Source organism: Amblyraja radiata, chromosome 36 (genome assembly GCF_010909765.2).
Source record: "Amblyraja radiata isolate CabotCenter1 chromosome 36, sAmbRad1.1.pri, whole genome shotgun sequence".
In the NCBI taxonomy this organism is placed as follows: domain Eukaryota; kingdom Metazoa; phylum Chordata; class Chondrichthyes; order Rajiformes; family Rajidae; genus Amblyraja; species Amblyraja radiata.
In genome coordinates, this window is record NC_045991.1 from 8,397,128 (window position 1) to 8,469,216 (window position 72,089).

At 47.3% G+C, this 72,089-nt stretch overlaps 1 protein-coding gene and 2 long non-coding RNA genes across 3 annotated transcripts; 2 read left to right on the top strand and 1 right to left on the bottom strand.

Moving 5' to 3' along the window:
* Nucleotides 1-14,989: 14,989 nt before the first annotated feature.
* LOC116966197 lies at nucleotides 14,990-20,675 on the top strand. The gene is made up of 3 exons (XR_004409926.1): nucleotides 14,990-15,023; nucleotides 20,035-20,057; nucleotides 20,158-20,675. It is a non-coding gene; the product is annotated as an uncharacterized LOC116966197 (long non-coding RNA).
* Nucleotides 20,676-36,639: 15,964 nt separating this feature from the next.
* Nucleotides 36,640-41,281, top strand: LOC116966249. Its single transcript, XR_004409940.1, has 3 exons — nucleotides 36,640-36,663; nucleotides 38,354-38,355; nucleotides 41,224-41,281. It is a non-coding gene; the product is annotated as an uncharacterized LOC116966249 (long non-coding RNA).
* Nucleotides 41,282-58,710: 17,429 nt separating this feature from the next.
* Nucleotides 58,711-63,318, bottom strand: LOC116966215 (ras GTPase-activating-like protein IQGAP3). Its single transcript, XM_033012363.1, has 3 exons — nucleotides 63,291-63,318; nucleotides 59,526-59,674; nucleotides 58,711-58,875 (listed from the first exon to the last, which is right to left on the bottom strand). Exons 1-3 carry the CDS (start codon nucleotides 63,316-63,318, stop codon nucleotides 58,711-58,713), a joined length of 342 nt encoding a protein of 113 aa, XP_032868254.1.
* Nucleotides 63,319-72,089: the final 8,771 nt, after the last annotated feature.

Consider the following 72,089-nt stretch of genomic DNA (forward strand, 5'->3'; position numbering starts at 1 on the left):
CTTATTTTACTTTGAAACTCATAGTATCCATAGCCACTCTACTCGTTTCCCTTACCTCACATAATTCAATATCCTTCTCCTTGGTGAATACCGAGGAAAAGAAATTGTTCAATATCTCCCCCATCTCTTTTGGCTCTGCAGATAGCTGCCCACTCTGTCTCTCCAATGGACCAATTTTATCCCTCGTTATCCTTTTGCTATTAATATAGCTGTAGAAACCCTTTGGATTTGCTTTCACCTGACTTGCCAGAGCAACCTCATATCTTCATTTAGCTTTTCTAATTTCTTTCTTAAGATTCTTTTTACATTCCTTATACTCCACAAGCACCTCATTTACTTCATGCTGCCTATAATTATTGTAGATCTCCCTCTTTTTCCGAACAAGATGTCCAATTTCCCTTGAAAACCAGGGCTCTTTCCAATTTTTACTGTTTCCTTTCAACCGAACAGGAACATAAAGATTCTGTACTCTTAAAATTTCCCCTTTAAATGTCCTCCATTTCTCTTCTACATCTTTCCCATAAAACAAAATGTCCCAGTTCACTCCTTTTAAATCATCTCGCATCTCATCAAAGTTAGCCTTTCTCCAATCAAAAATCTCAACCCTAGGTCCAGTTCTGACCTTCTCCATAATTATATTGAAACTAACGGTATTGTGATCACTGGACCCGAAGTGCTCCCCAACGCATACCTCCGCCACCTGTCCTGTCTCATTTCCTAACAGGAGGTCCAGCACTGCCCTTCCTCAAGTAGGTACCTCTATGTATTGCTGCAAAAAACTATCCTGCACACATTTTACAAACTCCAAACCATCCAGCCCATTTACAGAATGTGTTTCCCAGTCTATGTGTGGAAAGTTGAAATCTCCCACAATCACTACCTTGTGCTTACTACTAATATCTGCTATCTCCTTACATATTTGCTCTTCCAATTCTCGTTCCCCATTTGGCGGTCTATAATACACCCCTATAAGTGTTGCTACACCTTTCCCACTTCTCAGTTCCACCCAAATAGCCTATCTAGATGAGCCCTCCAATCTATCCTGCCAAAGCACTGCTGTAATATCTTCCCTGACTAGCAATGCAACACCTCCACCTCTTGCCCCTCCAATTCTATCACACCTGAAGCAATGAAATCCTGGAATATTTAGTTTCCAATCACAGCCCTCCTGCAACCATGTTTCACTGATCGCCACAACATCATACTTCCAGGTGTCTATCCAGACTCTAAGCTCATCCACCTTTCGTACAATGCTCCTAGCATTAAAATATGCACATTTAAGAAACCCCCGTCTCCTCATCTCTGTTTATTTCCTTTTTTTTCTTTCTCCTCTTGTGTCCGAGTGCTTCCCTTTTCTGCTTCCTGCCTCCCATCCTGTCTACTAGCTTTCTCTATTTGAGTCCTTCGCCCCAACCATTCTAGTTTAAAGTCTCCCCAGTGACCTTTGCAAATTTCCCCGCCAGGATATTGGTCCCCCTCGGGTTCAAGTGCAACCCATCCTTTCTGTACAGGTCCCACCTTCCCCAAAAGAAGTCCCAATGATCCAGAAACTTGAATCCCTGCCCTCTGCACCAGTCTTTCAGCCACGCGTTTATCCTCCACCTCGCTCCATTCCTACTCTCACTGTCGCATGGTACAGGCAGTAATCCTGAGATTGTTACCTTTTTGGTCCTTTTCCTTAACTCTCCTCCCAACTCCCTAAATCCTCCCTTCAGGACCTCTTCACTTTTTTACCTATGTCATTTGTACCAATATGTACCACGACCTCAGGCTCCTCTCCCTCTGATTTCAGGATATCTTGGATGCGTTGAGACACGTCCGAGACCTTGGCACCAGGGAGGCAGACCACCATCCTGGTCTCCCGACTGCGTCCACAGAAACGCCTATCCGACCCCCTAACAATAGAGTCCCCAATTACAATTGCCCTCTTATTTTTTTCCCTACCTTTCGGAGCAACAGGGCTGGAGGTCTATGTGCTGGAGGCCCGTCCGCTGTCGCTACCCCCGCTACCCCCGTCCGCTGTCGCTACCCCCGCTACTTATTTGCAAGGTGTACCGACATTGGAGTACTCCCTCGTTCCTGCCTCTGCCCCTTGCCCTTCCTTAGCGTGACCCACATGTCTCTCTCCCGTGGTTAGGGAAATGCCTGTTATGTATGGGGTTAATCGATATTTGTAATTGGGTGATTAAGAGACAACCCCCATGTGGTTCGGCCCCTCGAGTTTGTGGGACAGATAAAAGTCCCTGGTCACGAGGCTCAGGGCCGATCATCTGGAAGAGCGCTCAGGACCAGGTACCCTTCTGGAGTGCCTCTGTCTGTGCGAGGCCTAGAGGGCTTGAACAGATAGACGCAGGGATCGAACCCACGGTGGGATAGGTACAGTGTGTGATCTGTGACGTGCTTTTGGTAGAATACAATTAATTGATTCAGTGCTTTTACTGAAACTAGACTGGGGGGGAAGCTCAGAACCGAGCAATTATCACCGCTTGCATTTAAATTTATCTCTGCTGTTGGCTTCAGTCCCTCCAATGCAAGTGAGGTCCATGTTCTCATGACTGCATTCCTTTGGGTATTTATTGAAGACCGCGTTACATTTCAACTTTGATTATTAGTCTCCACTTCAATTTGAGATATTATTTCATCCCCACACATTTAAATCCAGCGATAATATTAAATTCCCTCTCATCATTCCTGAAAACTTCTACAGATGAAATCCCATGACCAGCCCAGTCTTTTCATTAAGTTCCATCCTCTCAGTTATGGCGTCATTCTCATGAACATTCCTTGTGCTTTCCCCCATCGTTCTACATCTCTGCGACAATATCCGCTTTCTCTCTGCATGTCAGTGGTGATAAGAGTTGGGAAATGGGAATTATCAGAGGGTTGTAGAAATTTGGTGAAATTCCCGCTGTCGGGATGAGGACGGTCCATCTCAGTCAATTGAGATTTGTGTTTTATTTCTTTCAGGAGGAAGCTGGTCGCAAGCGAAGGTAGGACATTGTCTTGACGGAAACATTGTAAGTGTTTTGTGGAACACCTTAAAACATTTCTAATGCTTAGTTTATAAACAGCTGTTTAATATTTGCAGGGTTCGTGATGAAGCCAAACCACTGTCGGTGGTAGATGAAGCCTTGCCGATTGAAAAGTTTCATTGCCCTGTTCCGTTCAACACGGTATTCAAAGAAACATCTGATGACTTCAAACGAGGTAAAGCTTGTACCTTCACCATTATTCTTGTTTCTGATATCTTTAAGCAATACCTAGATGCAAACATTAATGGTCTTTTGGACTGAAGGGAAATTGGATCTACCACTAAACCCATCAGCTGGGAAGCATCACAGAGTTAGAGGTTCATACTCTCCTGCTTTGGGTGAAATACTGTGGCTATTCACCCTATCTGTGTACCTTATATAGATCTTATACACAGCTATAAAAACACCCGGACGGGCTCCAAAAACAAATGTTCCTGCCTGGACAACGTCTCCTTATAACCCAGCCCTTCAGACCTGATGAAATTATCGTAAATACTTTTGCACCGTCTCTAATTTACTAACAACCATATTGTGTCAAATTTAATATCCTGACCTATGAAAGCATGAGTGACAAACACAATCTTCACCACACTGCCTGTCACTGTTTCATCTTCCATGGTACTGTGTACCTGCAGCCCGAGATCTCTCAGTTCTATAAAGTTCCCCGTTTACTGTGTATGTCCTGCCCTGGTTTGTCTCAGCAAAGTGCATCACCTCACCTTCACATGAATAAATACCACCTGCCGTTCCTGACCCCATTGGCCCAGTTCACCGGGATCACATTTACTCTCAGATCACCTTCTTCACTCTCCACAATGTTACCAATTTTAGTTCCATCTGCAAACTGACTAACTGTGCAACCTACATACACACCCAATCGTGTATATAAATAAGGAACAACAGTGGACTCTGTCTCCAGTCTGAAACACGACCCTCTACCAACATCCTCTGTCTGCGACCTTCAGGTAAATGTTGTATTCCATCGGCTAGTTCACCCCGGATTCCATGAGATCCAACCTTCCAGAGCGGCCTCTCATGCGGTGTGCAGAAGTTGTATCTCTCAGAGGGCAGTGAATATCTGGCATGTTGTGCCCAAGGTGGTGGTGAAAAGCTGAGTAATTGGATATGTGCAACTTGGCTACAAATAAATATTTGATAGATCCAATATTTAAGATTATGGGGAACTCGCACAGAAGAGGAATTGGTGCCAGCTTAGATCAGCCATGATCACATTGAATGGAGGGGCAAGCCTGAGGAGCGGATTCTAATCCTGCTCCTGTTTTCTTGTGTTCCTATGCTCCTGTGTACCGATAAATTGACAGACTTGACACAGAGGAATTGAAGCAAAGATTAACAATACTTGTTCCTGGGACAATGAGTTTGCTGTGCGGGGTGAGATTGAGTAGACTAGGCCTGTGTACCCTGGAATTTGGGTGTATAGGAGGAGATCTCAGTGAAACACAAAGTTCTTACAGGACTCAGTGGGTTGGATGCAGGGAGGATGTTTCCCCTGTCTGTGGGGTCTGGAGAACGGGCACCCTCTCAGAATGTGGGCTGCAACATGTAGGACAGAGATAAGGAGACATTACTGCACGCAGAGACTGGGGAACCTATGGAGTTCCCTGCACAGGTGGCTGTGGATACTCAGTCATTCAGTGCTCTTGGAGCTGAGAGCCATGGTTGTACATTACAGCGTCGGGCCGTTTGGCCCATCATGTCCATGTCCACCTATTTCCCATCTTTACTAATCGATTTGCCCAGATTACATTGGTATTCTTCTGCACCTCACCTAGATAAGTGCCTCAAATATAATGATTAGATCTCACCACCGCCTCCTCTGTAGCATGTTGCAGATATCACCCACTCTCAGTGTAAAGAAACTTCCTACTCAGATCCACTTTAAAATTCCTTGCTCTCAAGATAAACCTGTACTCTCTTGATCTGATATCCCTGCTGCAGCACCGATCTCTGCTGCACTCCACCAGTCACAGACCTCCAAGCAGAAAAATCATCCTTCTACCGTTACCTTCTACCTCCAACCACCAAGCCAATTGTGGATCCATTTCACCAGCTCGCCTTGGATCCCATCTGCCTACACTTTCTGGACCAGCCTTACATGCGCAACATTGTCAAGTCCCTCAGTGAAGTTCATATATTGGTTCACAATGAGATCAGTGTGTTCTTAGTTGTACACACCCATCAAATCCACCCGTGAATCCCCTCTCTTTCAGCGACCCTACAACCACAAGTCCCCACATATTCTGTCCAACACCCGATCATTCAACCTCTGCTTCCTCCCATGGTCCAAGCCACCCCTCCCTCTCTCTCATCCTCCACTCAAAGAAACAGGGGCAGGTCCTCTGGCCCCTCATGTCTCCCCCTCCCATTCACTATGATCATGGCGACTCCACCCCACACCTCTACCTCCTCTTTAACAACCTCAAACTACCACTCACCTCAATATCCTCTTGCTCCGATCTGCCACCATTTCTGAATAGCCCGCTTCGTTCCTCCATCCCCACCGCAATCTCGCATTCCTCCTCACTCTCCGCACTCGTCCTCCCCGTCCACCCTCCCCCACCTCACGAAATTCCCCTCTCCTTCCCTGGATAAAAACTCTGGGAAAGATGTCTGTTGTCCACCGGATGTGGTTGTGGGTGAAACCCCGGGCAAGGTTCCAGTTGTCCGCCCACCTGTGCCTGAGGCCGAGCGGCTTCTCCCCCGGTCCCGGGGCCGCGCTGCCCGAGTCTCCCCCCGACCCCCGGGGACGCTCTGATTCTCTGCTTCTCCCCCCAGTCTCCGTCACCCTGGATGTGGAAACAGCGCATCCGCTGCTCGAGGTGTCTGAGGATCGGAAGAGGGTGAGACGGACCCTGACCGTGAGGAGTCTCCCTGACACCGGGAAGAGGTTTACAGGCTGGCTGTGTGTGCTGGGATCGGAGGGATTCACATCGGGGAGACATTACTGGGAGGTGGAGGTGGCGGGGAGTCAGTGGTGGAGGCTGGGAGTCGCCGCAGAGTCTGTGGAGAGGAAGACAGGGGTCGACCTGACCACGGAGACTGGAGTCTGGAGCATCGGGCGGGGGTTGTTTGGCGAGTTTAATGCATCCACATCCCCTCCATCCCCTCTCCCCGCCCGTCACGTCCCCGGGAGGGTGGGAGTTTATCTCAGTTACGAGTCCGGGACAGTTTCATTTTACGACGCGGACACCAAGTCCCATCTCCACACCTTCACTGGGAATAAATTCACGGAGAAACTTTATCCTCTCTTCAGGACTTGGGATGTAAACAACTGGCTGAGAATCTGCTCCGGTTCCGCTCCGGGTGTGTAAAAAAAATGTAAATGTGGGAAGAGTGAAATAAACCGCAACTGAAATCAGAGCTGTCTGTCTGTCGATCCGTTCATTTTAACGCGTTAACCGCGTCCGGCAACGGAACAGAAATTACTTTTCTTGATTCCGTTGGCATCTAACAAGTTTCAGAAGTGATAAATCTGGCTGTAAATTTTTTAGATCGTCCATGGTTCTCAGGTGGGTTTTTACATAGAAAATGAAAACGCATCTGAAGAAAAATTTACAGCCAGAATTATCACTTCTGAGAATTTTTAGATACCAAAGGAATCAAGAAAAAACACAAATAATGCCTTACTGTTGATGAAATGCAGTGAGCAAACGCGATAATTCACAATATTTTCAATGTTTACCAAGCACTTTAGCTGCTGTAGTCCCTTCAGTTCTCGCTTCTCTATACCTTCATTTCGCTTCACATTTGGAATTCTAAAGTTGGGTACATGTCTCTCACACTTACCCCGACCCACAATTTTTTTCAGCGCAAAAATTCAACATTTTGGCGGTTTTTAACAGGTAGTAAAGTACGCGTTTCTAGCATTAATAACATGTACGGGAAGTGCCGGATGTCTTCCAGTTGGATTTAGCGGCTCCGTGCGTCGAGCCCTATGACCCAGTGACCTTTCGTGCAACCCCCTATCGGTTAATTGGCTTGGCGTATGTTTAAAATTGTCGCTATTGTGTGCAGGGTAGTGTTCATATGGGGGTCGCTTGTCCGTGCGGACTCGGTGAGCCGAAGGTCATGTTTTCGCAAATGTAGCTAGAAATCAAACCAAACCCAAAGGTCAGAGCATTGGTACTTGCATAGATGGGGCAGCCAATTGCCTCTTAAACGCCACTATCGCATCTGCCTCCACCACCACCACCCCTGGCAGCGCGTTCCAGGCACCCACACCCCCTGTGCCCCGCACATCTCCTTTTAACTTCCCCCAGCCGGCGCATGCAGGAAAGTGTTAATGTGCGGGGATGGTTGGTCGGTGCGGACTCGGTGGGCCGAATGGCCTGTTTCCCAAAACTAAACATAACGAAGTAGAACTGATCATCAGACAAAGTCAACCTTTGCAAACTGCAATAAATGTTAAAGGGTCATATAATATCCTTTAAAGTAACCATACACGCAAACATAGATTGCCCCGAAGGCTGCTGCATGAGAGACAGGTGCACTGTTGTGGATTAAAATGAGGGCGGAGGGAGGTCTCCAGGGGGGGGGGGGGGGTTGCTGTGAACGGAGATGCGGGTGGCGGGTCCCACTGCCCCACCGGTGTAACATCTCATCAGGTTACACCCGAGGCTCCGTTCCTTTCTGTCCTGCCTTAGTCTTTCACAAGCCCCTTGCTCAGCTTTGTCTTTTTTCAGGCCAGTTTAATGTCTAACTATCCCCTCCCTCGTGTGAGATTAGTTGGAAGCAAATATCCTAGAGCAGTGGTTCCCAACCTTTTTTTAGCTCATGGTCCCCTTGGGATCTTTTAATTTTTCTGTGCCCCCCCCCCCCCCCCCGCCCTGACATTATTAGCGGAAAAAGGTATTTCAATATTATAATACCTTCCATAAGTGTCTATTAATTGCACATATATTCTCTTTTATTCTATTCCACAAACATCAAAAATATTTCAACTACATTTTGAATTTATTAGAACTGAAATTTAGGAGGCAACAGGGTGGTAGCTCTGTGGCCCCCTTCACTGGCATCAGCCAATCTTCCCTGTCCCGCCTGCAACTGGTCCAAAACGCCGCAGCGAGACTCCTGACGGGCACCCGAAAAAGGGACCACATCACCCCGATCCTGGCCTGTCTCCACTGGCTCCCTGTGCGGTTCCGTATAAACTTAAATAATAATAATACATTTTATTTATGGGCGCCTTTCAAGAGTCTCAAGGACACCTTACAAAAATTTAGCAGGTAGAGGAAAAACATGTAAGGGGAATTAAATAAATAGTAGAGACATGACTAGTACAGACAGAATTCAATTCAAAACACAATATGAGGCAATTAATGCACAGATGAAAAGGGAGGGGGACGTGGGGCTAAGGATAGGCAGAGGTGAAGAGATGGGTCTTGAGGCGGGACTGGAAGATGGTGAGGGACACGGAATTGCGGATCAGTTGGGGGAGGGAGTTCCAGAGCCTGGGAACTGCCCTGGAGAAGGCTCTGTCCCCAAAATTGCGGATGTTGGACTTGTGGATGGAGAGGAAACCGGCTGATGTGGATCTGAGGGACCGTGAGGGTTGGTAGGGGGAGAGGAGGTCAGTGAGATATGGGGGGGGGGCAGATGGTGGAGGGCTTTGTAGGTGATGATCAGGATGTTGTAGGTGATCCGGTGGGAGATGGGAAGCCAGTGAAGTTGTTTGAGGACTGGAGTGATGTGATGCCAGGATTTGGTGTGGGTGATGAGTCGGGCGGCTGCGTTCTTGTTCAAGATACTCCTCCATGTCTACAAAGCCCTCAATGGGCTTGCCCCCACCTACATTAAAACTCTTCTCACCCACCACTCCACCTCCAGGCCCCTCAGATCGGCCGACATGGGGCTGCTGAATATCCCGCAGTCTAGGCATAAGCTCAGGGGCGACCGCGCCTTTGCGGTTGCAGCACCTAGACTGTGGAACAGCATCCTCTTTCCCATCAGAACTGCCCCCTCCATCGACTCTTTTAAGTCAAGACTAAAGACTTATCTATACTCCCAAGCCTTTCCTGACGTCCTCTGAGTGAGGGCTACATGTATATATGTATGTAGTCTGTTTTGTTGTGCTATTCTTATAACAAATGTAAAGCACTTTGGCCAACGGGAGTTTTTTAAATGTGCTATATGGAGCTTGCACGATAGGTCACTGGGTCAGAGGGCTCGACGCACGGAGCCGCTAAATCCATCTGGAGGACATTCGTCACTTCAGGTATATGTTGTTAATGCTAAAAACCCGTACGTTCCTACCTGTTAAAAACCTCCAAAATGTTGAATTGTTGCGCTAAAAAAAATTGTGGGAGTCGGGGTAAGTGTGAGAGACATGTACCCAACTTTAGAATTCCAAATGTGAGGCGAAATGAAGGTAAAGAGAAGCGAGAACTGAAGGGACTACAGCAGCTAAAGTGCCTGGTATACATTGGCCGTGCAGATATCGGAATTGAAAATATTGTGAATTATCGCGTTTGCTCACTGCATTTCATCAACAGTAAGGCATTATTTGTGTTTTTTCTTGATTCCTTTGGTATCTAAAAAATCTCAGAAGTGATCAATCTGGCTGTAAATTTTTCTTCCGATGCGTTTTCATTTTGTATGTAAAAACCCACTTGAGAACCATGGACGATTAAAAAAAATTACAGCCAGATTTATCACTTCTGAAACTTTTTAGATGCCAAAGGAATCAAGAAAAAACACCTTAGTTGGTGAAATGCAGTGAGCAAACGGCCAATGTTCGCCAAGCACTCTGGCTGTTGTTGTCCCTTCAGCTCTCGCTTCTATCTGCCGTCATTTCTCCTCACTTTTGGAATTGTGAAGTTGGCTAAATGTCTCTCACGCTTATCCCGATTTCCATAATTATTTACAGGCAAAAATTGACAATTTCAGCGGTGGGGTTTTAACGGGCCCGCTACGCTGGAAACAATGGTAAGTGCCTACCTGCAGTTCATCGCGTGTAATCCAATTGGAGTAGCGTAGCAACAGTACGGGTCATGGGTCGTGACCCGACTGCCGTGAAACCTCCCTATATAAATAAATGTGACTTGACTTGACTTGATTGAACCTGTGGCCCCCTAAATCCCAATTTTTTTCTGTGCCCCCCTGAAATTTGCCATGGTATGGCCCCAGGTTGGGAATCACTGTCCTAGAGAATCTTTGGTTGGAAGTGGCCAGGACACCTTCACACTGAACACTTGCAGCCGAATAACATGCATTGCCCGGGACGGCAGCGAGCGCAGTGGACACACGCGGTAATGCGGTGGCAACTCGCTGTAATGCAGGGATTCAGCAACTACACGTCAGTGAAAACATATTGAACCAGGGAGATAATAAAATGGCTGCGAAACGCCCGGCCGGGAGTTGGACCGAGGAGGTAGTTTGTCCCATCTGCCTGGATTTCTTCACCGATCCGGTGGCGCTGGACTGCGGGCACAACTTCTGCCGCTCCTGTATCACACAGTTGGGACAGGGAGGGGAGAAACTCCTGCCCGGAATGCAGAGAGGATTCTGCAAACCGCACCCTCAGGGTGAATCGGGCCTTGGTTAGACTGTCTGAGAAAGCTCGAACACTGAGCCTGAATCTCAAAGCGAAGAAAAGCAAACTTCAGTGCGAGAAACATCAGGAAGAACTGAAGCTGTTTTGTAAAACTGACAAGAAACTGATCTGTTTGATTTGTGCAACTGCGCGGGAACACAAGTCTCACAGCTTAACGCTGATAGAAGAAGCAATTGAATTCTACAAGTAAAACCAAATCACTTTTGATCACATCATTGTCTAATCTTTTCTTCCTTGTCTGACATTTTTATTCTCTGATCTGAAACCCAACCCCAGGAACAGGTGAAATCTTCTTTCGAATCTCTCACAGAAATGGAATCAGAGATCCAGAAAATGGAGCAGGAACAGAAAAAGAGCATTTCTGGAGTTCAGGTGAGGCTTTGTGCTATCGATTTAATGTTCTTGTGTGGATTTGATGCAGTGATGTGTGCAATAATTTGGGAGAGAGGGATGGGAGGAGTGGGAGAGGGGTGAGGAGAGGGAGATGGAGAGGGGGAGGAGAGAGTGGTGGGGGAGGGGAGGAGAGAGGGGAGAGGGAGAGAGGTGTGGGGAAGGGGGGAGATGGGGTACCACCATGAGGTACCATCTCCAGTTTAAATTCCATTTGGAATATTTTGGAGGACCAAGAAACCAAGAATCAAGAACCTTTATAGAACTCAGTAGTTGAGAGCCAGAACTCTTGGTAGAGGTTGAGCAGCCAAGGACTTTACTCCCTGGACCACAGCAGTCTGTGGCAGGTGTATAATATCATGAAATGAAATGATATGTTGGATGGTCAATCTCGTACCCTTAGTATGGGGATCGAGAATGTGGAGCATTTTGGTTTTAGCTGAGAGGGAAAAGATTTAAAATGAATGTGAATGACAACTGTGGAAGTACTAGGGTACATGGAACGAGCTGCCAGATGAGGTAGCATACTCGGGTACCGTAACAACATTTAAAAGATATTCAAACAAATTTGTGGAGAGCACCGTTTTAGAACTGTCTTGGCCAAATGCGGACAAGTGGAACTAGTGCAGATGGGGCGTGTTGGTCGGTATCTAACACTTTTTCATCATTGAGCTGACGGTCCCATGGGAGGAGGCTGTGGATGAGGCTTATGAAAGGAAAAAGCTTTGATATTCAAACCTTGCAGCAGAGGAGAGAGGTTGGAGTGTAAGGGTGTGTCCAGTGGCGGTGGGGTGCAGGGGCTTTGTAGCCAGTTCCACCGCAAGGCTCCTGAGGGAAGTAGGAGTCAGAGGGCAGGCACAAAGGAGGGCAAGAAAATAACTTGCCAATGCTGCTGAACGGAGCAGTCACTGGCTGTGGCTGAAGAGGATAGATGCTGTCTGAGCTGCCACGTGACCATCTAGAGACCAGCAATAAGACACACACCCAGGTCTGATCACCCTGCGGTGGGCCTGCCTCGACTGAGGATGTCTTGTGATAAAAGGCCGAAACACCCAGTGACGTTGAGGTACACAACTGAAGATGTGTCTGATTGTTACCTAATTCACTTGGTGGTCATACCCATGAATGTCAATTATAGTGAAAATCTTAGGGATTGTAACACCCAGTCCTACTAATCAATCTTGCTGTGTGACTCTATGAAGTCTGTCATTCTAAGTGGTGCTGGTGTCTGCTACTTCTGATGACCTGGTTCTGTCCACTGAGGGTTAATGGACACATGAAATGGAATAGGCTGCAGGGAATTATACTGGGGAAATGGGAATTATTTGATTGTGCGTTACTTTCACATAAGATTTCATAATTATCAAGACGAGTACTTAAATTGCCAAGGTAATGAAAGCTATGGATTAAATACATGTAAATGGGATTAGTGTAGATACGTACAGAGCCCAGCATGGACATGTTGGGCCGAATGGCATATTTCTGCACTCCAGAACTCGACATTGATTAGCTGATTGTCACATTCCATGTCATGAGGAAACACGGCAGAGTGACACATTATATATATTTTTTAAATTTAATTTTATTATTTATTTCGAACAGAATAAAAGAATAAAAAGCAAATGTGAAACAGCATACAAAAAACAAAACAAGAATATTTATAAAGTGTCATAAACAATATCTATAAATAAATGAAATCATATGTGTCCGAAAAGCAGCAGGAAGAAGCCAAAGCTTATTAATTCCCACCCCTTATTCAACTGCTTGTAATTATCTTATACAAATTTAGCTGCTATATGTACACCATATGTACACCATCCACTATATGTACACCAAATTAGTTACATTTGAACACTAATCAAATATTTACAAAGCCATACAAAAAAGAGAAATAAAATAAAAAACCCGCATATACTATACAGTATCTTAGTCATATATACAACGGGGAATTACAGACCAGTTAGTCTAACATCGGTAGTGGGGAAACTGCTAGAGTCAGTTATTAAAGATGGGATAGCAGCACATTTGGAAAGTGGTGAAATCATTGGACAAAGTCAGCATGGATTTACAAAAGGTAAAACATGTCTGACGAATCTTATAGAATTTTTCGAGGATGTAACTAGTAGCGTGGATAGGGGAGAACCAGTGGATGTGGTGTATCTGGACTTCCAGAAGGCTTTCGACAAGGTCCCACACAAGAGATTAGTATACAAACTTAAAGCACACGGCATTGGGAGTTCAGTATTGATGTAGATAGAGAACTGGCTGGCAAACAGGAAGCAAAGAGTAGGAGTAAACGGGTCCTTTTCATAATGGCAGGCAGTGACTAGTGGGGTACCGCAAGGCTCAGTGCTGGGACCCCAGCTATTTACAATATATATTAATGATCTGGATGAGGGAATTGAAGGCAATATCTCCAAGTTTGCGGATGACACTAAGCTGGGGGGCAGTGTTAGCTGTGAGGAGGATGCTAGGAGACTGCAAGGTGACTTGGATAGGCTGGGTGAGTGGGCAAATGTTTGGCAGATGCAGTATAATGTGGATAAATGTGAGGTTATCCATTTTGGTGGCAAAAACAGGAAAGCAGACTATTATCTAAATGGTGGCTGACTAGGAAAAGGGGAGATGCAGCGAGACCTGGGTGTCATGGTACACCAGTCATTGAAAGTGGGCATGCAGGTGCAGCAGGCAGTGAAGAAAGCGAATGGTATGTTAGCTTTCATAGCAAAAAGATTTGAGTATAGGAGCAGGGAGGTTCTACTGCAGTTGTACAGGGTCTTGGTGAGACCACACCTGGAGTATTGCGTACAGTTTTGGTCTCCAAATCTGAGGAAGGACATTATTGCCATAGAGGGAGTGCAGAGAAGGTTCACCAGACTGATTCCTGGGATGTCAGGACTGTCTTATGAAGAAAGACTGGATAGACTTGGTTTATACTCTCTAGAATTTAGGAGATTGAGAGGGGATCTTATAGAAACTTACAAAATTCTTAAGGGGTTGGACAGGCTAGATGCAGGAAGATTGCTCCCGATGTTGGGGAAGTCCAGGACAAGGGGTCACAGCTTAAGGATAAGGGGGAAATCCTTTAAAACCGAGATGAGAAGAACGTTTTTCACACAGAGTGTGGTGAATCTCTGGAACTCTCTGCCACAGAGGGTAGTCGAGGCCAGTTCATTGGCTATATTTAAGAGGGAGTTAGATGTGGCCCTTGTGGCTAAGGGGATCAGAGGGTATGGAGAGAAGGCAGGTACGGGATACTGAGTTGGATGATCAGCCATGATCATATTGAATGGCGGTGCAGGCTCGAAGGGCCGAATGGCCTACTCCTGCACCTAATTTCTATGTTTCTATGTTTTGTTTAAGAGTTTTTTTTAAATTATGTTCCCCTCTCAAATTATACCCACCCTGTCTTTCCATAAACAGTTTTTGTATATTTCTTGGAAGTAAATTATTTCTTGCTTTGTACATGATTTGCGCAGTCTTAAATTTAACCAGATCAGTGAACTTCAGTGTATGTGACTTTAAGAATAATAAATTGGTATGTTCAAGATATCCAACGTTATTGATAATTCTTATTGCTGTTTTTTGTAATGTGCATAACGGCTGTAGGTTGGTTTTGTAGGTGTTAACCCATATCTCCACACAGTAACTCAGATATGGCAATATGAGTGTATTATACAGAGTATGTAATAATTTGTGGTCCAGAATGTGTCTTGATTTTCCCAATTTTGCTATAGACTTTGCCAGTTTTGCTTTGACGTGGTTTATATTGATTTGCATCTTTCATCTGACAGGAAGAGTCACATAACCTTCAGTCACTGATCACATCCCAGTTTGCTGAACTGCACCAGATTCTCACTGAGAAAGAGCAGCGCTTACTCGGAGATGTCCGGGAAGAAGAGGAGAAGATTGTAAAAACAATGGAGAAAAATCTTCAAGAGATTCAAGAGAATTTAAATTCCATTCAGGAGGAACTCTCAAAATTACAGGGACAGATAGACCACAAGGACGGTGTGATATTTCTGAAGGTGAGGGGTTACACTACAGTTGGCAAAGTGAAAGTGCACAGTAACAAAATGGTGGGTTAAATTTCTGAAATAAATGCTGCATTTACCAGTATTTCAGTACTAGGTCAATGTTCCATCTGTCGAACTACTCACCACATCCGACAATAATGCCCCAAATTCCAGGAAACTTCATGTATTTATCCTACTTCAACTTAAATTTATCTGCAATATTGTCTTCAGGCCACCCTGTGAGTTCCACATTCTTTTTACTGTTATTCTTGTAGAATTTATTAAAGGCCATCATACATTTCAGGTTTTATTTTTCTTCTCCCCATAAGTGGTGACAATATTTCCAACCCCCACACATTTAAATCTGCCGCTGATCTTAAAATGTTCCATCACATTATCTCTGACATGTTACAATAAAAGACAAATGGTGCAGGAGTAGGCCCTTCGAGCCATTCAATATGATCATGTCTGATCATCCACAATCAGTGCCCCATTCCTGCCTTCTCCACATATCCCCTGACTCCGCTATCATTAAGAGCTCTATCAAACTCTCTTGAAAGCATCCAGAGAATTGGCCTCCACTGCCTTCTGAGGTAGATCATTCCACAGATTCGCAACTCGGGGTGAAATGTTTTTCCTCATCTCTAAATGGCCTATGCCTTATTCTTGAACTGTGGCCCCTGGTTCTGGATTCCCTGAACATCAGGAACATGTTTCCTGCCTCTAGCGTGTCAAATTCCTTAATAATCCTATATGTTTCAATAAGATCCCCTTCCATCCTAAATTCCAGACTATAAAGTTGTTCGGCACGGACTTGTAGGGCCGAGATGGCCTGTTTCCGTGCTGTAATTGTTATATGTTATTATACAAGCCCAGCTGCTCCATTCTATCAATATATGACAGTCCCGCCATCCCGGGAATTAACCTTGTGAACCTAAGCTGCACTCCCTCAATAGCAAGAATGCCCTTCCTCAAATTTGGAGACCAAAACTGCACACAATACTCCAGGTTTGGTCTCACTTCAGTCTAGTACAACTGCAGAAGGACCTCTTTGCTCCTGTACTCAATTCCTCTAGTTTTGAAGCCCAACATGCCATTAGCTTACTTCACTGCCTGCTGGACCTGTGTGCTTACTTTCAGTGACTGATGAGCCGGGAAGTGGTGTTAGGTAAATTGAATGGATTAAAGGCCGATAAATCCCCAGGGCCGGATAAGTTGCATCCCAGAGTACTTAAGGAAGTAGCCGCAGAAATAGTGGATGCATTAGTGATAATTTTTCAAAACTCTTTAGATTCTGGAGTAGTTCCTGAGGATTGGAGGGTAGCTAATGTAACCCCACTTTTTAAAAAGGGAGGGAGAGAGAAAACGTGGAATTTACAGACCAGTTAGTCTAACGTCGGTGGTGGGGAAAATTCTGGAGTCAGTTATTAAAGATGGGATAGCAGCACATTTGGAAAGTGGTGAGTTCATTGGACAAAGTCAGCATGGATTTATGAAAGGTAAATCATGTCTGACGAATCTTATAGAATTTTTCGAGGATAAGGGAGAACCAGTGGATGTGTTATATCTGGACTTTCAGAAGGCTTTCGACAAGGTCCCACATAAGAGATTAGTATACAAACTTAAAGCACATGGTATTGGGGGTTCAGTATTGATGTGGATAGAGAACTGGCTGGCAGACAGGAAGCAAAGAGTAGGAGTAAACGGGTCCTTTTCAGAATGGCTGGCAGTGACTAGTGGTGTACCGCAAGGCTCAGTGCTGGGACCCCAGCTATTTACAATATATATTAATGATCCGGATGAGGGAATTGAATGCAACATCTCCAAGTTTGCGGATGACACGAAGCTGGGGGGCAGCGTTAGCTGTGAGGAGGATGCTAGGAGGCTGCAAGCTGACTTGGATAGGTTGGGTGAGTGGGCAAAGGCATGGCAGATGCAGTATAATGTGGATAAATGTGAGGTTATCCACTTTGGTGGCAAAAACAGGAAAGTAGACTGAATGGTGGCCGATTAGGAAAAGGGGAGATGCAACGAGACCTGGGTGTCATGGTACACCAGTCATTGAAAGTAGGAATGCAGGTGCAGCATGCAGTGAAGAAAGCAAATGGTATGTTAGCATTCATAGCAAAAGGATTTGAGTATCAGAGCAGGGAGGTTCTACTGCAGTTGTACAGGGTCTTGGTGAGACCACACCTGGAGTATTGCGTACAGTTTTGGTCTCCTAATCTGAGGAAAGACATTCCTTAAATTAAACAGTAACAAAACAGAATTTCTCCCCATTGGCTCCAAATCAACACTTACCAAAATTAACAACAACCCCATTCTCACTATTGACGGCACCACTGTCTCCCCATCTCCTCAGGCCCGCAACCTTGGTGTGATCTTTGACTCAACCCTCTCCCTTGAGCCTCACATCCGCCATGTTGTCAAAACCTCCTTCTTTCACCTCCTCAACATCGCCAAAATCAGACCCTCTCTCACACCCCCCGCTGCTGAAAGACTCATCCATGCCTTCATCTCCTCCCGACTGGACTACTGTAACTCTCTTCTCTTTGGCATTAATTCCAGCAACATCAACCGACTCCAACTGGTCCAGAATGCAGCCGCCCGACTCATTACCCACACCAAATCCTGGCACCACATCACCCCAGTCCTCAAAGAACTTCACTGGCTTCCCATTTCCCACCAGATCATCTACAAAATCCTGGTCCTCACCTACAAAGCCCTCAACCACTTGCCCCCCCCCCCCCCTTATCTCACTGACCTCCTCTCCCCCTACCAACCCTCACGGTCCCTCAGATCCATTTCAGCCGGTCTCCTCTCCATTCTGAAATCTAACCTCTGCACTTTTGGAGACAGAGCCTTCTCCAGAGCAGCTCCCAGGCTCTGGAACTCCCTCCCACAATTGATCCGAACTTCTGAGTCCCTCACCCTCTTCCAGTCCCGCCTCAAGACCCATCTCTTCACCTCTGCATACCCTTAGTCCCATGTCCTCCTCCCCTTTGCATCTCTGTCTTACTGCTCTATTTTGTTTTGTTCTTGACTCACCATGTAAAGTGACTTTGAGTCCTTGAAAAGCGCTATACAAATAAAATGTATTATTATTATTATTATTATTCTTGCCATAGAGGGAGTACAGAGAAGGTTCACCAGACTGATTCCTGGGATGGCAGGACTTTCATATGAGGAAAGACTGGATAGACTCGGCTTGTACACGTTGGAATTCAGAAGACTGAGGGGGGATCTTATAGAAACGTACAAAATTCTTAAGGGGTTGGACAGGCTAGATGCAGGAAGATTATTCCCGATGTTGGTGAAGTCCAGAACTAGGGGTCACAGATTAAGGATAAGAGGGAAGACTTTTAGGACCGAGATGAGGAAATCATTTTTTACACAGAGAGTGGTGAATATGTGGAATTCTCTGCCACAGAAGGGAGTTGAGGCCAGTTCATTGGCTATATTTAAGAGGGAGTTAGATGTGGCCCTTGTGGCTAAAGGGATCAGGGGGTATGGAGAGAAGGCAGGGATAGGATACTGAGTTGGATGATCAGCCATGATCATATCAAATGGCGGTGGTAGCTCGAAAGGCCGAATGGCCTACTCCTGCACCTATTTTCTATGTTTCTATGTTGAAATCTCCCATAACAACCGTAGCATTAGCTTTGGGACATTTTGCGACCAATTTTAACTCTTGATTCATCTTGCACCCTATATCCAGGCTACTATTTGGGTGACTGTAGATAAGTCCCATTAGGGTCTTTTTACCTTTACAATTCTTCAGTTCTATCCATACTGACTATACATCTCCTGATTCTATATCACTCCGTGCTGGGGACTGAATTTCATTCCTCGCCAACAGAGCTACCCCACCCCCTCTGCCCTCCTGTCTGTCTTTTCGAAAGGACGTATACCCTAGAATATTCAATTCCCAGCCCTGGTCCTCTTGCAGCCATGTCTCTGTAATTCCCACAACAAATTTCTAACTGAGCCTCAAGCTCATCCACTTTATTTCTTATACTTCGTGCATTCATAATAATAATAATAATAATAATATATTTTATTGTCATTGCACATAAGCACAACTAGATTTGGTATGCAGCTTCCATCCGATGTCATAACTTGAATAACTAATTCAATTTAGATATCCCGAGAACATGGTTTGTAAAAGAATAGAAAATAGTCAAAACAGTTCAAACAGACTAAAGTGCAGATGTGTCTGTGCGACGTGACCATCCGAGGGAGACAGTCCAGGGGGGATGGGGGGCACTCAGCAGGGCCGGTTCAGAGTCGCTATAGCTCTGGGAATGAAGCTGTTCCTGAGTCTGGAGGTTCGGGCGTAGAAGGCCTTGTAACGTTTGCCGGAGAGAAGTAGTTCGAACAGTCCGTTACAGCGGTGTGAGGAGTCTTTATGGATGCTGACGGCCTTCCTGAGGCACCGTGTGTGGTAGATGCCCTCCAAAGCTGGTAGCAGTGTCCCAATAATCTTCTGCACTCTGTGGAAGACGCTCCTCTCCGCCTCCGTGCAGCTGAGATACCACACAGAGATGCCATACGTTAATATGCTCTGTGGTGCAGCGGTAGAAGGTTGTCAGCAGCGTCCTTGTCATAGATAAAACTTTTAATCCATTACTCCCCGCACCATTCACATTGATGCCCATTTCACTTGGCTTTACTCCCCTATCCCTTCCTGGGCGTTCTGCCCCGTTAATTCTGGTGTCTTCTCTTTTCTTTTACTCTCTTTCCCTTGTATCTCCATTTTGTCCTCCCTTCTCCAGATAAAATCCCACGACCTGCCCGGTCTTACTCGTAAGTTGCATACTCGCAGTTATTTCATCGACATTCCTAATACTCTCTCCCCCGTGTTCGATGTCTCTACGACAATATCCACTTACTGTCTGTGTGACAGCGACAAAGCGTTGGGAATTCTCAGAGGGTATTTTGTAGCAATCTAGTGAAATACCCGCCGTCGGGATCATGACGATCCATCTCAGTCTATTGAGATTTGTGTTTTTATTTATTTCAGGAGGAAGCTGGTCGCAAGAGCAGGTAGGACATGCGTTTGACTGAAACAATGTACGTTTTTACAGTACCGCTCAAAAAAAACCAGCTAATGCTCAGTTTCTAATCAGCTGTTAAATATTTGCAGGGATATTGATGAAACCAAACCAATGTTGGTGGTAGATAGCGCGTTGCCCATTGAAAAGTATGATCGCACCCTTTTCTACAACATAGCATTGAGCGAAACATCTGATATCATCAAACGAGGTAAAACTGATACCTTTTCCATTGATCTTTTTTAAGACATCTTTATGCAATACTTATATGTGAAGATTAATGGTATTAATGGACTCTGGGGGGAAGTATCACAAAGACAAAGCAAAGATTGTTTGCATTTGAACAGATCCTTGTTCCTGGGAGAATGGGTTTGCTGTGCTGGGTGAAATTGCGTAGACTAGGCCTGTGTACTCGAGGGTTCAGGTGTATTAGAGGAGAATTCAGTGAAACACAAAGTCCTTACACGGCTCAGTGGGCTGGATGCAGGGAGGATGTTTCCCCTCTCTGAGGGGGTCTGGAGCCAGCGGAAACCCTCTGAATGTGAGCTGCACCATTTAGGACAGAGACAAAAAGACATTACTGCATGCTGAGACTAGGCAACCTTTAGAATTCACTGCACATCCGGTGGCTGTGCATAATCAGTCATTCAGTGCTCTTGGAGCCAGAGAGCCATGGTTGTACATTACAGAATCAGGCCATTGGGCCCATCACCTCCATGTCCACCCTTTTCCCCAGCCACACAAATCCCATTTGCCCACATTAGAACCATATTAGTCTGAATAAGGGTTTTCGGCCCGAAACGTTGCCTATTTCCTTCGCTCCATAGATGCTGCTGCACCCGCTGAGTTTCTCCAACATTTTTGTGTACCTTATTCTACACCTCGTTTGCCAAATCGCAATGCCTCTTAAATATAGTGGTTACATCTGATTTCACCACCTCCTATGGCAAAATATTCCAGGTATTAACAACCATTGCTGTTCATTTTATGTTTTCATGGCTTTGATGTGAATGTAGGAGGTGTGACTACTAAGTTTGTGGAGAATGGGTAATGTTGGGGATAGCAAGGTAGTCTGTCAAAGTCTGCAGAAGGATATAGGCTCGATCATCGAAACCTTATTGTCATGCACGGGTATCAATACCGGAGGTTGCAGGTGGTTGCCGGAGGTTGCAGGTAGGGAGACTGACAAAAACCTCCGGGAACCGCACGGAAACCTTGGGCAAAGTCTCCAGAGGTTTCCGTTCAGGTTTCCTAAGTGGGACAGGGGCATAAGTCTCTTTGAAGAGCAGCCACGAATGGCAACTGAAATGCAGGAGTCAATTTGTAGACAGGAACACACAAAAGGAGTTTAAAAAGATGCTATACAGTGCGAAGTGATTTGGGTTTATTTCAATTGTAGTATTAGAAGCACCAAGCACAGAATTCATATAAATCTTTCTATTCAGTTCTTGTGAATGTTACTGGTGATGCGAATTATCCAAATTCAACATCAGGGTATTAAGTGTATGTTGTATTAATCTACAAACCTACAATATTGTAAGTGGTTAAGAAGTGTTTAAGATGGAACTGCAGATGCTGGAAAATCGAAGGGACACAAAAATGTTGGAGAAACGCTGCGGGTGCAGCAGCATCTATGGAGGGAAGGAAATAGGCAACGTTTCGAGCCGAAACCCGGAGGCTAAAACCAAGTTTAAATGATCTATCACACCAAGGGGGAGGGGTAAAAAATGACCCTATCTGCTGACCTATGACCTATAAATGAACAATTATCTACTGCCTTGGGTCAACCAGACACCCTAAATGGATCCTTGGACCCATCTAGGCTAGCCTAGATATTAAAGATACCAGTTAAAACCAGGTTTAGATGGTCAATTACAGCCTTGGAAATACAAAATCACCCATTGCCTTGGTCCTACCAGATTCCCCAAATAATCCCTGAATTGCCTAACTGGGTGGAGTTGAGGGTTTGATAGGCACAAGGCATCCACACACCACACCCCCCACCCCCTCTCCACCCCCTTCTCCCCAGTTCCCCCCCCCCCCCCCCCCCTCTTCTCCCCACCTCTCTCGCTTTCTCTGCCACGGGGAGGGGGTAGAGGGGGAGGGGTAGAGAGGGAGGGGGAGGGGGTAGAGGCAGCAGCTACCGGTCATGGAGCACAAGCCGGGCACCGGGCCCAAGCTAGGCTGCCGGCGTCGTGGACCAGAGCGAGGACCGCAGCGCTCGGAGGACTGAAAAACAGCAGAGGGCTGGCAGGGAACTCACCAGCGTGACAGTCTACAACTCTGTCAGTTTCACCACCTCCAACGTGACCTCACCACTGGCCCCATCTTCCTATCTCCCCACATGTCTGCCTTCCGCAAAGACCGCACCATCCGTAACTAAAAATGTTAATCTATTCGTAAGAAATTGATAGATGTTTAGATCTGGTAATTGAATTTTGTAATTAGCTAGAATTAGGTAACTAACTAATGATATGCTTTAATTTCAAGTCATCTAAGTAAGATTGTTTCATATTTGTTTCAGAATGCTTCAATCTATAATAACTGAACATTTATTTTAGTTCTCTTAATTTTTAAGAAAGTTATGGCCATTTGACTGTCCTCGATCACAGCTTTTGTGTTAAGTCAATGGAAAAGCAATAGGGAACAAGATGCTAATTTCCGAGTATGAAAATGGCCACATATTCTTATAGAAACTTACAAAATTCTTAAGGGGTTGGACAGGCTAGATGCAGGAAGATTATTCCCGATGTTGGGGAAGTCCAGAACTAGTGGTCACAGTTTAAGGATAAGAGGGAAGTCTTTTAGGACCGAGATGAGAAAATCATTTTTTACGCAGAGAGTGGTGCATCTGTAGAATTCTCTGCCACAGAAGGTAGTTGAGGCCAGTTCATTGGCTATATTTAAGATATGGCCCTTGTGGCTAAAGGGATCAGGGGGGTATGGAGAGAAGGCAGGGATGGGATACTGAGTTGGATGATCACCATGATCATATCGAATGGCGGTGCAGGCTCGAAGGGCCGAATGGCCTACTCCTGCACCTATTTTCTATGTCTATGTTTCTATGACTTTTTTTAATACTGAAGATATGAAAGTGAATTAGGTGACAAATTAAACTTCTTTTTTTGCTTTATCTGTTGGGATAAATTGCAGACTTGATTTTAAAAATCTCAAAAATTTGTAACATTGCTTGATGGGGGCACGCACATTGAATTCTCCCAATTTTGTTAGCCCTTGCTGTCTCCTCCCCTTCCTACCTCTCCTTCAGCCCTCTGACTGTCTCCTCCTCCTTTATCCGCTATTCTCCCCGCCCCCCACCAGTCTGAAGAAGGGTTTCGGCCTGAAACCTTGCCCATTTCCTTCGCTGCCTAGATGCTGCTGCACCCGCTGCGTTTCTCCAGCATTTTTGTCTACCTTCGATTTTCCAGCATCTGCAGTTCCTTCTTAAACAAATAACATTCACCAAAGATCCTATAGCTCCGAGATGGGAGCTTTGCTGCCGCATGGAGTCAGTCGCATACAGGTGGGACAGGCCTCGTAAACACTGCCTCGTTAACCTGCCGTCACTCATGAGCGCGCTCCAGTTAAAGCTCCATTCACAAAATCATTTGTTCTCTCTGACGTCACCGGGCCGCCCACTGACGCGTGATTGGCCGGTCCAGAGCACTATTACCCGCCCAATGACGCGTGATTGGCCGCCCGTGATCACGATGGCCCCCCGCTGACGCGTGATTGGTCGGCCCAGATCTGGATGGCCCGCCCCCTTAAGCGTGATTGGTCGGTCCGGATCACTATGATCCGCCCCCGGATGCGTGATTGGCCGGCTGAGATCATGATGGCCCGCTCACTGTCGCGTGATTGGTCGGTCCAGATCACCATGTCCCGCCCACTGGCGCGTGATTAGTCGGCCCAGACCAGGATAGCCCGCCCCCCCCCCCGCTGACCGCGTGATTGGCCCGCGCCATCCCTTCTCTCCAGGGATCTCAAGTCAAGTCAAGTTTATTCGTCACATACACAGACCCAGAGATGTGCAGTGAAATGAAAAGTGGCAAATGCTCGCGGACTTTGTGCAAAAAGACAAACAACCAAACAAACTATAAACACAATCATAAACACACAGATATTATTTTACATATTAAATATTGGAAGGAAAAACGTTCAGTAAAGTTAGTCCCTGGTAAGATAGGAGTTTACAGTCCGAATGGCATCTGGGAAGAAACTCCTTCTCAACCTCTCCATTGGCTATTTCCATGCCTGACCTGTTCCGCTGAGTTATAGACCCAGAGACAGACAAAAAAACAAACAACCGTGCAAGCTATTCATTCACACATGGTCGGTATCTGTACATTTAATAGTGTTATTTATTCATGCGGTGACTTCGACTTCTGTACATTCATCACCTATCGTTCCAGAGAGTACTCGTGGGAAAACGTTAAAACGCGTGCAAAGGTTGTAATTTGTCTGTACACAAAAAAGCTGGAGAAACTCAGCGGATGTAGCAGCATCTCTAATGAGCGAAGGAAATAGCCAACGTTTCGGGCCGAATCCCTTTTTTACTCTGATGGTGGGTGGGGTGCGGGGAGAAGAAAGAAAAAGGGAGGAGGAGGAGCCCGAAGGCTGAGGGAGAAATAGGAAGGGGAGGAGACAGCAAGGGCTAACAGAATTGGGAGCATTCAATGTTCATGCCCCCAGGATGCAGACTCCCCAAGCGGAATATGAGGTGCTGCTCCTCCAATTTCCGCTGGTGCTCGCTCTGGCCATGGAGGAGACCCAGGACAGAGAGGTCGGATACGGAATAGGAGGTGGAGTTGAAGTGCTGAGCCACCGGGAGGTCAGGTTGGTTAATGCGGACCGAGCCGAGGTGGTCGGCGAAACGATCGCCAAGCCTACGCTTGGTCTCAGACTCTGCACAATAACATCACTTCAATACCAGACACTGCAATGAAGAAGGGGCCTCGTCCCGAAACGTCACCCATTCCATCTCTCCAGAGATTATGCTTGTCCCGCTGAGTTACTCCAGCTTTTTGTGTCTATCTGCAGTTCCTTCTTATACGCTCGATTTTTATTTAATAATCTCATGTGTAAACTTGAATTCAATGATTCAATTATACTCTATTGTCACGTGTACCTCGTGACTGTGGGATTATTTTCTTTTGCATGCCAGCCGGTAAAATACAGACCTCGCCTCCTCCATGGCCAGAGTGAGTCCCACCGCAAATTGGAGGAGCAGCACCTCATATTTCACTTGCGTAGTTTGCACCCCAGCGGTATGAACATTGACTTCTCCAATTTCAGGTAGTCCTTGCTGGCCTCTCCCCTTCCAAGCTCTCTCACATACCACTGTCTCCGCCTCTTCCTTTCTTCTCCCCCCCCCCCCTCCCCCACCCCCATACCAGTCTGAAGAATGGTGATAACACCACTTCAATACCAGACACAATAACATCACTTCAATACCAGGCACTGTAATGAAGAAGGGGTCTCGACCCTAAACGTCAACCATTCCTTCTCTCCAGAGATGCTGCCTCACCCGCTGAGTTTCTCCAGCATTTTTGTCTACCTTCGATTTTTCCAGCATCTGCAGTTCTTTCTCAAACAATCATACTCTATTCTTCAATGTACCTCGGATCAGTGAAATGCCTTGTTTTTGCCAGCAATCCGGTAAAATACAGATCTGACCTGGGCGGTAAAGTGGGCGCCGACTAGGTTGCGAGAAGTTCATGGAACAGTCTATATTTCCCCGCAGCGGCGAAGCAGGCCCCGTCGCACCAGGCAGCAGGCGCCACCCGCGCCGGCTCCCCCTTTGTTCTCGGCTGCCCCCCGCCCGGTTGCTCTCGGCTTGAAATGATTCAGGGCTATTTTCCCAGCGTGGAAAAGTCAATGACGGGACGCCATAGATTTTAGCACAGTAGGGGGATCTTTCAAGGAGATGTGCGGGGCATGTTTTATCACACAGGGTGGTGGGTGCCTGGAACGCGCCGCTGGAGTGGTGGTCGAGGCACATACGGAGGAGGCATTGCAGTCTGATGTGGGCTGAAGGAATTGTTCTGGTTCTATGTGGCCCTCAACAAAACCGACAGGTTCATTAGAGCTCCCATTCTCAGCTCCTCACCCACAACCATTAGATTCTTGAACCGACCTGTACTGCCTGCGTTTGGCCCCCATACCTCTAACCTGTCCTATCAATGTACCTGTCTAAATGCTTCTGAAACGTTACGATAGTGCCCGCCTCATATACCTCCTCCAGCAGCTCATTCCATACTCCTACCACCCATTGTGTGAACAAAGTTACCCCTCAGGTTTCTATTAAACCTTTCCACCTTCACCTTAACCCTATGTCCTCTGGTACTTGATGCCCCTCCTCTGGGCAAGGGGCTCTGTGCGACTACCCGATCTGTTCCTCTCATGATTTTTTTACATCTCTTCTAAGATCATCCCTCATCCCTTTACAGAGGACGCTGTAGCCACAGCTCTCCATGCTGCACTGTCCCACCTGGAGCAGCGGGGGAGCTACGTGCGGATGCTCTTTGTGGACTACAGCTCTGCCTTTAATACCATCCTTCCCCACAAACTGGTGGACAAACTGGGGGACTTGGGACTTCCACACTCCACCTGCATGTGGATAAATAGCTTCCTGTCGGGTCGCAGCCAGAGAGTCAGAGTGGGCCATCACACATCCACGGCCCTCAGCCTCAGTACCGGCTCTCCACAGGGCTGCGTGCTGAGCCCCCTGCTCTACACCATCTACACACATGACTGCACCCCCGCCCACCACAGCAACACCATTGTCAAATTTGCGGATGACACTACGGTGGTGGGACTCATCTCCGGGGGGGACGAGTACGCCTACCGGGATGAGGTGGAGCAGCTGACAGTGTGGTGTGGAGAAAATAACCTGCTCCTCAACACCTTAAAGACAAAGGAAATAATAATAGACTTCAGAAAGAATAAAACGGACATGGTACCATTAATTATCAGAGGGGACTGTGTGGAGAGGGTGGCGGATTTCCGCTTCCTGGGAATCCATATTGAGGAGGACCTGACGTGGAGCGTGAACACCTCTGCGCTGCTGAAAAAGGTCCAGCAGAGACTGCACTTCCTGAGGGTGCTCAGGAAGAATAACATCACTCAGAGACTGCTGCTGTCCTTTTATCGGTGCTCCATTGAGAGCATCCTAACATACTGTGTATGCGTATGGTACACCAGCTGCACAGCGGCTCAGAGGAAAGCGCTCCAGAGGGCCATTGACAACGCCCAGAGGATTGTCGGCTGCCCTCTCCTTACCTTGGAGGACTTACACAGTTCCCGCTGCATCAAAAAATCCCAGAGTATTATAAAGGACATTTCCCACCCCGGACACTCCCTGTTTGAACTATTACCGTCAGGCAGACGGTACAGATCTACAAGGACAAGGACAAACAGACTTAAAAACAGTTTTTACCCCACTGCTATAAAGGCACTAAATGTAGCCGCCAAGGAACGCAGGGGCGATACATACTAAGAGACTGTGAAATCGACAGAAGGATGTAGGGCTGGGTGTTTATGCGTGCTATTTTTATGATATTTATTTTAGTTGTTTATCTTTTTTTAAATATTTTACCTTGTATGTATCGTTAGCTTTTAGAAATGTTTGAATGGTGCACTGACTGGCTGACATTTTACAATTTCGTTGTACATGGTTCATGTTACAATGACAATAAAGAAACTATTCTATTCTATTCTATCATGGAAAAGCAGCCAACATAATCAAATACTTGTTCTACCCCGGCCATTCCTTCTTCTCACTGTTCTTGTCGGGCAGAAGGTACAGAATCTTACCAGTCTCAGGAACAGCCTCCTTCCCTCTGTTATCAGGCTTCTGAATGATCCTTCCATAAGCTAGACATTGTGTGTTGAAGGGCCTGTTCCTGTGCAGTATTGATGACGTCTTGTTTTCTCTGTTGAGCGGCAGTGCAAGGTTGATTTTCTGACCAGTGGAGCTTACTTTACTTTAGATATACAGCATGGAAGTAGGCCCTTCGGCCCACCGAGTCCACATCGACCATCGATCACCAATTAGTCACCAATCACTTGGTCTCTGTTATCCCACCTTCCCGTTCACTCCCAACATACTTGGGGCAATTTACAGAGGGCCAATTACCCTACAAACCCACATGTATTTTGAATGTGGGAGAAAACCGGAGCACCCGGAGGAAACCCACGCGGTCACATGGAGAATGTGCACGCTGCGAACAGTGAACATGGTCAGGATCGAACCCGGGTCTCTGGCCCCGTGAGGCAGCGGTTCAATCTGCTGCTCCATATTACCTCAGAAATATTAACCCTTCCCTCTCCAGATACTGTACACTGCCCGACCTGCTGAATGCCGACAACGCTTTCTGTATTTTTGTTGGCATTTTATGGTCAGACTCACGTTCCAATCACCCATTTAACTGGAACAACTTTAGTTTAAGGGAATGAAATTTACCCGAAGCTGATTACAAATGACATCGGCTTTCTGGTCAGGGCTGTGATTGACGGGGCTGAGCTCCGCCTCCCCTCAGCCGTGCCCCGCCCCTTTCATTGATTGTTCCACAGCTCCGGGCTCCCCCGGGTCCTAAAGCCCGTCCACACGTTGTTGTCCAGCCTGACTTACCTCCTCTGGCAGCTTGTTCCATTTCCCCACGACCTTCTGTGTGGAAATATTGTTCCCCAGGTTCCGATTAAATCTTGCACCTCTCACCACAAACCTGTGTCCTCTAGTTCTCGACTCCACTACTCCGGGTAAAAGACTGTGCATTCACCCTATCCATTCACCTCTTGATCCCATGAACTTCAGCCTCCGGCGCTCCAATTAATTACTGCAGGGCGTCAGCAGTTTCAGCGAATGGGAATGCGTTTTGAACCAGGAAGTGGAGGTTAAAATGGCTGCGAAAGACCCGGTCGAGAGTTTAACCGAGGAGATACTTTGTCCCATCTGCCTGGATTTCTTCACCGATCCGGTGGCACTGGAGTGTGGGCACTACTTCTGCCGCTCCTGTATCACACAGAGTTGGGACAGGGAGGGGAGAAACTCCTGCCCGGAATGTAGAGAGGTGTTTACAGACCGCACCCTCAGGATGAGTCGGGCCTTGGCGAGACTGTCTGAGAAAGCTCGAACACTGAGCCTGAATCGGACAGAGAAGGAAAGTAAACTTCAGTGCGAGGAACATCAGGAAGAACTGAAGCTGTTTTGTGAAACGGACAAGAAGCTGATCTGTGTGATTTGTGCAGCTGGGCGGGAACACAAGTCTCACAACTTCATGCCGGTTAAAGAAGCTGTTGAAACCTACAAGGTAAAAGCAAACCGATTTTGATCGCATCATTGTTTAATTCCATCTTTATAATCTAACACTTTTATTCTCTGATTTTCAATCACAATCCCAGGATCAGACGAAATATTCCATCCAGTCTCTTACAAAAAAGAAATCAGGGATCCAGCGAATGGAGCAGCAACAGAAACAGAAGATTTCTGGAGTTCTGGTGAGGCTTTTAAGTTTCGATTTCCTGATCTTGTGTAGATTTGATCCCTGTGATGCATGTAATAATAGGGCAGCGCAGTGACACAAGTAGTGCTGCTGTCTCCTAGATCTGGTGAGCGGGTTCGATCCTGACCTCGGGTGCTGCCCGTGTGGTTCATGCCTTCTCCCTGTGACCGCGTCGGATTCCTTCCACATCCCCAATACACGCTGGTTCAATGGTCAATCGGTGACTGTTATAATCCCTGGGAAAGTGGGTGGTGGATGGATAAATGGGAATTAATGGGCACGTGAAAAGGAACAGGCAGCAGGGAATTGTATTGGGGGTAGAGGATTGATGGGTTATAACATTACCCTCACGACATTTCGTGAAGTCTGAAGAAGGATCTCAAGCATCACCCGCTGAGTTCCTCCAGCATTTTTGTCTACATTAGACAAACTATTGAAATGCCAAAGCAAATAAAACATGCACAGGCCAAATGTCACCGTTAAAGTCGTGAGGAAACACAACCAGTGACATTATATATTAATCTTCACCTTTTATTTCATAGGAACAGTCACACGACCTTCAGTCCAAGATCACATCCCAGTATGCTGAACTGCACCAGATTCTCACTGAGAAAGAGCAGCGCACACTGGCAGATATCCGGGAGGAAGAGAGGAAGATTCTAAATACAATGGAGACAAATCTTGGAAACATTCAAGAGAATTTAAAATCCATTCAGGAGGAACTCTTAAAGTTGCAGCAACAGATGGATCAAAAAGACAGTGTGGTGTTTCTGAAGGTGAGGGCTTACACTACAGTTTGGTGAAGTGAAAGTGCAGTCACAAAATGGTGGGTGACATTTCAGAAATAAATGCTGCATTTACCAGTAATTCGGAACTGAGTAAATGTTCCCTCTGTTCCAGCTGTTGTTGTTCAGAGACTAAATGGCCTCCCGTATAATCTATGGGATCTCAGGAATGCCTGGCCGGAATGTAGAGAGGTGTTTGTATTCTGTAGCGTTTAGAACAATGACAGGTGATCCTATATCTGATCCCAATGACCACGAATGGGCAGAGGGCAGTGAATATCTGGGAGTCTCCAGCCAAGAGACTCTGAGAGGTTTTACATGTTAGACATATTTTAAACCAGAGGAGAATACATTTAAAAAAAAACAATGAATTGTAATCGATGGAAATGAGGCAAAGAGGAGGAGTTCAGTCCTGGGCTAGATCAGCCATGGCCACATTGTGGGGATTAACATTGTAATCTAGAACGTGGCGCACACATCAGATTGGTGGTAAAATCAAACTTACTGAATGCCCGCTCTGTCGATACGTCGCCTACAAGCCAAAGGACCGACTGCCGCTCAACAGAAAGTCCAATAACGGACATCAAATCACTGTGAAGGCATGAACATTGTCCCAAACCTCCTCTCCACCCGACCCGCAGCCCGCGGAGGGTGGCCGTGGGAGAGTGGGGGCTGTCCCGTGCGATGCGCACATTCGGCCGCTTTCAACTTGGTGCTTGGGTTCAGATTGCCCAGTCACCTATGGCTTGTGTGGGAAAAGGAACTCCGCGCTCCCGTCTCCCCCCCTCTCTTTCCCTTCTCTCTCTCCTTTCTTCTCTCTCTCCTCCTCTCTATCCACTCTTCTCTCTCTCCTCCTCTCCCCCCCCCCCCGCTTCTCTCTCCCTTCTCCCCCACCCCCCTCTCTCTCCCATTCTCTGCCCATTCTCTCTCTCCTCCGTCTCCACCCGCGGGAGCGTCCCACAGTCACTGACCGCGATGCACCGCCATCGGACCCCAACCCCTTCACCAGGCTGAGTCACCCCCACCGCGGGGACAGACGGTTTATTTATTACCGTCGCGGTGTTTGCGGAACGCACCCAAGCTCCCACGCACATAATAGTCAGCATCTCTGGAGAGAAGGAATGGGTGAAGTTTCAGGTCGAGACCTTTCAGACGCACTCTGTAGAATGGTCTCGGCACGAAACGTCACCCATTCCTCTCTCCAGAGATCCTGCCTGGTTTGTGCGTGGGAGCATGGGTGCGTTCCGCAAACACCGAGACGGTAATAAATAAACCGCCTGTCCCCGTGGCCGGGGTGAGGAAGGGAGAGAGAGGAGGAGAGAGACGGGAGAGGGAGAAGGGAGAGAGAGAGGGGGCGAGAGAGAAGAGGGGAGAGAGAAGGAGACGGGAGCGTGGAGTTCCTTTTCTCACACAAGCCATAGGTGACTGGGCAATCTGAACCCAAGCACCAAGTTGAAAGCGGCCTAAGGTGTGCATCGCACGGGACAGCCCTCACTCTCCCACGGCCACCCTCCGTGGGCTGCGGGTCGGGTGGAGCGGAGGTTTGGGACAATGTTCATGTCTTCACAGTGATGTGATGGACGCGGGGGTCTGGACCAATCGCTGACAAGTCCCGTCCCCCGGCAACGTCATGTCTATTATTGGACGTTTCTGTTGAGCGGCAGTCCGTCCTTTGGCTTGTAGGCGACGCCGCCTTTCGGCTAGGTGACGTTTCGACAGAGCGGCCATTCGGTAAATCTGCTTTTAGGCGACGCAGCTTTTCGGTTCGTTGGCTTTTAGGCGTCCCGCCCTTTCGGTTAGTTTGCATTTAGGCGTCCCATCCTTTCGGTTTGTAGGCGTTTCGTCTACGGATTTTCGGTTTATTATCGTTTCTGCCTCGCTTCCATTCGGTTCTTTGGCTTCTACTTCTTTGCTTCTTTGGTTCGGCTTCTTGTCTGTCGGCACCACTGGTGCGTGTAAGATCATGACGGGAATAATTCCGGTTTTAAACATGGTTATTAACTCAAGGGCCGCAATCCAATAGGAACTGGTGAACTCGGAGAATCAACTGAAGGTTGGGGTGCGGTGATGAGGCATCGATTTAGTTATCGAACGAGGAATCCAGTGGCACAATCCAGGGACACAATTTTAAGTATTTTCTCCCACCTTAAATACACCGTAATCACCTCAAATGCTTGAAACAAAAAAACTGTCTGAAATACGATGACCGCAACACTCTTATTTTGTTCAAGATCCAACTCGTACTAAGTGGTTGAAGATCAAATGTACTTGGAAATGACAGAGCGATCTACGCACAGGGCAATTAGTGATGTGCAATAAATGCTGGTCTTGCAGCGACATCTACATCTTGAGAAATTGATCAGCTACTTACATGAATTCCTTAATAAGGTTAAGTTTTGTTTGAGAACAGTATTGTATTAACTCGGGAAGTTGATGAAAAACAATGTAAATCATAGCACAATGTATTATACAAGTTAGACAACTATGTAGCTCTTGCGGTCTCTCCTGTTCGTTTCACTCGTCATACCGGATTGTGCCTCAGTCACCGCCACTGCTCCCACGTCGATGACGGCCTCCAGCATCGGAATCTGTTCATTCTCTCTGCCCCAGATTCACCATCCCCACGGGCAATGGGTTCATATATCGGCCGATTCCGCAGTATCGGTTTTTACCAGCAGGTGGGGAAGCTGCGCCGCGCAGACATTTAGACAGCTCGGAGGTAGACACAAATATGTGACGTTCCGGGTCGAGACCCTACTTCAGTCTGAAGGTCTCGACCCGAAACTCACCTATAGGGAGGTTTCACGGCAGTCGGGTCACGACCCATGACCCGTACTGTTGTGACGCTACACCAAGTGGAGTACACGCGATGAACTGCAGGTAGGCACTTACCATTGTTTCCAACGTAGCGGGCCCGTTAAAACCCCACCGCTGAAATTGTCAATTTTTGCGCTGTAAATAATGATGGAAATCGGGATGAGCGTGTGACACATTTAGCCTACTTCAGAATTCCAAAAGTGAGGGGAAATGACGGTAGATAGAAGCGAGAGCTGAAGGGACAATAACAGCCCGAGTACTTGGCGAACATTTGCCGTTTGTTAACTGCATTTCATCAACTAAGGCATTATTTGTGTTTTTCTTGATTCCTTTGGCATCTAAAAAGTTGCAGAAGTGATAAATCTGGCTGTAAAATGTTTTAATCGCCCATGGTTCCCAAGTGGGTTTTTACATACAAAATGAAAACGCATCTGAAAAAAGATTTACAGCCAGATTTATCACTTCTGAGACTTTTTAGATATCAAAGGAATCAAGAAAATCCACAAATAATGCCATGAAATGCAGTGAGCAAACGTGATAATTCCCAATATTTTCAATTCCGATATGTGCAGGGCCAATGTTCGCCAAGCACGTTAGCTGTTGTTGTCCCTTCAGCTCTCGCTTCTCTTTACCTTCATTTCGCTTCACGTTTGGAATTCTAAAGTTGGGTACATGTCTCTCACACTTACCCCGACTTCCACATTTTTTTACAGCTCGAAAATTCAACATTTTGGCTGTTTTTCACAGGTGGGAAAGTACGCGTTTCTTGCATTAATAACATATACCAGAAGTTACGGATGTCCTCCAGATGGATTGAGCGGCCCCGTGCGTCAAGCCATATGACCCAGTGACCTTACGTGCAACCTCCCTATTTCCTTCGCGCCATAGATACTGCCTGACCCGCTGAGTTTCTCCAGCATTTTTCTCTACCTTCGATTTCTTTCTTAAACATTTAAACAGCTTGGCATCATTTGAAAGTGGCACTTGCGTGAGGTTGCGTGCATGAAATTGCTACTAACCTTCTTGACGTGCTACTTATTTTTCAACCAAATCCTACTATTTTGAAGTTCTACAAGCATGCGATTTATTTAATGTAACAATTCGCACGACCGATAAAACGCACAGAACCTAATAGAAAAGTTGTGTTTATTCGAATTTCGTGCATTGGTGCTTTCAGTGTTTAAATGAAATAAACACCAAACTGTATGGACTTTAGAGCTTGGTTTTAAAATCTGCTACAGTGTAAAGCTTTTGTTGCATGCACTCCAGTCAGCGGAAAGACACTGCATGATCACAATCGAGCCATTACAGTGTATCATAATCATAATCATAATCAAGGCCGCCAGCTCCATGGTGCTAGACCGTAGAGCGACTGGAGATATGGTCCGGAAAATCATCGCATCTCCGGCAAGGTAAGAGATTGAAAAACGTTTTCTCCCGACCCATCCCCCAACCCCCGACATAAAACTAACCAGAGAAGATTAACCCACAGTTTTAAAACACACTGAAAATAACAAAAAAGTTGAAAAAGCAGACAGACTGTTGTGTGATGCAGATCTACCAGTGAGGTAGATATTAGTTCAGCACTGTTCTCTGGTTGTGGTAGGATGATTCAGTTGCCTGATGACAGTTGTGGGAAGAAACAGTCCCTGAGCGTTTTCACGCTTTCAACAAGCCAATGGAATACAATATTCGTCTGAAGATCGGATTCCGAGGGCGATGGTAGAAGGTTGCTCCTCAGAATGGAGACAGACGGCAGATGGTTTGCCGCAGGGCTCGGTACTGGCTCAACTGGAGATCATTGTTTAAAATGTAAACGATTTGGATGTGTATGTAGGTGGCAGAGTTAGATAGAGACATAGAAAATAGGTACAGAATTAGGCCATGCGGTCCTTCGAGCCAGCACCGCCATTCAATGTGATCATGGCTGATCATCCAGTGAGATATATCCAGTGAATCGGCCTCCATTGCCTTCTGAGGTAGAGGAGTCCACAAATTCACACAACTCTCTGGGTGAAAACGTTTGTCCTCATCTCAGTTCTAATAGCTAGTCAGTTTGAGATGAGACTAACATTGGTTAAAACAATTGTCCCTTGTATGTAGGATAGTGTTAGTGAATGTGTGATCGAGAATGGACCGACAGGGCTAATATTCACTGGAATTTAGAAGGATGAGATGGGGTCTTGTAGAAACATATAATTTTTTACCAGATTGGATAGGCTGGATGCAGGAAAAATGTTCCCGATGTTGGGGGAATCCAGAACCTTCACAGTTTAAAATTAAGGGGTCATATAGGACTGAGAAGAGGGAGAACTTTTTCACCCGGAGAGTTGTGAATCTGTGGAATTCACTGTCACAGAAGGCAGTGGAGGCCAATTCACTGGATGTATTCAAGTGAATGTTAGGCATAGCTCTTAGGGTTAATGGAATCAAGGGATATGGGGAGAAAGCAGGAGCAGGGTGCTCTGCTGGACCCATCCCAAGCCCACTTGACTATCTCAGCTTTGTCCACCCACACAACTGAGGTCTGGGCTCAGGCAAAAATGTCTGAGTCAGAGATTTTACAACCCACTTTGTTGGGAGTTGGGAATGCTGATTACAAATCTGGAAGATTACGGACATGGGGGATGGAATGGCAACATTCCTTGAATGAGGAGTGAGGATTATTTACCAACATTGGAGTCAGGAAGGGAAGCGTGGCCCACATCTTAAGGAGGGTAAGTCGTGAGGAGTGATATATATGCAAACTCAGATTAAGGACAAGTAAGAATTTCATTACTCCGCCCCGGTACATATGACAATTAACAACTCAAGACAAATTCTCTCTCTTGGGCTGAGGCCGGCGATTAAACTTTCACCTGATGGATTGGGTGAAAGAAGGGAAGAAACAGAGGCAGATAATCAGAGGAAAACATATAAAAGGGGTTGGTTCATTGAAATCAAACCCACTTACAATGTTGTAGGTCAGTAAATACATACAACAGATACATTTAATACCCGTTTGTTAATGTTGGATAATTCGTACAACCAATAACATTCATAAGAACCGAATAGAAAGATTGTGTTTAATCGGATTATGTGCTTGGTGCTTCTAATACTCTAATTGTAATAAACCGAACCCGGTGTGGACAGTATATCTTGTTTTTAAACTCTGTTTGTGAATGTTCCTGACTGCAGGTTGACTGATGCATTTCAATTGGAGTTCGTGGCTGCACTTTAAAGAGATTTACGTCAATAAAACACTTTGTGGTCTCCTAAAATATATGCGAGGACCTTGTGTAAATGTAAGCGGGTTGTTGCTGTACGCACTGGATCTCGGAGGGAATATTCAATTTTCGATGAGCAAACAGGGATAGTGGATAGACAAGGCAGCCGATGGCGTCCGCGGGCTTGGAATGGATTTTGGCCTCTCGAGTTTTCTCTGAAACGGTGACAAACACGGCGAGAAAGCGAAGGGAAGGGTCGGGTCTCGAGCAGAGGAAAGTGGGAGCTGGTTGGAAACGGGCAGTGAGGGAAATGAAGCGTTAAAGCGGTGAACGAGAGGCAGCAAACATGTTCCCGATGTTGGGGAGTCTGGAACCAAGGGCCACAGTTTAAGAATAAGGGGTGAGCCATTTAGAAGGAGACAAGGAAAAACTTGTTCACGCACGGAGTTGTGAACCAATGGAATTCTCTGCTTTAGAAGGCAGTGGAGGCCAATTCTCTGGATGCTTTCAAGAGAGTTGGATAGAGCTCTGAAAGATAGCAGAGTCAAGGGATATGGGGAGAAGGCAGGAACGGGGTACTGATTGTGGATGAGCATCCATGATCACATTGAATGGCGGTGCTGGCTAGAAGGGCCGTATGGCCTACTCCTGCACCTATTGTCTATTGGCTGTTGACTGATCTAAACTGATGTAAGCAGCTCACCCTCTCCACAGTTGTCCCATTTATCTCCAGTGGTGTGTACTTCCTCGGATGTTGTGGCCTTCTAAAGTCCACAATCATCTCCTTAGTTTTTGAGACAATCAAGAGGAGGCTGTTGTCCTGACACCAGGGTGCAAGATCAGCCACCTCCTCCCTGTAGGCCTTCTCATCCTTATCGGAGATCAGGTCACCCACCGCGGTGTCATCAGCAAACTTGATGATGCAGTTGGAGCTGACCCTGGCCACGCAATCATGTGTGTACAGGGAGTACAGTAGGGGGCTAAGGACACACCTCTGGGGAGATCCAGTGTTCAGGGTGAGGGGTTGATTTAGGATGATTCAGTTGCCTGATGACAGCTGGGAAGAAACAGTCCCAGAATCTGGAGGGGTGCCTATTCACACTTTAAACAAGCCAATGGGATACAAAATTCACCTGAAGGTTGGATTCTGATGGCGATGGTAGAGGGTTACTCCACAGAATGGAGACAGACAGCAGATGGTTTGCCGCAGGGCTCGGTGCTGGTTCAGCTGTTGACCATTTTTTTAATGTAAATTATGTGGATGTGTATGTAGGTGGCATGGTTACATAGGTACAGAGAAAATAGGTGCAGGATTAGGCCATTCGGTCCTTCGAACCAGCACCGCCATTCAATGTGATCATGGCTGATCATCCACAATCAGTACCCCGTTCCTGCCTTCTCCCCATATCCATTGATTCCTCTAACCCTAAGAGCTCTATCGAACTCTATTTTGAATGCATCCAATGAATCGACCTCCACTGCCTTCTGAGGCAGAGAATTCCACAAATTCACAAGTCGGGGTGAAAAATGTTTGCCTCGTCTCAGTTCTAATGGTTAGTAAGTTTGTTAAAACAATTGTCCCTAGTGTGTAGGATAGTGTTTGCATACGGGTAAACGAGAATTGATCGACTGGGCTTATATTCACTGGATCAGCCAGGATCTTATTAAATGGCAGTGCTAGCTCGAAGGGCCGAATGGCCTACTCCGGCACCTATTTTCTATGTTTCTATATGACAATAAACTAAACTGAACAACTGACCTGACTGCTTTTATAGTACTTACCCCCTCACCTCCATCCAGGGATCACAGCCGACTGGATGGAGAGAGGAATCCATCCGACTGAATGCCTCGCCAGCAGGCACGACCTCCCATGGCCAACCTGGAAGACCCTCAACAGATTACGAGTGGAGCAGGGGAGGTGCAAAGCACTTATGAAAGCATGGAACTACCAGGCAGAAGACACATGCAGCTGTGGAGCAGTACAGACAATGTCCCACCTACTGGAGTGTGACGACGCCCCCCAGTGCAGCCCCCAGGACCTGGCTGAACCGACCCGACCAGCTGTGACCTGCGCCAGATACTGGCAGAACGACATCTGAGATTGCAACGGACTCGAAGAAGAAGAAGCCGTCCTTCCAAATGAGACAGAGGTTCACGGTCATCTCATCTACTGCATCCTGTATTCCTGGTGACGCCTGGTGCACATTCGTGAGTAAGTCCAGAGTCGCCGACCATGTGGCTGAACACTTGCACTCGGTCCGCCAAGGACTGTCGGATGCCAACCATTTTAACTCCTCTTCCCATTCCCACGTTGACATTTCTGTCCTGGGCCTTCTCCGTTGCCAGAGTGAGGTCATACACAAACTGGAGGAACAGTGCCTCATATTCCCAACAACATCAATAACAGTATTTTTAATGTGCAGCAGGACTGACAGGGTCAGGGAAAATTTCGACCAGGGACTCGGAATGCGAACTCATGTCCTCTCCTCGCAGATCCTGCCTAACCAACTGTGGACCCATCCCAAGCCCACTTGACTATCTCAGCTTTGTCCACCCGCACAACAGAGGTCTTGTCTCGGGCAAAAAGGTCTGAGTCAGAGATTTTACAACCCACTTAGTTGGGAGTTGGGAATGCTGATTACAAATCTGGACGATTACGGACATGGGGGATGGAATGGCAACATTCCATTGTTCGCCAAGTACTTTAGCTGTTGTTGTCCCTTCAAATCTCGCTTTTCTTTACCTTCATTTCGCTTCACTTTTGGAATTCTAAAGTCTAAACATTCTAAACATTGGCCGTGCAGATATCGGAATTGAAAGTATTGGGAATTCTCGCGTTTGCTCACTGCATTTCATCAACAGTAAGGCATCATTTGAGTTTTTTTATTGATTCCTTTGGTATCTAAAAAGGCTCAGAAGTGATCAATCTGGCTGAAAACTTTGCTTCAGAGGCGTTTTATTTTTGTATGTAAAAACCCACTTGAGAACCATGGGCGATTACAAAAAATTACAGCCAGATTGATCACTTCTGAAACTTTTTAGATGCGAAAGGAATCAAGAAAAAACACAAATAATGCGTTAGTGTTGATGAAATGCAGTGAGCAAACGGCCAATGTTTGCCAAGCACTCTGTCTGTTGTTGTCCCTTCAGTTCTTGCTTCTATCTACCGTCATTCCTCCTCACTTTTGGAATTCTGAATTATGCTAAATGTCTCACACGCTTATCCCGATTTCCATAATTATTTACAGCGCGTAAATTCACAATTTCGAGGGATTTTAACGGGCCCGCTACGCTGGAAACAATGGTAAGTGCTTACCTGCAGTTCATCACGTGTACTCCACTTGGTGTAGCGTAGCAACAGCACGGGTCCAGGGTCGTGACCCGACTGCCGTGAAACCTCCATATACCGGAAGTTACGGATGTCCTCCAGGTGGATTGAGCGGCTCCGTGCGTCAAGCCCTATGACCCAGTGACCTTACGTGCACACCCCCTATTGCCATTCCTGGCTGCACTTCAAAGAGAATTCCACACTTTGTGGACTCCTAAAAGAAATGCGAAGACATTGTGTAAATGTAAGCGTGTTGTTGCTGTACGTAGCAATGTTACAAAATTTTGAGATTTTAAAAATCAAGTCTGAAATTTATCCCATCAGATAAAGCATAAAAATAAGTTTAATTTGACACCTAATTCACTTTCATATCTCAAGTATTTAAAAGGTTATGGCCATTTTCATACTCGGAAATTAGCATCTTGTTCCCTATTGATTTTCTATGGACATAACAAAAAAGTTGTGATCGAGGACAGTCAAAAGCCCATAACTTTCTTAAAAATTAAGAGAACTGAATGAAATGTTCAGTTATCATAGATTGAAGCATTCTGAAACAAATATAAAATAATCTTACTTGGATGACCTGAAATTAAAGCATATAATTAGTTAGTTACCCAATTGTAGCTAATTTCAGACTTCAATTACTAGATCTAAACATCTATCCATTTCTTAATAAATGATTAACAAGTTTAAATAGCCTAAGTGTCCAAATAATATTCACAAGTAATTCACAATAAAACATGATTTTTAAGTCTCATTTACATTAATTTATAGGTCAAATGGAAGGAATTTAGTGTTTAATTGCTGTAAATTAAAGTCCATTTAAATCAGCTTTCTAGTGGGATCCTGTGAACGCGCTGGTTTAGAACGTTCACATTGCGCTAGATTTGTGCCCCAAATGCCCAGAAAAATACTGCGGGATATAATGGGGCCCATATGAGCTACTCGCAACATTAAACTTTGTATAAAGGGATCTTAAGAAGCCCTTTTTAATGTAAAAATAAACAGCCTACCTTCTGTTTTCCCCTGTATGAGATCCGACCCGTTGCCGGCGGTCGGGGGTTTAGAGGTTGATTTTCAACCTACTATAACAAGTATAGAAAATCCTTAAAAGTAAAAATAGCTCCAGCTACGGAATCTTCCAGTGATTTTTCGTTAATAATTAACTAGGCTGAACATGCTCGATTTGAACAGCCTAGTGAAAAATCGCGTTTTAAACCCGCCCCCCTCTAAACGGCGCCAAAATCGCGCACACGGGCTGGGACAGGTTTTCAGCGACGCTTCAGGTAGGCTTTGCAACATACCTACTGTACGCACTCGATCTTGGATGGAATATCCATTTCCGACGCGCAGAATGGGGTATTGGATAGACGAAGTAGCTGATGGCGTCCGCGGGCTTGGAATGGACTTTGGCCACTCGCGTTTTCTGTGAAACGGAGACAGAGACGGCGATAAAGCGAAGGGAAGAGTCGGGGCTCGAGCAGAGGAAAGTGGGAGCTGGTTGGAAACTGGCAATGAGGGAGCTGAAGCGTTAAAGCGGTGAACGAGAGCAGGAAGCAGCACCGATTCAGATATGATGTACATGAGAGAGAGGTGAAGGAAGGATCTGGAGGCGACTGAAACAAGGAATGATCTACATATTCTACAGAGAGACAGACAGAGCCTGAGCTCAACGGGCTCCCACCTGGAACCGGGAATTTAGTTTAAACCCATTCTTCCAAAGATCCGTTCCACAGTAAATGAATCTCTTGTGTGGAGAGCAAATGCCGCAAACACGCTATAAATTCACAGAGTCGGCGGACTTTAGGACCCGGGGGAGCCCGGAGCTCAGGACCCGCCGCCCGCGGCTGCTGCTGACCCCGCGGGAAGGGAGGTTGTTTCAATCTTTATATTTTCACAAAAGGAATTTCTGTTCCGTTGCCGGACGCGGTTAACGCGTTAAAATGACCGGATCGGCAGACAGCTCTGATGTAAGTTGCTGTTTATTTCACTCTTCCCACATTTACATTCCCCTTCGATTTATTTCCGCGCTCACTGGAGTTTCACGAAGCGGAATTTGGGGTTTAAATGGGAGCCGTTCAGCGCCGCCCTGTTGTCCACCGGGTTTCTGCCCCACAGCCCCTGAGCCCCGCTCCTGACGACGGTCCCGGGACCCGACTCTTTTACACACCCGGAGCGGAACTGGAGCAGATTCTCAGCCACTCGTTTATCTGCCAAGAGTCCAGAAGAAAGGATAAAGTTTCTCCGTGAATTTATTCCCAGTGAAGGTGTGGAGATGGGACTTGGTGTCCGCGTTGAAAAATGAAACTGTCCGGGACTCGTAACTGAGATAAACTCCCACCCTCCCGGGGATGGGACGGGCGGGGTGAGGGTATGGAGGGGAGGGGACTGCTTCAAACACCTCATCAATCCGCCCGATCCTCCAGACTCCAGTCTTTGGGGTCAGGTCGACCCGTCTCTTCCTCTCCACAGACTCTGCGGCGACTCCCAGCTCCACCACTCACTCCCCGCCAATTCCATCTCCCAGTAATGTCTCCCCGATGTGAATCCCTCCGATCCCAGCACACACGCCCAGTGTGTAAACCTCTTCCCGGTGTCAGGGAGACTCCTCCGGGTCTGGGTCCATCTCACCCTCTTCCGATCCTCAGACACCTCGAGCAGCTGATGCGCTGTTTCCACATCCAGGGTGTCGGAGACTGGGGAGAGAATCAGAGAATCAGAGAGTCCCCGGGGGTCGGGGGGAGACTCGGGCTCAGGCGGGCGGGTAACTGAAACATTGCCCAGGGTGACACCCAATCACGTGAGATGGACCACACAAACCTTTCAGCGCGTTTCACTCCGAGGAAAGGGGAGGGTCGGAGAGAGAGCGAGAGAGAGCGAGAGAGAGAGAGCGAGAGAGAGCGAGAGAGGGAGAGGGTGGGCATTTGGAGCTGTTGGACAGGGTTTTGTGAGCTCTCGCTGTTAGGTGGTGGACAGGGAATCAGATTATCAAGTAGCGGATTGAGATAAATCGTAACAGGAAGTATTTATAAAGGCAGGCAGGATGTCGGATGTAATATTGGAGAACTGGGGCCTAGTGTGGAACTGGCACATAGCAAAGTTGAGACCTGGGGCAGAGTCGGCATCATCACACTGAATAGAGACAACTTCAAATGCCAGTTGTGATCCTTCTGCTCATCTTCTCTGCAGCAGAGGGAGAGACAGAAGGAGGGGTGGCTTCCACCACTAAAAATGTCGGGATTGAATGGCCTTTGTGCAACACATAATGTGTGGAGGCTCGCAGTTGTAGGGTCACTGAAGGACAGTAGATTCATTGGTGGAAATGATCCTGGACCTGTAACCAAAAATTCATTCAACTCTGGCTAAACCAATATATGGGCTTTCGTGAGGCATTGGACATGTTCCCTCATGGTGGGCGAGTGGCCACTGGTCAGCCTCACTTGGTGTATTGTGTGTAGGTTGACACACTCAAGGAAGATGTGTTTGTGCTGGAGAGGGAATTGAGGATATTCGTTGGGATGTTGCTCGTGTTGGTGGACTTTCATTACAGGGAGAAAATGGGCTTCAAATCTCAATTTTCAGGTGCATATGTGCAAGAGGATCTCCTGGACAAGTAACTGGGTGTTTTCCACCGAGACAAATGCCCAAACTGAGGTCAATGCTAGTTTCCCTAATCAATCTAATTCAAACAATGCCTCAGTATGATCGAGAGTTAATAACAGTGAACCTCTCGATTCCCACAGGGGGTAACACTGAGTTACCAGAAACTTCAGTCACTGACAGATCAGGCCGAGTTAAAGGACAGATTTCTTCCATGAAGATCGCCCATAAATGTTGATAACAATCCCGGTCAGCTCATTGATAACGGATTTCAATCCTTATCAGATCATAAAGTTATAACTGATGGAAGTAGAACCCTACCCATTAAGTCTACTTAATCATGGCTGATCTGTCTCTAACTCCTAACCCAATGTTCCTGCCTTCTCGCCATAACCTCTGAATCCTGTGCTAATCATGAATCTATCCATATCTGCCTTAAAAATATTCACTAACTTGTGCTCCACAGATTGATGTGCAAATAATTCCACAGATTCACCACCCTCTGACTAAATACATTTCTCCTCATCTCCTTCCTCAAAGGCCATCCTTTATTTCTGAGGCTGTGCCCTCTAGTCCTAGACTCTCCCACTGGTGGAACCATCCTCTCTGCATCCACACTATCCAATCCTTTCACTATTCTGTATGTTTCAATGAGATTACCCCTTATCCATCTAAACTCCAGTGAGTTCAGGCCCAGTGCCGACAAGCGCTCATCATGGGTTAACCTACTAATTCCTGGGATCATTCGTGTAAATCTCCTCATGCCCTTCTCCAGAGCCAGCACATCCTTCCTCAGATATGGTGTCCAAAATTGTTCACAAAATTCCAAATGCGGCTTTACCAGCGCCTGATAGAGCCTCACCATTACCTCCCTGGCTGCCGTCAATGCGAGTGTGTCTAACGGGACGTATTAAATAAAAAAACATTTTCTTTAACGACTTCTCCTTTGAGAAGCCAGGAGGGAAGATTATATCTATTATTATATAAAACTCTCGCCCCAATGGTCCAACATCCGTCCGGCTGCCTTCCTGCCTTTCGATTCGTTCCCGCCGTGCGATGTCACAATGCCCGATGCTCGCAGATGTCCAATCGCGATGCCCGACGCTCGCAGACGTCCAATCGGAATGGAGTCATTTACATGTACGGCTTCCGGCCGCATTTCTGCCTTTGATTCCCTGCAACTCCGAAACCGGACGCGGAATCACCGACATCTTTTCCATTTCGGTAGGGATTTCACTTTTCATTCTAAGTATCCGCTCCTCATTACATTTCGTCGTGTTTAAGTACACGTTTTTAATCAAATCCTTCACCCCCCCCCCCCCCCCCCCCCCCCCAATATTTCAAAAATAAACTGGCTTCTCACCCATAGAAGCAGCAGCAGCCCCAGCCCCTGGTGAACGTTCCATTGTGTGATGTCACAATGCCCAATGTTCACTTATGTCCAATCGGAATGGATTCATTTACAAATGCCTTTGCAGGAGCCCCAGCCCATGGTGAACGTTCCATCGTGTGATGTCACAATGCTCAATGCTCAAAGACATCGTTGCCATAGAGGGAGTACAGAGAAGGTTCACCAGACTGATTCCTGAGATGTCAGGATTTTCAAATGAAGAAAGACTGAATAGACTCGGTTTGTACTCGCTAGATTTTAGAAGATTGAGGGGGTATCTTAAAGAAACGTATAAAATTCATAAGTGGTTGGACGGGCTAGATGCAGAAAGATTGTTCCAGATCAAGGGGTCACAGTTTAAGGATAAGGGGTAAATATTTTAGGATCGAGATGAGAAAAAAAAATTTCACACAGAGAGTGGTGAATCTCTGGAATTCACTGGCACAGAAGGTAGTTGAGGCCTGTTCATTTGCTGTATTTAAGAGGGAGTTAGATGTGGCCCTTGTGGCTAAAGGGATCAGGGGGTATGGAGAGAAGGCAGGTACAGGATACTGAGTTGGATGATCAGCCACGATCATATTGAATGGTGGTGCAGGCTCGAAGGGCCGAATGGCCTACTCCTGCACTTAATTTCAATGGTTCTGTTTCCCTCTCCTCACCCCTCTCCCTCTCCCACCCATCCCTCTCTCCCCCACCCACATTCCCTCTCTACGCCACCCCTTCCCTCTCTCCACCCGCCCCCATCCTCATACCCCTCTGTCCCTCTTCCATCACTCCCCCTACCCCTCTCCACCTCCCTCCCCACTCTTTCACCTCTCCCCTTCCCCCTCCACTCTCCCTCCACACTCTTTCCCCTCTCTCCCCCACCCTCTCCCCCTCCCTCCCTCCTCCCCATCCCCCCTCCCCCACCTCTCTCCCCCCATCTCTCACCCCCTACCCCGCTCTCCTTTCCCTCCCAAATCTATCCCGTTTCCTCCTCCTCCTCTCCCCTCCCTCCCCTCCCTCCCCCCCCCCCCCCCCCCCCCCCCCCCCCCGCAAACGCGCGTTGGGTAAACAGACCCAACGGGTCTGTACTTGGTCTAGTTATTATATAAAAGTATGTAGCTGCCGCGTCCGTCCGGCTGCCTGCCTGACTTGTGGTTGCCAGCCTTTGATTCGTTGCTACGCCAAAACCAGACGCAGAATCGCCGAGATGTCTTCCATTTCGGTAGAGATTTCACTTTTCTTTCTAAGTCTCCGCTCCTGATTACATTTCGTCGTGTTTATGTACACATTTTTAATCAGATCCTTCTCCTCTCCCCCCCCCCCCCCCCCCCCAATATTTCAAAAAAAAAACTGGCTTCTAACCCATAGAAGCAGCACTAGCCCCTGGTGAACGTTCCATCGTGTGATGTCACAATGCCCAATGTTCACAGATGTCCAATCGGAATGGATACATTTACATATGCCTTTGCCCCAGCCCCAGCCCCAGCCCCACCCCCGCAGCCTGTGTCATCACGTGTGTGGGAATACAGAAAGAGGATTGGAGGTGAAAGGGAATGGGGAACAGATGGACTGTCCCTCCCCCTCCCCCTTCATCTATCCCTCCCCACTATTTCCCCTCTCTCCCCCCCACCCCTCTCCCCCTCCCTCCACACTCTTCCCCCTCCCTCCCGTCCCATCTCCCTCCGCCCCCTCCCCATCCCTCTCTTCCCCTCCCCATCCCTCTATCCCCCTCCCCCATCCCTCTCCTCCCCTTTCTCAATCTCCCTCTCCTCATCCCTCTACCTCTCCTCCCACCCCATCCCTCTCTCCGCCACCCCCTTCCCTCTCCCCCCCACCCCCTTCCCTCAACTCCACCCCCTTCCCTCTCTCCCCCACCCCTTCCCTCTCTCCCCCACCCCCCTCCCCACACCCCCTTCAGTCCCCCACCCTTTCCCCCCTCCCCACTCCTCCCCCTCCATCCACACTCTTCCCCCTCAACCCCCTACCACATCTCCCTCCTCGCCTCCCTCCCCTCTCCCCACACCTCTCTCCCCTCCCCCACCCCTCTCCATTTCACTCTCCTCAGCCCTCTCCCTCTCCTCCTCCTACCTCCATCCCTCTCTCCCCGACCCCATCTCCCTCCCCCCTCCCTCACACCTCTCTCCCCCTCCCCTCTCTCTTCCCATCCCCCACCCTCTCTCCTCCCCCCTCTCCATCTCCCTTGCCAAAGACATTCTTGCCATAGAGGGAGTACGGAGAAGGTTCACCAGACTGATTCCTGGGATGTCAGGACTTTCATATGAAGAAAGACTGGATAGACTCGGCTTGTACTCGCTAAATTTTAGAAGATTTAGGGGGGAAATTATAGAAACTTACAACATTTTAAAGGGGTTGGACAGGCTAGGTGCAGGAAGATTGTTCCCGATGTTGGGGAAGTCCAGAACAAGGGATCACAGTTTAAGGATAAGGGGGAAACCTTTTAGGACCGAGATGAGAAAAACATTTTTCACACAGTGGTGAATCTCCTCCCCCTCCTCCTCCCACCCCATCCCTCTCTCCCTCACCCCCCCCTTCTCCCTCACTCTACACTCTTCCCCCTCTCTCCCCTACCCCATCTCCCTCCTCCCTCTCTCCTCCCCTCCCCCACCTCTCCATCTCCCTCTCTTCACCCCTCTCCTCCCCTCCTCCTCACCCCATCCCTCTCTCCCCCACCCCCCTTCTCCATCCCCACTCTCCCCCTCTCTCCCCCATCCCATCTCATTCCTCCCCTCCCCCTCCCTCTCCCACAACTCTCTCACCCTCCCCTCTCTCCTCCCCTCCCCTCCTCCCTCATCTCCCTCCCTTCACCCCTCTCCATATCCTTCCCCTCCTGCTCCCACCCCATCCCTCTTTCACCCACCCCCCTTCCCTCTCTCCCCCCCACCACTCCATCTCTCCCCCCGCTCCCTACCTCTGTCCCTCTTCCACCACCCCGTTCCCCTCCCCCTCCCTCCCCACTCTTCCCTTTCTCTCCACCTTACCCCACCCCTCTCCCTCCTCTACCCCCTCTCACCCCCTCCCTCCCCCCTCGCTCCCCTCTCTCGCCCTCCCCTTCATGTTATAGGCCGCGGGCCGGCAGTCGGAGCTCTTCTCGGGCGAGGGATCCCAGATTCTGCGAGGGAAAGTGCACGCTGCCCCCACGACAAGAAGCTCCGCACACCGCGGCTTCAGTGTGTTATAGTCCGCGGGGCCAGCGATCAGAGCAATTCTCCCGGATCCGCGATCTGAGCTATAGGAAGAGATCGGCCTCAAGACAGAAAGTTATCATTTGTTCTTACCTTTCGTCTTTAGTTGGGAACCTGAAGAACCACTGCTATAAAGTGCTTGAATCACTCACATTGGCATTTCAAGCACTATAGCAGAACGGCTCGCCACACGTGTAGATGTGGGCTCCATGACAGCAGCCCATTAACAAAAACCCTAATATCTATGATTACCAAAATGACGCGCCACAAATTACCCATGAGCCCATGACCGTACTACAGCTTTTTCGTCGAGTGGTTTATCTTGCTCCTCTGTAATCTTTGCTCGCCACTCTCTGTGGGAAAAAGTGGTTCCTCGTCTCCGTTCTAAATGGCCGACCCCTTATTCTTAAACTGTGTGTGTGGACCCTGGTTCTCGACTCCCCCAACATCAGGAACATGTTTACTGCCTCTAGTGTGTCCAAGCCCTTAACAATCTTCTGTTTCAATAAGATACCCTCTCATCCTTCTAAACTCCAGAGTGTACAAGCCCAGCTGCTCCATTCTCTCAGCATGACAGTCCCGCCATCCCGAGAATTAACCTTGTAAACCTACACCGCACTCCCTCAATAGCAAGAATCTCCTTCCTCATACTAGGGGACCAAAATTGTACACAATACTCCAGGTGTGGTCTCACTAAGGGTCTGTACAACTGCAGAAGGGCCTCTTTGCTCTTGATATTTGATTCCATTGATATAAAGGCCACTGCCTGCTGTATCTGCATGCTTACTTTCACAGACCGATGTACAAGGCACCCCAGATCCCGTTGTACTTCCCCTTTTCCCAACTTGACGGCATTTAGATAGTGCGGGAATAGGTGCAGGAGTACTAGTTGCCTCATGGCAACATCCTTGTAAAAATCTTCTCAAGAGCATTTTCTTTCTACCTCTCTGTTATTTAATGCAGAATAAGAACATATTGACTGCATAATATTTTCTGTAATTTCAGATGTTGACAGTGTGTCCAGAATACTCGCCGACATGATCTACACCGAACTGTGGAGTATTTGTCAAATAACTGCCATCTTATGTACATTGTGTGAAATTGTGATTTATTAGCTGCACAAAACAATGCAAATGGCGATTTATTTATTATTGTATCTACGTTGGACGTTTTGCTCTTTGGTGAAGTAGGGGTGGGGCTATCATTGTGTTACATACGTTGAATTGTATATCACTTTCACGGTTAGCTGAAATGCTGAACACTGCAACCCTGTATATCTCCCGCACAGAATAATGTGAATTATGTAAGTATTACTATGCATGTCAGAAATAAAGTGTTAACCATGTTAATGGATTTCTATTATGAATTATTTAAAATTGAGTGGGTTGGTGCAATATTTGTGCCATATGCTGCTAATGTGTCGTTATCAGATATTCACTGTTAAAAAGAGAAAGATCACAATAAAAGCGAAAATATGTTCTTTCCATAGCGTGCAGGGAGTCTGGCCTGGATCAGCACGGATGAGACACCAGAGTGAAGTTGCGGGGAGGTTTACAATGTTTTTTTTATTTAATGTTGTCCCTTGTCTAGTCTGAAATAAAGTTCATCATTGGATATAAAAATCGGAAGAAATGTAAATGTGTGTGTTAAATTATTATATACATCTATATCACATTCATGTATTTGTGTTCTTTCCAACACTATCTAATCAGTTGTATGCTCGCTGAATAAAACCATCCTTAAGTTATACATCATTTGTAAATCTTGCTCAAAACAAATTTAATTTTGTGAAATACTTAATTTAGATAACCCCACCATTACAGACAGATCTCATTCCACTCTCTGGCTATTGGGAAGACCAGACCCATTTTATTGTGGAGAAACAACTCCATAGACACAAAAACATTAAGGAACATTCCAGGGCGATAGGAACTGGAATCTTCATATTGCTATTATTTTCCCAAATACTGCAGTTGTGAACAGTGTGATTAGATGAATGAATTACAGAGTGCAAGTGTAATACAAACATCAACTCAAACACAGCATATGAGCCATTTAAAAATAAATGATTTAAAAAACATTAAAAATTACCAGAGTCAAAATTTATAAACATTTTATTCTTTAACAAGAATTAACCAAATTATGAAGGAACAGAATTATGAACTAACTCTATATCACACACACAAACTGTTCCCCCGCAACGTTGATTACACTGCGAGTCAGATCGCGTCCGGTTACTGAAATGGACAACAAAATGCCCAGGTTCCGCTCCATTGCCTACACGTCAACCCATTGCATTACGCAGGAGTGGCCTATCTTGCTCCGTTACAGGATCTTTGGTAGGGATTACCTGAAATTAGAGAAGTCAATGTTCATACCGCTGGGTTGCAAACTGCCCAAGCGAAATATAAGGTGCTGCTCCTCCAATTTACGATGGGCCTCACTCTGGCCATGGAGGTGGCCCAGGACAGAAAGGTAGGATTCAGAATGGGAGGGGGAGTTGAAGTGCTGAGTCACCGGGAGATCAGGTTGGTTAAAGCGGACCGAGTGGAGGTGTTTGGTGTGTGTGCGTGTTTGTGTGCGTGAGAGAGATAGTGTGTGTGAGAGAGAGCAAGAGAGAGGATGTGTGTGAGAGAGAAAGTGTGTGTGAGTGAGAGCAAGAGAGAGAGGATGTGTGTGTGCGTGTGAGAGAGGGAGTGTGTGAGAGGGAGCGAGAGAGGGAGTGTGTGAGATAGGGAGCGAGAGAGGGAGTGTGTGAGAGAGGGAGAGAGAGAGGGAGTGTGAGAGAGAGGAGGGGGGCACGAGAGGGTGAAGTGGACAGAATTTGTGTACGAGTGGGGGGAAAGTGGGGAGAGGGGAGAGAGGAATGTATATGTGCAGCTTTAAGGGTCAGTGGTCAGGTAGCATTTGGAGTATTGCATACAGTTCTGGTCACTCCATTACAGGACTGATGTGGAGGCTCTGGGGAAGGTACAGAGATGGTTAACCAGTATGGATTAAAAACAAGGAACTGCAGATGCTGGTTTACAAAAAGGGACACAAAATGCTGGAGTAACTCAGCGGGACCGGCAGCATCTCTGGAGAGAAGGAATGGGTGATTGAAGAAATGACCCTAAACGTTACCCATTCCTTCCAGCATTTTGTGTCTTCATAAACAGCGCCTATCTATCCATGTGGCGGTGTGCCAGCAGGCTGGAGGAGCGGGCAAAGGCCTTGCCACAGAGCAGGCAGGTGAAGGGGAACTGGCCGATGTGGACGCGCCGATGCTCCAGCAGGTGATCAAGGCGGGTGAAGCCCATACCACATTGAATGGCAGTGCTGGCTCGAAGGGCCAAATGGCCTATTCCTGCACCTATTGTCTATTGTCATCACCACTTGGTTTGGGAATAATTGGGTTCACATATGATGATTGTTTGATGGAGTTTCAAACTCGCTGGAGTTTAGAAAGATGATGAAACATATCGAATAATGAAAGGCTTGGATAGAGTGGATGTGGAGAGGATGTTTCCACTGGTGGGAGGGTCTAGGACCAGAGGTCATAGCTTCAGATTAAAAGAATGTACATTTTGAAAGGAGATGAGGAGGAATTTATTTTGTCAGAGGGTGGTGAATCTGTGGAATTCATTGCTATCAGACAGCGGTGGAGGCTAAGTCAATGGATATTTTTAATGTGGTGTTTGCCAGATTCTTGATTAGTACGGGAGTCTGGGGTTATTGGGAGATGGCAGGCGAATGGAAAGGAAAAGATAGGTCAGTCGTGATTGAATGGCGGAGTAGAATGATAGACTGAATGTTCTAATTTTGCTCCAAGAAACATATGAAGCTGGAGAAAACCCACGCGGTCACAAGGAGAACGTACAAACTCCACGCAGAGTCGGGTTTCCGTGCTGTGAGGCAGTGGCTCTACCGCCACGCCACCTGATAACCAGTTGAAGAAACGTTTTTTACCTCACTCAACAGGTGTGTTACCCAAGGTAGATACAAGATGCTGGAGTAACTCAGCGGGACAGGCGGCATCTCTGGAGAGATGGAATGGGCGATGTTTCGGGCCTTCAGACTGATGTCAGGAGAGGGGGCGGGACAGATAGAATGTAGTCAGAGACAGTAAGACTAGTGGGAGAACTGGGGATGGAGACAGAGGGAAAGCAAGGGCTATCTGAAGTTAGAGAAGTCAATGTTCATACCACTGGGGTACATTCGCTTGTGTGGTAACGACATATAGCTCGGTGTTGACCTCTGTCGTCATCCAACCTGTTGACACACAAGCGAATGAACCCAAGCAAAATATGAGGTGCTGTTCCTCCAATTTGTGCTGGGCCTCACTCTGACAATGGAGGAGGCCCAGGACAGAAAGGTCAGATTGGGAATGGGAGGGGGAGTTGAAGTGCTGAGCCACCGGGAGATCAGGTAGGTTTAGGCGGACTGAGCGGAGGTGTTCGGCGAAACGATCACCGAGCCTCGCCGACGTAGAGAAGTTGACACCTGGAACAGTGGATGCAGTAGATGAGGAGACTTACCCATGTCCACTTTGACCCGCACCAACATGGCCAACTCGGTCTGGTAGGTACGGGCGCAATCCAAAACCACGCCGCACAGCGCAACCTCTGGCGAGCGCAGGACCCGGAGCGTTTGAGATACTTTGGCCTCCTTGATTGCCTGGTTAATGGCAGCCACCCCGAGTGACACTGAAAACATAGATGGGGTAGAGTGAGTTTAGTTTGGAGATACAGCACGGATGCAGGCCCTTCGGCCCACCAAGTCCGTGCCGACTAGCGATACTCGCACACTAACACTATCCTATACACACTAGGGACAAATTGTTTAAACATTTATGGCAATAAATTAACCTACAAACCTGTTACATCGGAGAAAACCCGCAAGGATGTGTTCTCAGCCCCCCTCTTTACTTCTTGTACACCTACGAATGAGCAGCCTTGTACAAATCTAATTCATTTTTCAATTTCTCTGATGACACTACCACTGTGGGCCGGATATCAAATAACGATGAGACAGAGAATGAGAACCTCGTGTCCAGACAACAACCTTTCGCTCGTTTATAATTGTGTGTTGTCTTTCTGCTGACCGGTTAGCACGCAACATAGCTTTTCCACTGTACCACGTGACATTAAACTAAGCTCAAAATCAACTACTCAGCGGGTCAGGCAGCATCTATGCAAAGAGGAACAGCCAACATTTCTCAGTTGCACCCGAAGCCTCGACTCTGCTGCCCTTTCCACAGATGCTGCCGACTCTGCTGAATGTTCCCAGCATGTTCCGCTTACAATCCAGCAGTTTGTATTTTAGCTTCATTTGACACCGAGCGTTCGTTGCCATGACGGAGCCTGTCTGCATGCAGCTACTGATGGAACGACTCACTTTTTCTCGCCATCTGACTGTCTTGATTGGCCTTGTGAATCCCCTCCTGAATCTCCTCCAGCCAGAGCAGTGGTGACGTTTCGACCCGAAACGTCACCTATTCCTTCACTCCATAGATGCTGCCTCACCCGCTGAGTTTCCCCGGCATTTTTGTCTACATTCGATTTTTCCAGCATCTGCAATTCTTTTTTAACATCTAAAATCAGAACCCTGTTCCTGCTTTCTTCCCATATCCCTTGATTCCGTTAGCCCCAAGAGCTAAATCTAACTCTCTCTTGAATCATCCAGTGAATTGGCCTCCACTGCCTTCTGTGGCAGAGAATTCCACAGATTCACAAATCTCTGGGTGAAGATGTTTTTCCTCATCTCAATCCTAAATGGCCGACCCCTTATCCTTAAACTGTGAACCCTGGTTCTGGACTCCCCCAACAGGGCACGTATGTGAGGATGCTCTTCATTGACTATAGCTCTGCATTCAATACGGTCATCCCCACCAAGCTCACCACTAAACTCCACCAGCTAGGCCTCAGCTCACCGATATGCGCTTGGATCCTGAACTTTCTCACGGAGCGCCCGCAGGCAGTGAGACTGGGCCCGTACCTGTCCTCCACCATCACCCTGAGCACCGGCACACCACAGGGTTGTGTACTAAGCCCCATGCTCTACTCCCTCTTCACTCACGACTGTATTCCTGCATTCGACACCAACACCATCGTGTAGTTTGCAGACGACACAACAGTGATTGGGCTGATCACCAACGGTGATGAAACAAAATACAGAGTGGAGGTGCAGAACCTGGCGGACTGGTGCGCCAATAACAACTTGGCACTAAACACCTCCAAGACCAAGGAGCTGATTATTGACTTCAGGAGGTCCCATTCTGGAGAATACGCCCCAATCTCCATTTATGGGGAAAGTGTGGAGAGAGTGTCCAGCTTTAAGTTTCTGGGCACTCACATTTCAGAAGACCTCACATGGTCCACAAACACCGCCGCGCTGGTCAAGAAGGCACAGCAACGACTGTTCTTCCTGAGGACATTAAAAAAGACTGGTCTGCCCCAACAGCTGATGACAACGTTCTACCGCTGCACCATAGAGAGCATACTAACGTATGGCATCTCTGTGTGGTATCTCAGCTGCACGGAGGCGGAGAGGAGAGCTCTTCAGCGCGTCGTCAACAGAGCGCAGCGGATCATCGGGACAGAGCTACCAGCCTTGGAGGGCATCTACCACACGCGGTGCCTCAGGAAGGCCCTCAACATGCATAAGGACTCATCACACCCCTGCCACGGTCTGTTTCAACTACTTCCCTCCGGCAGACGTTACAAGGCCTTCTACGCCCGAACCTCCAGACTCAGGAAGTTTTATCCCAAGAGCTATAGCGGCTCTGAACCGGCCCTAATGAGTGCCCCCCCACCCACCCCCTTTGGACAGTCTCCCTCAGATGGTCACGTCAATCAATTCAGCTTGTTTATTTATGTATTGTATTTATTTACGTTTCTTGTACATCAGTGGAGCTGCACACTAAATCTCGTTGCACTGACGTGCAATGACAATAAAAGATATATTATTATTATTATTATTATCAGGAACATCTTACCTGCATCTAGCCGGTCCAATCGTTTAAGGGTTTTATATGTTTCTATAAGATCCCCTCTCATCCTAAATTCCAGTGAATACAAGCCCAGCTTGTCCTGACCCAATCATGACCCATTCTTTCATCACCGTTCAATCTGTCCCACGCTAAAGTCAGAGTCCCACGCAAGAGAGGTTTATTAGAACGCTGCGTGGATTAGATGCGCACACACACACGGGAACGTGTCTTTGCATCTTTAAGGGCGCCGCCTCCTACCTTTGCCTTGTGGCGCTTGGCTGCGGCAAGCACGTGATGGTAACGAATGGCCGCGGGGAAGTCCAGGGCAGCCAGCCCGGCGCAAGGCATGAGGAGAGCGGCGATGGTCTGCTCGGGATCTCCGCCGTCCAGCGCTTAGTTTATCAAAACAATGGCGACGATTTCTGCAAAAAAACGTGCGGAGGTTACCCATGTGGGTGCACGGGGAGAGGGGAAGATGTCACACGCTCAGGGCAGTCATCTAGTGCCGATGGAAGTGATAGGACCAGAACTAAGCCGTTCAACCCATCAAGTCTACTCCGCCATTCATAGAAACATAGACACATAGAAAATAGGTGCAGGAGTAGAGGCCATTCGGCCCTTCGAGCCTGCACCGCCATTCAATATGATCATGGCTGATCATCCAACTCAGTATCCTGTACCTGCCTTCTCTCCATACCCCCTGATCCCTTTAGCCACAAGGGCCACATCTAACTCCCTCTTAAATATAGCTATTAAATATTCAATCTATCGCTCCCTCCTAACTCCATTCTCCTGCCTTCTCCCCATAACCCTGTTCCCTTATATTGCCTGTGGGATTCATGGATATGGATGTCCTGACATGTTCAGTAAAGCCGACCCATTTGTGCTTCCAAGGACGTCTATGCATCATAGTGGTGGGGACAAATAGAACAATTCAGAGCTGTTTAGTTTAGAGATACAACGCGGAATCATGCATTTCAAGCCAATTAACCTACAAACCTGTACGTCTTTGGAATGTGGGAGGAAACCGAAGATGTCAGAGCAAATCCACGTGGGTCACGGGGAGAACGTACAAACTCTGCGCAGACAAGCACCCAAGAGATCCTGTCCCACTTATGAAACCTGAACGAAAACCTCTGGAGACTTTGCGCCCCACCCGAGGTTTCCGTGCGGTTCCCGGAGGTTTTTGTCAGTCTCCCTACCTGCTTCCACTTCCTGCAACCTCCGGCAACCACCTGCAACCTCCGGGAACCTTGATTAGTACGGGTGTTCGGGGTTATGGGGAGAGGGCAGGAGAATGAGGTTAGGAGGGAGAGATAGATCAGCCATGATTGAATGGTGGAGCAGACTCGATGGGCCGAATGGCCTGATTATGAAGAAGGGTCTCTGCCGAAACGTTGCTTATTCTTCTCTCCATTGATGCTGCCTCACCCGCTGAGTTCCTCCAGCATTTTTGTCTACCTTTGATCTTTCCAGCATTTGCAGTTCTTTATTAAACATGATCCTATCACGTATGACCATAATGAATGTCGGGGCCCCATCCGCGGCAACTCTTTGAATACCTTGTGTGTCCTTTACATACCTTGACTGGAACCGGCGGAACAGACCACCATTTGGCAGTACAACGGGTAGGAAGGTGGAGCCAGCAAAGCATCGTGGCGTGCAATTAGGGCACAACATTCACATGACCATCCACTGCATCCTGACCTATCGCCAGCCGTCTTGTCTATTTCTTGCCACTGGATACAGATAGGCCGGGACGAGTAACATTTGCAAATTTGCAGATGACACAAAGCTGGGTGGCAGTGTGAACTGTGAGGAGGATGCTATGACAATGCAGGGTGATTTGGACAGGTTGGGTGAGTGGGCAGATGCAGTTTAATGTGGATAAATGTGAGGTTATCCACTTTGGTAGCAAAAACAGGAAGGCAGATTATTATCTGAATGGTGTCAAGTTGGGAAAAGGGGAAGTACAAGGGACCTGGGGGCCCTTGTTCATCAGTCAATGAAAGTACGCATGCAGGCACAGCAGGCAGTGAAGAAAGCGAATGGCATGTTGGCCTTCATAACCAGAGGAATCGAGTATAGGAGCAAAGACGTCCTTCTGGAGTTGTATAGGGCCCTAGAGAGACCACACCTGGCGTATTGTGTGCAGTTTTGGTCCCCTAATTTGAGGAAGGACATTCTTGCTATTGAGGGAGTGCAGCGTAGGTTTAACAAGGTTAATTCCCGGGATGGCGGGACTGTCATACGCTGAGAGAATGGAGCAGCTGGGCTTGCATACTCTGGAGTTTAGAAGGATGAGAGGACATCTTATTGAAACATATAAGATTATTAATGGTTTGGACACGCTGGAGGCAGGAACATGTTCACGATGTTGCGGGAGTCCAGAACCAGGGGCTGTAGTTTAAGAATAAGGGGTAAGCCATTTAGAACGGAGATGATGAAACACTTCTTCACAGAGAGTTGTGAGCCTGTGGAATTCTCTGCCTCGAAGGAGGTGGAGTTTCTCTGGATACTTTCAAGAGAGAGCTAGATAGGGCTCTTAAAGATAGCGGAGTCAGGAGATATGGGGAGAAAGCAGGAACGGGGTAGTGATTGGGGATGATCAGCCATGATCACATTGAATGGTGGTGGTGACTCGAAGGGCTGAATGGCCTCCTCCTGCACCTGTTGTCTATTGAGATAGTGAGGCTGACGATTTGCGCAATTCTCCCTCATATTAATCCAAGTCAAGCGCACGTCATGACTTCAGGACCCGTCCCGCCCAACTGGGCGAAGCAAGATCTCTACAGGAGCGCGTGCAGTTGAGAAGAAGCGCACAGCAGAAGCTCAGAGGGAACGTGCCGCGCGCAAGGCTCCAGCCACTTCAACTTCTACTGCAGCACCCACACAACTGTATCCCATATTTGGGCGAGTGAACCTTCCGGGCCCAGATCCGTCTCACTAGTCACCTCCGGACCCACAAACTGTAGATCAAGAAAGTTGCAGCAACATCTGCTGTAGGCGCACCGGAGAGGCGTGGATTGGTTTGTTGAAAATGCTGATCAGAGGTTGGTGATCAGTTTCAATCGTGACTGTGACCAAAGATGAAATCATTGAATTTCGTGCAGGCGAAAACAACCGCCAACAGCTCTTTCTCAATTTGGGCACATCGTTGTTCTGTGTCAGTCGAGGTACACGAGGCATACGCAACAGTGTTATTGCCGTTGCCATCATCTGTCCGTGACGACTTGGCCTGCGCCTCAGTCTCCTGCTTCCTCTCCAGGAATGCTGAGGAATGCTGGTTCAGTCTCCCTCAACTGTGAAGCCACCTGCTCTCTCCCCGCGGGAAAAGAACGGAGATGGTCTCTATCGTACACGTGCTGGTCTTGTTTGTAAGCCGGTTGTGAAGTACCCGGACTATGTTTGTCTTTCCTCCAGTTTATTATCAATTGCTATGCGTGCCTTACTTAGTTAATGGGTTTGTACTGTTATTGATTCTTTAAGAGGGAGGATGTAGATCAGTGTCACTCATGTTATGAATCATGCTTTTGTAGTTGCGCCTACTTGCTTTTACAGTAACCCTCCCTGCCTGTTTCCCTGAGAATTAGAGAAAGGTGCTAGCATGAAGTTATCAATGCTATGTCGTTAATAAAGTCTTTGGACCTTTATCATGGTGTAAGGCTTCAGTTATTACCACAACCGTAACACAACACAAACAAAAACCACATGGTCTTCTAGGTCTACGAAGGACGAACAACAACAACAACAACACCTTGTGTATGGTGTGCAGGACAAAGAGTTTCACTGTGACAGGGTCACATGTGATAATAAAGTATCAAACGCTGAACATTGCAGTAATGGGGCTTTGCTTGCTTACCGCTGCACACTCTTGTCCTTGACCTCGGTCAGGCCCGTCGCTGGGGTGAGCAGGCTGCTCCAAAACGCCCCGACGTCTCCGGCCTCCAAGGCTCGATTTATCAGTGCCACTGCCGAGAGCATCTCCACAGCAACGTACAGTTCCTCCAGAGTCAGCTCACCCAGCACGAGGAGAACACAGCACAGTCAACCTCACACACACACAGCACCATGGGGTGTCAGAAAGCTGGAGTAACTCAGCGGGACAGGCAGCATCTCTGGAGAGAAGGAACGAGAGACATTTCGGGTCGAGACCCCATTCTTCAGACATTACAGCATTACATCCCTGTCTTGTACACTGCAAGGGCCAGGAAGTGAGCGGACAAGATCATCTCTGATCCCTTTCACCCTGACCCCTCGCCACAAACTCATTGAATCACTTCCCTCTGGAAGGCAACTCCGGACAGTCAAAGCTGCCACAGCCAGACATAAAAACAGCTTTTTTTCCCACGAGTAGTAGCTCTACTCAATAACCAAATGTCTGCAGCCTCCTTTTGCTCTGGTATTTTATTTCATTTACATGTTTAAACTGTAATGTTTTATTATTAATGTTTAATGTTTTGTGTCATTCTTAATTCTTACACTGTGTGTGTCGTGTTGTTATTGGCGAGTGGAGCACCAAGACAAATTCCTTGTATGGGAACATACTTGGCTAATAAACGTATTCATTCATTCATGTTGTGTGCCGATACATATGCCAATTATACGCTCTTGGATCTGAACGTCTGCAGTGTGAGCTGGCGGTGAACGGGAGCTGGCGGTTGCTTGCTCACCTGTGGTTTCTGCCGCTGGAGAGCAGCCAGCTCCCTCTGGTACAGCGCCCCTGCGAATGGGTAGACCTCGGGCAGTTTGGCACTGGGGTCCATCAGTTCTTCGTCGTCCCAGCGTACGGCTGTGTTGATCCTGGCCACGGACTGCAGCACTGGGGCACAAAGAGACAGTCAGACTGGGGACCGGCAACACTGCTTGGGACGCAATGATCAAAGCAAAAAAGTTAACGGGACTCACCCGGACACAAAGTGCTGGAGTAACTGGGCGGGTCAGGCAGGTAACGTTTTGTGTCACAACCCTTCTTCAAACTTACAGGGGGAGACTGAGGGAGAGGAGGTGAGAAGGGGAGACTGGGGGAGGTGGTTAGAAGGTGAGAAAAAGGGTCCCAACCCAAAAACTTCACCTATCCACGTTCCTCGAAGATGCTGCCTAACCGCTGAGTTACTCCAGTGTCCTTTTATGTAACCCAGAATGTACAGTTCCTTGTTTCCACATACTACTGATTTAACTTATTTACTTACTTATTATTACAGACTCAAGGTCCAGATAAAAGATAAGACATTACAGAATAAATTGTATACATAAGCACAGTAAATTACATTCAAAAGCACAATACATGGTTTAAGATCAAGAATAAAAATAATCAGTGTCCTACAACGAGTCAACGATACCAATGTCTCCACAGCTGGGATTGGCAGCATGTAGTGCTAAACCTTATGTTTGATAAAGCCACGATGATTTCATTCTCAGACTCATTAATCTGGCAAATAAATGTATGCAAATGATTTCTTAAGACAGTTTGTAAAGTATTGACTCCTGCAGCCACAAACATTTCACTTGCACAGGGCTCTCGCTTAACTTTTTTTCCCTGTTGCCAGCCGGGCAACCTTGGCAGCTTTTTAGGTTGCCAAATGACAGTTTAGGTGGTCATTTAAGATGGCTTGCATGACGCGTGCTCGGAAGAAGTGCGTAGTTACCCGTCGGAATTATGCTCAATTAAGCATTCACATATTATTTCTGCTTCAAATAAAGTCACAAACTAACATATTCACCAATCAAGACATGATATATACCACAATGACATGCAGCAAAATTATAATACAGTATCTCAACTCTTTTTACACATTGCAATTAATGGAATTTTTATTATATCTTTCCACTTCCAAACAAAAATGTGGTTGGATTATTTATCGTATGATCAACCTGTGTCAATAAATCCTGGACCATGGTAACATATATGCTTAACTATGCACACTACAGATTGATGCAAGTATGTTTTCTGTGAAGGACCAAAAATTACCATGACATGGCCATAGCATGGGTCATTATTGCTATTGGTACAGAAACACTCTCGCTTCCCACATAATTTATCCACAACAAAATATACAGGTTGCAAGGAATTTTCTAAAGGCATTTTATGATAATAGCTGTTAAAACTGACTATACCCATCTGACAGGTTAAACATTACACTAACTAACAAGAGATGGCCAAAGGACATCAAATGCAGCAAATGTTATTTTGGTAATATATTTAAAGGTGTCAAGACACCACATTACCGGACATTCAGATTAGATGTATGTGTTGTGAACAGCAATGAAGATACCCAGTTTGTAAGCAACAATTTAAAAAAAAAATTGTTGATAAACGCTGTTTCCATCATTCCCACTTTAGAATTAACATTAAAATTTCAACTGAAATAACTCCTGACCAAATTTGTGATGTATATGACTGACTGTAGAAAAAACCTGGATAAATCCAACATATAGTTGTTAAATGTTGCTCAGTAAATAACTACAGTACTGATAATCCATATTAAGAGCATTGACTGCGATTTTAATGTTTCACGTGTTCACAATTTAATTAATCCATCTTTGTGGATTAAAACAAATAATAACATCGGGAATTAAAACATATTTGATCGCATTCTGTTAACAAACATAGTCGATGTTAGCTCTGAAGACATTTCCAGCACAATGGGGTCGGGAGGGGGTGTGTGTGTGAATCAGTGCAGGAAGGATAGATGGTGGTGGGGGGGGGGGGGGGGGCTTGAGAAGGCAATCGCTGTGGATTGGATGGATTGAGGCAGGGGAATTAGTGCATGGTGGTTGGAGTAGGTAAAATTGTGAGGGGATGACAGTGGGTTGAATGGGGGGGGGGGGGGATCTGTGCAGGATGGATGGGGGGAGCAGTGCTGGATGCAGTCCTAAAATTCTTAAGGGGTTGGACAGGCTAGATGCAGGAAGATTATTCCCGATGTTGGGGAAGTCCAGAACAAGGGGTCACAGTTTAAGGATAAGAGGGAAGTCTTTTGGGACTGAGATGAGAAAATCATTTTTCACACACAGAGAGTGGTGAATCTGTGGAATTCTCTGCAACAGAAGGTAGTTGAGGCCAGTTCATTGGCTATATTTAAGAGGGAGTTAGATGTGGCCCTTGTGGCTAAAGGGATCAGGGGGTATGGAGAGAAGGCAGGTACAGGATACTGAGTTGGATGATCAGCCATGACCATATTGAATGGCGGTGCAGGCTCGAAGGGCCGAATGGCCTACTCCTGCACCTATTGTCTATGTTTCTATAAAGGGGAGGAGCAGTGCAGGATGGATGGGAAGGGGGGGTCAGTACAGGATCAATTGGGGGGACCAGTGTAAGATTGATGGGGAGTGGCAGGATAATCAATGTGCGTTGGATAGGGAAATCAGAGCAGGATGAATAGATGGGGGGGGGGGGAGTAGATGAGGAGGGGAGCACGGGGGATGTCAGTGAGGACTGAATAGAGGCAGGAATGGGGATCAGTGCGGGATGGAGAGGGGAGTGGAGGGGGGCGTACAAGAGAGAGAGAGAGGAAGAGGCAGAGGATGTGGGAAGGAAGGCCAGCGCTCCTCGGACAGCACCGGCATCATCACTGCCTTGGCCATCCCTGTCAGGCACGGTAATCGCTATCAAATAGAGTGGACCGGGGGACAGAATATCTTGGCGGCCGCGCGCGCATGCGCACACTCACACACGCGCGAGAGGATTCGGAGGTCCCGTGAACGGGAAATTCAGCTCAAGCCAGCACTAAATGTAGCTGAACTCCGCCTGTCTCGCCTACAGCCCTGTCTCAATCCAGACAGGGACAGGCAGAGTGAGCTGGGTTTAGCGCTGCTTCTCTGCGCTGGCTGTGGGCCTAGGGGCACCGCTTCCGTCTGACTCCCGACATTTCTGGCCACCCGCGGGCGTGTGGGGGCTCTCGGGCGGGGACGGGGATGGTCCAGTGGCGGTTCGGCAGCGATTTCAGCGCCGGACACCAGGATCGGTCCTGGCTGCGGTGCAGGGCTGCCGAGAGTGTTTTGGCTCGTCTCCCTCCTCCAATCACCGCGCTCTATCCTCAGCGCTGCCCGCCCCTTCCGCCTCTGGCCGACACCTCCCTCCTCCAAGGGTTTGCTTTGAAAGCAGAGTGGCAGCAACGGCCGTTATCAGGCCGAGCGGGGTGCAGGAGCAGGAGGAGGGGGAGAAGCCGCGGCCGCTGCTGCTGCTGCGCAGGGCCCGTCATTCGCTCCGACCCTCCGTCACATCACACTTCGGTCTACGGTATGAACCAAGTTGCCAAGCCGGGCAAAATGACTCGCCATTAGGGTTGCCCGGCGACACTTTGAGTGGTCAGTGGCACCCGGGCAACCGTGAATTTCGAGCCCTGCTTGCACGACACCATCGAGGTCTCTTAAGTAATATTTTCATGGCATCATTATAAGCTACATTAAGTCTCTGTAAGCTTGTTTTTCTGTACTTTGACCATAGGTGTGCAGTAAGGGCATCGAGGACCAGAGGACATAGCTTCAAGGTGAAGGGGAAAAGATTTAATAGGAATCTGAGGGGTAACTTTTTCACACAGTGTGTGGTGGGTGTATGGAACAAACTGCCAGAGGAGGTAGTTGAGTGGGATTATCGCAACGTTTAAGAAACAGTTGGACAGGTACATGGATAGGACAGGTTTGGAGGGATATGGACCAAGCTCAGGCAGATGGGACGAGTGTAGCTGGGACATGTTGGCTGGTGTGGGCAAGTTGGGCCTGTTTCCACACTGTATCTCTATGACTCTATGAGATACGATGCTCCAAAGTATTGAAACTTTCCTACTCACTGCTCAGATGCACGCTGGCATTTTTGTTGGCTGCATGAACAGCGGCCTGGAGCTCTTCCTTCTCCAGCGGGTCCACCATCCCCAGCTCCTGAGGGCACAACATAGAAAACCATCAACATCCTGCACCAGGGAAGTGGGAGCTTGTGCAAGGCAAGGGGACCGACAGCACGGGAGACCTGCACTGTAGGTTTACATTAGAGCCACAGGCCAGAAGACATAGGTTTCAGGTCAAGAACCAGAGGACATAGGTTAAGGAGAGGATGGAAAGATTTAATAGGAACCTCAGGAGCAACTTTAACAAATATATTTATACAAGCTGTACAAAGGGTGGTAGATATATTGAACGAGCTGCCGGTGGAGGTAGTAGAGACAGTCACTATCACAATGATTGAATAACATTTGGACAGGTGCATGGATAGAGCAGGTTTAGGAGGATATAGGCCAGGTGGGACTTTAGTTTAGTTTAGAGATACAGCTCGGAAACAGGTACTTCAGCCCACCGGGTCCGCGCCGACCAGCGATCCCCGCATATTAACACTATCCCACACCCACTAGGGACTGTGATTTGTGGTGATGGGGCATGTTGGTCGGTGTGGGCGTTGGGCCGAAGGGCCCGTTTCCATACTGTATGCTACTAGGCCCTGCGGCCCACTGAGTCCACATTAATGTGTAGGGAGAAACTGCAGATGCTGGTTTAAACCAAAGAGATACAAAAAGCTGTAGTAACTGAAGAAGGGTCTCGACACAAAACGTCACCTATTCCTTTTCTCCAGAGAAGCCGCATGACCCGCTGAGTTACTCCAGCTTTTTGTGTCTGTCTTCCATTCACACTAGTTCTATGTTATCGTCCTTGTGGAAAGGCCGTTCACAAGAAGCCTGATCACAGAAGAGTTGAAGCTGCTCCTGAATCAGGTGGTGCATGGTTTTAAGCTCGAGACCCACTGCCAGACGGGTGCAGAGAGCTGAGAGAGAGACGGGGTGTGACAAAGCTTTGTTTATGTTGGCTGCTATTGTGAGGCAGTGTAAAGTGTGAGAAGGAGTTATAGTGGGGAATCTGGTCTGCAATTCTTGCAGTCTTTGGCAGAGCTGTTCCCAAACCAAGCTAGAATGCAACCTGACAGTTCCTATGATACATCAGCACAAGTTTGTGATGGGCCTGTCCCATTTAGGCAATTATCTGGGCAACTACAGGCAACTGCAGCAACATTTTCAACATGGTTAAACATTTTCGGCGACAGAGGCGAGGAGACACCACGCGTTAATACATCATCACACCGTGTCTTTTTCGGTGACCTGATACGTCAGGCAATGATGCCGGTAGTCGCCGAAAATAATCGCCAAGTGGGACAGGCCCTTAACACTATCCTACACACACTGGGGTCAATTTACACTTATAACAAGCCAATCAACCTACAAACCTGTACGTGTTCGGAGTGTGGTTGGAAACTGAAGATTTCAGAGAAAACCTACGCGGTCACGGGGAGAACGTACAAACAAATAAGATCAAGTGGGACAGGCCCTTTAGTGTGCGGGGATCGCTGGTCGGCGCAGACTCAGTGAGCCGACCACACCTGGAGTATTGTGTTGGCTTTCTCCAGAGCCAGCATATCCTTCTTTTGATAGGGGGCCCAAAATTGCTCACAATATTCCAAATGCAGCCAGACCAGCGCCTCATAGAGCCTCAGCATTACATCCCTGTTTTTGTATACAAGCACTCGTGAAATAAATGCTAGTGTTGAGTTCACTTTCTTTGCTACTGATAAGTGCTGAGTCCATGACAAATACATGAATAAAATGCAAGGTTTAATACCAGTGCTTTCTGCTCGCGGTCGATGAGGAGCTGGTCCATGTACCATTCCATGTTCTCCCCGTTCACCTGGTGTAGCTTCAGCGCTGGACTCTGCAGAGCCGAGTCGAGTGCCTGCACATCGCTCTTCTCCAGCGCCTCGTCCACATACTCCAAAGCCGTTTGCACTGAGAATGGAAAGGTCACTCGTTACATTGAGCGTGGTGCAGGCTAGGCAAGTACCACACAACATTAATGGTAGGATTATGGTGCCACCTGTTAACCCAGAGCAAGGAGTGTCTGAGAGAGAGGTGGACCGGTGAGAGCAATGTGTGGGGGGGGAGGGGCAGATAGGACTGTTCGATACTTTTGTACTTTGTCACCAATGGACTATTGCGGGCTCCATCTTCCCTTGGCCACCGGTGTCCGCTCCGATTTTTCTGAACCTCCTAGTCATTGAATTTGTCAGCACAGAGTAACTAGTGGATACATTAAAGGCCTTGCATTGTCCTGCATGGACCAGAGTTCGGCAGGAAGGAACTGAAGATGCTGGTTTAAAATGAAGACAGACACAGAACACTGGAGTAGCTCAGCAGATCCTGAGAAAAGGAATGGGTGACATTTCTGGTCAAGATTCGGTTCGCTTTGGGTCTGAAGAAGGGCCCCGACTCAAAACCAGCGATCCAGAGATGCTGCCTGACCCGCTGAGTTACTCCAACATTTTTTGATGGTGCGCTAGTGTGTGGGACGATCACTGGTCGGCGCGGACACGGTGGGCTTAAGGACCTGGTTCTGCGCTGTATCTCTAAACTAAACACCCCTTTGAAAGCTCAGTTGGGTGTTGCAGGCAGAGATCTAGAACATTGCCCCTCTCTACACAATGAACATTCACCCTCACGCCAGTACCTACCGCCAGGCAACAAAGAGCACTGTACTTACCATTGACTTTGTTAATATTGCCTTGAATTTCAGCGTGAGTCAAGAGCTCCTCGTTCACGTCCTTCCCCTCGGTCAGCTCCGCTTTATACTGAAGAATAAACAAACAGGCAAGTCAGTACAGAACAGAGTCTTTTTCCCAGAGTTGGGGAATCGAGGACCAGAGGACAAAAGTTCAAGGTGAGGGGGAAAAGATTTAATAGGAATCCGAGAGGTCACTTTTTTCACACAGAGGGTGGTGGGTGTATGGAACAAGCTGCCAGAGGAGGTAGTTGAGGCTGGGACTATCCCATCGTTTAAGGACGAAAAGGGGGGGTCAGTTGGACAGATTTGGAGGGTTATGGACCAAGCGCAGGCAAGTGGGACTAGGGTAGCCGGGACATTGTTGGCCGGTGTGGGCGAGTTGGGCCAAAGGGCCTGTTTCCACACTGTATCACTCTATGACTCTATGAGGCACAGAGAACTGCAGGTGAACACACACACACTAGAGACAATATACTGAAGCCAATTCATCTACAAACTTGCACGTCTTTGGGATATGGGAGGAAACCGGAGCACCCAGAGAGAACCCACACAGGTCACGGGGACAAACATCCAAACACGGTACAGACAGCACCCGTAATTAAGATGGAACCTGGATCTCTGTGAGGCAGCAACTCTACCGCTGTGCTACCCTGCCGCTCTGTGGTGATTTAATGGGTTCCCTGTGAACCTCAAGCAGAGTCTCTACACGGCCTGGCCATGCACACAGGATGGAAAATGGACGCATCTCCAAAGAGGTCACCAGCACACGGAGGACAAGAGGAAGACTGAAGCTCCACTACAGTGAAGATGTTTTCACTTATTGACTTTAGACTTGACTTTAGAGATACAGCGTGGAAACAACCCATCAGACCACTGAGCCCTCAGCGACCAGGGATCCCTGTACAAAAGCACTATTCTACACACTAAGGACAATTTAGTATTTTACCAAAGACAAATAACCTACAAACCTGGACATCTTTGGGATGTGGGAGGAAAGCAGAACGCCCGGAGAAACCCCACTTGTTCACAGGGAGAACGTGCAAACTCCAAACAGACAACAACCATAGTCGGGTTACCTACCTGATCTCCCGGTGGCTCAGTACTTCAACTCCCCCTCCCATTCCCAATGTGACCTTTCAGTCATGGGCCTCCTCCATTGTCAGAGTGAGGCCCAGCGCAAATTGGAGGAACAGCACCTCATATTTCGCTTGGGTAATTTGCACCCCAGCGGTACGAACATTAACTTCCCTAACTTCAGATAGCCCTTGCTTTCTCTCTCTCTCCATCCTTTTCCCTTCTCTCCAGAGATGTTGCCTCACCCACTGAGTTACGCCAGCATTTTGTGTCCACCCGTATGTAGGATGGAAGCCGGGTCTGTGGTGCTGAGAGGCAGCAACTCGACTGTTATGCCACCATGCCGCACGCGCGCTCGGTGCTTCTTGACCGTTCTACATCAAGAACAGACACTGAATAATTTGCTCAGGAGAAGAGCCCAGGAAAAGAAGGGCAGCATGGCGACACAGCTGTATAGTTGCCACGGTGACATAAACATAGAAAATAGGTGCAGGAGTAGAGGCCATTCGGCCCTTCGAGCCTGCACTGCCATTCAATATGATCATGGCTGATCATCCAACTCAGTATCCCGTACCAGTGACCCGGGGCTCAATCCTGACTACTGGCTGGATTGGGTGCTGTCTGTACAGAGTTTGCACGTTCTCCCCGTGACCTGCATGGGTTTTCTCCAGGATCTCCGGTTTCCTCCCACACTCCAAAGATGCACAGGTTTGTAGGTTGATTGGCATGGTATAATCGTAAACTGCCCCTACTGGGTGTAGGATAGTGTAAAGGTGCGGGGATCGCTGGTCGGCGCGGACACGGTGGGTCACAGCGGCACAGAATTTCCTGGTACACCGGGGCAAGACTGTCGACAAGGTTCACCAGCATGGCACTGGGGTTACGCAGAGCCAACAGCGTTTGCTCCACAAGCCCTTGATCGATGGCCTCGTTAATGGCGATCACAGCCGCATCCACTGAGCACGATGAGAGACACAAAATACTGGAGTAACTCAGCGGGACAGACGGTATCTTTGGAGAGAAGGAATGCCATTCCTTCTCCAGAAATGCCACCTAGAAAATTAGCCTACAAGTCTTTGGAGTGCAGGAGGAAACCGGAACACCCGGTGAAAACCCACACAGATCATGGGGAGAACGTGCAAACTCCATACAGATAGTACCAGCAGTCAGGACTGAACCCGGGTTTCTGGCGCTGCGAGGCAGCAACTCTACCGCTGTGCCACCGTGTCAGTGAGGTCTGCTTTATGTTTTTTTCCCAAGTTGTACAAAAAACAAAGCATTTCACTGACAACTCCATTGAATAAACGGAAGACCATCTTCGGAGAATATTCCTGCCGGTTTGTATTTTGCTTTAAGATTTAGAAATAAAACAACATTCATCAGCCTACCCAAATCTTTTAACAGGACATTATGTTCAGGACGGACATTGTGGGCCGAAGGGCCTGTGCTGTACGAGAAACAAGCATTTTACGCCGGGGTTACGTGCTTGAAAAGCAGCGTGCAAATCAACCAACGCTCAAATCAAACCGATGCTCCAATGTTACCACAAGCTCCAATGCTGCCACAAGCTCCAACGCTGCCACAAGCTCCAACGCTGCCACAAGCTCCAATGCTGCCACAAGCTCTAATGCTGCCACAAGCTCCAACGCTGCCACAAGCTCCAATGCTGCCACAAGCTCCAATGCTGCCACACAGCGCCAATGCTGTCACAAGCTCCAATGCTGCCACAAGCTCCAATGCTGCCACAAGCTCCAATGCTGCCACACAGCGCCGATGCTGCCACAAGCGCCAACACTGCCACATACAGCGCCAACGCTGCTACACACGTGCCAATGCTGCCACACAAGCTCCAATGCTGCCACACAAGGTCCAATGCTGCCACAAGCTCCAATGCTGCCACACGCGCCAGGCAGAAATTTCAGCGTGTTATTCAGAAAATATGAGCGAGTAAATTAAACTTCGGTAGTGATTAGACAAGCGGGTTATTCTAAATGCATGTAAATCAAGCACGTGTCAAATGTGAGGTGCCTCTAGTTTAGTTTAGATGCAGCATGGAAACAGGCCCTTCTGTCCACGCCGGCCAGCGATCACCATGTACACTAGCACGATCCCACACACTGGGCCATCTTTACCGATGCCAATCCACATATAAAACAGCACATCTGTGGAATGTGGGAGGAAACCGGTGATCCTGGAGAAAACCCACACAGGTCACAGGGAGAACATACAAACTCTGTACAGACAGCACCTACAGTCAGGATGGAACCCGGGTCTCTGGCACTCTGATGCAGCAACTCTACCGCTGCGCCGACCCATGCCGCCCTGTACTGTTCTGTGTTGTACTTTACCTGCTGCTTCATTGACTGAAAGTTCATTGGCCAAGATTCCACCGATCTTACTAAAGGAGGGCATCTGTATTCCATATTTGTCCAACTCAGTTTTCAAGTTATTGACCTCCTCTGTAAGGAAAGCAAGAGTTCAGAAGTTAAGCAAGCCGAGTAAAATACGAGTGACGTTCCACCATCATCCAAGGAAAATGAAGCAGTCAGCACAACTGATACCCAAACTCTAGCCTTGAGCACTCTCCATCACTCTTCCATGGTAACTGCAGTCAACAACTATAAACGGCCTGTCCCACTTAGGCAATTTTTTAGGCGACTACAGGCAATTAGGTGACTACAGGCACACGGTTGCCGGGATGTCAATTGGATAGAAACATAGAAAATAGGTGCAGGAGTAGGCCATTCAGCCCTTCGAGACAGCACCGCCATTCAATGTGATCATGGCTGATCATCCACAATCAGTAACCCGTTCCTGCCTTCTCCCCATATCCCCTGACTCCGCTATCTTTAAGAGCCCTATCTAGCTCTCTCTTGAAAGCATCCAAAGAACCTGCCTCCACCGACCTCTGAGGCAGAGAATTCCACCTCCAGTTTAAATTCCATTTAGAATATTTTGGAGGACCAAGAAACCAAGACTCACCACTCTCTGTGAGAAAAAGTGTTTCCACGTCTCCGTTCTAAACGGCCGACTCCTTATTCTTAAACTGTGTGTGTGGCCCTTGGTTCTGGACTCCCCCAACATCAGGAACATGTTTACTGCCTCTAGTGTGTCCAAGCCCTTAACAATCTTATATGTTTCAATAAGATTCCCTCTCATCCTTCTAAACTCCAGAGTGAACAAGCCCAGCTGCTCCATTCTCTCAGCATGACAGTCCCGCCATCCCGAGAATTAACCTTGTAAACCTACGCTGCACTCCCTCAATAGCAAGAATGTCCTTCCTCATACTAGGGGACCAAAATTGCACACAATACTCCAGGTGTGGTCTCACTAAGGCTCTGTACAACTGCAGAAGGGCCTCTTTGCTCAGATATTTGATTCCATTGATATAAAGGCCAACATACCAGATTCGCTTTCTTCACTGCCTGCTGTATCTGCATGCTTACTTTCATAGACCGATGTACAAGGAACCCCAGATCCCGTTGTACTTCCCCTTTTCCCAACTTGACGGCATTTAGATAGTGCGGGAATAGGTGCAGGAGTACTAGTTGCCTCATGGCAACATCCTTGTAAAAATCTTCTCAAGAGCATTTTCTTTCTACCTCTCTGTTATTTAATGCAGAATAAGAACATATTGACTGCATAATATTTTCTGTAATTTCAGATGTTGACAGTGTGTCCAGAATACTCGCCGACATGATCTACACCGAACTGCGGAGTATTTGTCAAATGACTGCCATCTTATGTACATTGTGTGAAATTGTGATTTGTTAGCTGCACAAAACAATGCAAATGGCGATTTATTTATTATTGTATCTACATTGGACTTTTTGCTCTTTGGTGAAGCAGGGGTGGGGCTATCATTGTGTTACATACGTTGAATTGTATATCACTTTCACTGGTTAGTTGATATGCTGAACACTGCAACCCTGTATGTCTCCCGCACAAAATAATGTGAATTAAGTAAAGCTTACTATGTATGTCAGAAATAAAGTGTTAACCATGTTAATGGATTTCTATTATGAATTATTTAAAATTGAGTGGGTTGGTGCAATATTGGTGCCATATGCTGCTAATGTGTCGTTATCAGATATTCAGTGTTAAAAAGAGAAAGATCACAATAAAAGCGAAAAGAGACACCAAAGTGAAGTTGCGGGGAGGTTAACAATGTTTTTTTATTTAATGTTGTCCCTTGTCTAGTCTGAAATAAAGTTCATCATTGGATATAAAATCGGAAGAAATGTAAATGTGTGTGCTATATTATTATATACATCTATATCACATTCATGTATTTGTGTTCTTTCCAGCACTATCTAATCAGTTGTATGCTCGCTGAATAAAACCATTCTTAAGTTATACATCATTTGTAAATCTTGTTCAAAACAAATTTAATTTAGTGAAATACTTAATTTAGATAACCCCACCATTACAGACAGATCTCATTCCACTCTCTGGCTATTGGGAAGACCAGACCCATTTTATTGTGGAGAAACAACTCCATAGACACAAAAACATTAAGGAACATTCCAGGGCGATAGGAACTGGAATCTTCATATTGCTATTATTTTCCCAAATACTGCAGTTGTGAACAGTGTGATTAGATGAATGAATTACAGAGTGCAAGT

Bases quoted from the DNA above. Each gene is read 5' to 3' on its own strand.
- LOC116966215 (XM_033012363.1), bottom strand. From the start codon at position 63,318: ATGCCCTTACTGCACACCTATGGTCAAA. The intron at 59,675-63,290 runs GTACAGAAAAAC...TTTGTGCCCCAG, and splicing joins ACTGCACACCTATGGTCAAA to TGCTGCAGTCCGTGGCCAGG. The intron at 58,876-59,525 runs GTGAGCAAGCAA...CTCCTCGTGCTG, and splicing joins TCCAGCGGCAGAAACCACAG to GGTGAGCTGACTCTGGAGGA.